Source organism: Hippopotamus amphibius, chromosome 6, assembly GCF_030028045.1.
Source record: "Hippopotamus amphibius kiboko isolate mHipAmp2 chromosome 6, mHipAmp2.hap2, whole genome shotgun sequence".
Taxonomy (NCBI): Eukaryota; Metazoa; Chordata; class Mammalia; order Artiodactyla; family Hippopotamidae; genus Hippopotamus; species Hippopotamus amphibius.
The window spans coordinates 34,336,719-34,408,807 of record NC_080191.1 but is presented as its reverse complement, the minus strand read 5'-3'; positions in this window follow the sequence as shown (position 1 = coordinate 34,408,807).

Below are 72,089 nucleotides of genomic sequence, written 5' to 3'. Positions count from 1 at the left end.
TGATTTCTACATTTTGTTTCTTCCTTACAGCCTGCAGCTACAACAAGACATTTATACACTACGTGTTCAATACATATTTTATTTGCTTTGATTCTTACTGGTCCCTTTCCTCTACTATGGAATGGAATTTTATCCAACAAAAAGAGTGACACGTGGAATTTGTCTTTTTTTTTTTTTTTTTTGTATCTTACAAGTACCTGCCCTCTCAGTGGCCTTTTTTATCACAAACTTTTCATCTTGTATTTTAGCTTTTCTATATTTTGTTCTTCAAGTGGCTGCCATTTCATTCCTCTTGGGTATCAACTTACGCTGTGGGATCTCCTCCCTTGGTAATTGCAAAGGCATAAATCCCTGATGATAAAATCTTAAGTGGCAGGATTGAGATTTTTGGATGTGAGGGCCTTGTACATCATCATGTCCTTCATATTATCATGCCATGAACATATGTGGCTTTACCAGTGGGTGTGGGCAAAGTGTTCTTCCTTCCACCCTGATATTGAATCTCTTTCACTTAAGGGTGTCTTCCTCACCTCTCAGCTCAGCTCAGGGCTAAAGGCAGAGTTCTTATCCAGGTTGCTTAATTCCAAACCCTCCACGCCCGGCCCCACCCCCCCAATTCTTTTTCCCTCCTCTGGACTGATGTGATGACTAGGGTAAGAAAATTTTATCTCCATTTAAAAATATATCTGGTTGTGTGGCAGGGGGAGTCCAACTCGAGGATGGAGGATGCCTTGGAGGACTGGGGCGGGGAGGGTGGGGGGGACTCGAGGCGGGGAGTCAAGGAAGGGAGGGAGTACGGGGATATGTGTATAGAAACAGATGATTGAACTTGGTGTACCCCCCAAAAAATAAAAAAAATATATATATCTGAAAGTTGTATCTTATGTTAATGGTAATATAGTGTACTAAAGTCCGAAATGTCAAAAAAGATTGATGTTAAAGGCCAGATCGAAACATAGTATTAAAGAGAGATAAATGCCATATGCAAGGATGAGCTCTGGTAGGAGTTCACGGCACTCTGTATTTTAGTTTTGTCCCTTGGATTTATGTTTTGGTTGACTGTTTTTTTTTTTTTTGGAGTTCCATAGAGCTGAGCAGTGTGGAGTGTGCAATGTCTAATAGACTGCAGAGACTTTGTAATAATTTATCCTCCAGGTTAATTTCTAGGTCCTCATTGTAGAATGAAGGTGTTTTCATTTATAAAATCAAACTATTGATATGGCAGAAAGCAAAACATATTTTTATCCCTTACATCAAAATTCTGAGCAGAATTTCAGAATAGAGATAATTAGTATCATCTGTGATTTTAGAGTCTTAGTTTCTTTGTTTTCTTTGATGATTCCTTTCACAGTTTGAAGTGTGCCTTTAAGTGATGGAGGAATATTTTGAGTATGAAAGCCATTGTGACTCTACTAAGGAGCAGCTGGCTCTCTGCCCTTATAAGGTGGTTGGTATCATTCTGTCCTCTTGGCTTTAGAGCTGACTTGGATTTCAGGCTGGCACTTTATGCTATTGATAATGATATGTGTGGTGGTAAAGTATAACATATATATGTCAATATTGGTAAAGTGAACATAAATTTTATGATGTCATAGAATTGACCTACTCTCAGTATTTCAGGATTTTAGATTGTATCATCATCTTCCTTCCTTTCTTCTTTCTTTCTTTCTTTCTTTCTTTCTTTCTTTCTTTCTTTCTTTCTTTCTTTCTTTCTTTTCTTCCTTCTTTGTTTCTTTTTCTTTTAATGGCTGAAATGTATGGATTAACTGACAAATTGATGTGTTTATGTGTACTGAACTCAAATCTTTTTTGAAGCTCTTAAAATGAATGGCTGATAAATCTAGTGCTTGAATATCTTGGAATAAAGACACTAATGCCATAAAAATGTTCAGAATCTAGAACTGAACATATCATAGCTAATGTGTTTATCTATAAAGACATATAAGGCTAGTGCCAAGATCATTCCTTGGGGAAAAAATCAGTGCCAGGAGAGTAGTCTTCATAGTAACCTATGCATTACTTACATTCATGAGTCTTTGTTGCCTTTATCCTGGATGTATGGTTTTAATTCTTCATATTTTATACATTTTAGGGTGCAGTTTATATCAAGGGTAGAAGAATGGAACAGAAAAAAAAATCTTTTAACTGCAATATTTCCTGAGGACAAATGGTAAAGACTTTGATGGCATATGTAAATTTCTGTAGTGCAATAATTATCTCAAACATTTAGATACGGCTTTGGAAAACCCACTAAAGATCTTTGAACTAAAGAGGAAAAAAAGATTAAGTTTTATTTTCAATAATGCAGAAAAATATATAAAACATTTGTAGGGAAAAGAGCTATGTTGGGGCAGAGGCACAGAAGTAAGGAACTTATCTTAATCACAACGCACTCTCTCAAAAGTCTTATCTGAATTATTACTGGTAGATTTCTCTTGTTGCCTTTATACTTCTGTTCAGTTTTGTGCCAGATTTTGAAGAATGCAAAACACATAGAGAAGTAAAGCTCTCAAAGGATCATCTCCATAAGCATAAGGATTCACAATCTTCTTTCACTTTTTCTCTCCTCACCTCACCCCAAAATCTCAATGCCACTGTGGTTTCCATGATTTTTAAAATGATAATTTTTTTCATACTAGAAAATAAGAAAATAGAATCATATTTCTATGACTATAGATAAGATAAATTCCATTAAAACAATTAAATGAAGCATTTAGATTCAAACTTCCAGATTACTCAGTTCTGGACATTAGATGTTATGAATAGACTCTAAGACTATTCATCTATATTCATCTACTCATTTTGGAGCTCTTTTTCTATTGATAGTTGGAGATGTTTTGCATTAAATGAAGTTGATATCTTAGTTTGTGCTCTGAGAGGTCTCAGAACTGATAAAGAATGTTTTTTCAATAAATATTTGGATATTGGTTTGTTCGCTTAAATACTATGTATCATTGTCTTCTAATAGGGAAGTTGACCATTTAGCATAATTTAAATTATGATTTTTCCTTTTTAGTATTTTTTTTTATGTTTTCTGATTTTTGTGCTTCCTTGGAGTCTCCTTTTATTAGTGATGAACTATATTTTGGTTTTCACTTGTCTAGTAATTTGGAAAGTAAGCATCCCATTTTAAATTTTACTCCTGGTTAACTAGTAGAATTAAAACACTTTCAAAAATGCTTTAGTTTCTTAGTTTCCCTTATATTGAAGGTAAAAGTATATTAATAACTTTTTTATTTGTTTAGTTATTTATTTTTATTTCTGTAGTTAGTATATTTACATAATTTAATATGTCTGTGGTAGGATTAAACATTCTTGCATCTTCCCACATTCACTTGATGTCCTGTACTTCCTGGGGTCTTGGCTACTTGCTCAGTGGAGATCTTCAGCCATTACACTGTGGGGTCACCTCATCCCCAAATATAACTTGCTGTCTCGGGTTCCCCTGGCAAGACGTCAGGTTTTATCGTGTCCAATGAAGGGAGAACTACAGCAGCATCTAAACCAGGCTCAACTCAACTAAATGCATGACAATTTTATCTCTTCCCACTGGTTCTCCGTTCAGCTGAGTACCGAGCATTGGGCATGAGATCTGCCTTTCCCAAAAACTCTTCAGATGTCATGACTAATACAACCCAGAAGTACAAGAGAGTTAACTTGTGAGGGAAAAGCTGACCAATGAGGAATAGGAGATGAGAGAGAGCTGATTCTCTAGTTCAGTCCTCATCCCACCCCCAAGTGTTCCAACGTGCGGATGGATGTTCCATGTGGCCTGCCAGGGCATGTCCCCGGCTACGCTTTCCTGTGAAGCTGTGCCAGCTCCACACGGGCCCATGTTGTTTCTGCTTTCCCTGCTTCCTTGCCTTATTTTCTGGTTTCTCTCATTCACTCTTGCAGTTATGATTGCATTCTTTCCCCAAGTGAAGCATTAAGATTTAATCTTTAACTTAACCTCTGTTTTATAGGAAAACTTGGTTTTGACATATATATATTTATTTTCAAATAAATCCCATATAGAACTATAAAAATGTAGGAATTTTAAAAAATTTCCATTTTTTCTCCTTTTTCCAGATTTTTAATAGACATTTTCATATATTTAGGACAGATGCTTTTATATATATATATATTTTTTTCCTCTGTGGAGTTTTATAATAAATGATATAATCTTGTGTACATTTTTCTGAGATTTGATCTAATCATAAAACTATAATTTTTGGACATTATTGTATGCCAGTACATAGTGTTCTATATCATTCTTTTGAACATAGTATTCCAGAGTACGGATGGACCATAAAGATCTAACCCATTCCCTCTTAACTTATGTTTGCATGCTTCCAATTTTTTGCTGTTGCAAATAATGCTGCAATAAATATTTTGCAGGTGCTTCTATGTGCTATGTGCCTGTGTTCAAATATTTCTCTGTGATAACAAAAGTACTGAGTGAGATTGCTGGAGATGAATATTATGCATGTTGTAAATTTTACTAGTTACGCCGAAATCCTACATCTCCCATCGTCTGCACACATTTTTGCTGTGATCAGTGTCAACAATTTTCAAACTCAACAGCATCGGATAATATAAATCTTTACTTTTGTCAAGACCATTTGTGAAAAAAATTTCATTGTTGTTTTAATTTATATTCCCTTAATTAAAGAAGACAAATAGCTTCCCATGTTTCGCAGTCACTAAAATTTCTTCTTCTAAAAGTGCCTGTTTTTATTCTTTCCTCATGATAGCTTTTGGACCCGCATGTTATGAACTATGGGAATATTTTACTCTTTAGCCCTTTCTGCTACGGAGGTACTGATTTTTAAATATATTGAATTTTATATAACATTATTATTAGCAAATTATTTTTTCATGTGGTTTCTCATTAAGTTTTATTATCAAGTGGGTGTTTCAATTTGATTCTATGCTTAATAGAGTTCAGCACTTACCATCTTTTTAAATAACATGATTACCTCTGAAGTTTTGACTCATCTCTTAGTTTCCAGAAACCTTTTTTAACTTTAACTTTTATTATTCTTTTATGACACAAGCAATTACATACTACAAATATGGAAATTCACATGAGAAAAAAAAACCCTTTCATACATATTATCATTTTGTTATATAACTTTTTAAATATTTTCAGTGAATATGTTTGCAATGATACATATTTTTTCAAACAAAATAACATATAATACCTTTTGTTTTATAATCTACCTTTCACACTTAACTGTATGATGCAAACATTTCTTAAGCATGTTTATATATATTTTTAATAAGTGTTGTAAGGAAGGTATGTTTCTGAACCTTTGAATATCCTCAGTTGCCTTCACAGATGAATACTAATTTGGCTGAATATTAAATTATTGGGACAAAAGATTTTCCCTCAACTCTTTTTGCCAATTATTATTACAGAAAAAAAACTATGTCAGCTATTCTTTTTCTTTATAGTCATGTAAATTTCTTGTCTAGGTTATGTTTATTTTTATGGATAATAAACCCATAATGTAACTTTTTATATCCCTTATCACTTAAATTCTCTTTTTTATGTGACTGTTTTTTTCCTGGATATTATAGCATAGCAACTAGCAGACTTTGATATCGAATGGCCTCAGCTGTGTCTCCCTACTTCTCCCTACCAGCTTTGTGACCTTGGGCTAGTCATTTTTCCCTCTTAATTTCTAAATCTGTGAATATGGGGATGGATTGTTGAAAGAACTGAGTGGGTGAAATGCATGTAAAGCACTTTGAAAGCTGCTCTAGAAGTGTTAACTTTTGCTGCGTGTTTAGATATGCTACCTTACTTACATATCCACCATTTCGTTTTTTTCTTTTTGCATAGTATTTTGGAAGACTGCTTCAAGCATGTCCAGTACATCACTGATTTGATTTGTCACAGCGTTAATATCATAATTTATGTCTTCCAATGTGAATTTTAATTCTTTTATTGCATTTTTGCTTGAGAAAGCAATCCTTTCTTATCTTACCTATATCTTTGTTTTTGTGATTCTGCTGGTTTTTATGTCACCCTTATGGCTTTCTCCTTTATTTTATAAATGTTCTAACTTCCTGTGACTTAATTAAAATGCCAAAGATATACATGTAAAATTCATTCTTTCAAAGTTCTCTTTCTTTCTTTGGGCGTTAAATTTGATGTAACTTCTCTCAGGTTACCATTCCTTTTTATTTTATTTTTTCCAGAAGTCCAGCTTTCTTTATTTTTGTTTTAGTTTCCTATTTACTAGTAAATAACAGAGTACTTGCTGTTTGCTAACACACTGGGTGTGTGTCTTCCCCTCGGGCTTCAGAGTCTGTTTGCTTTAGGGATGGTTACGTCTACGTAGACTTCTGTCCATAATGGTTGCTTGGGTACAGAGACTTCTTTCTCAGTTTTCGCTAACTGCAACTGTTTATCTAGTGTCACTATCCAAGATCTAATCTACCTTCACATTCCACTGTCTACTATATGTCACTTGGAGCCACAAATCTTGTCTCTCCCTAACTCTATAATGACTCCCTTGTAAGAGGTATCCATTCTAGAAATAAACGTGGCATTAGTACTGTGCTCACACTCTATTTCCTACCCAGTCTCCTAGAGTTTGCCCTATTAGACCATATGTAGAGAGGGAGGTCCCCCTGGTGGGCTGGGAAGTAGAAGTGGGAAGAGCCCCTTCCTGCTTCAAAAACCCACAGCTACCACCAGGGATATACAAGGGTTCCCTCTAGATAGTACACTTTGGCTGCAGTGAGGTGTGATGAATTGGCTTCATATCTAAAGCCTCCACTAGATGACTTGACACATGGTAGGTACTCAACAAATGTATATTCTTTCCTCTTCCTTACGGCGGGCAGTGCCACCGACTTTCCTTTTAGTGAGGCTTCTTCCCAAATGCTTCCTCAATTCTAGTGCTAGGTCACTGTCCGTCTTAATTGCTCGTGTATGTCATCTTTTCATTTCTTTTAGACGGTGAATGGTGAGAAGATTTATCAGAGACTTCCAGCCTTTTCATACTGAATTACCTATGTATGTTTTAGAAATATTGTTCTGGTATCACCACGGCAGGGGCATTGATGGGGAGTGAGCTTGAGGAAGCAAGAATAGTGAGTAGAATGCATTCATGATTCTAACCCAAAATGACAGAACTTGAACATTAGTAAGAGGCTTACAGAGAAGAGAATAGATTCAAAAGGTATTTGAGAGGTTCAAGAAAAAGGCTTAGCAATCAGTTATATGTGATCACTGGGGGAGACCGGTGAATAGGAGGAAGGGGCCTACGATGAGTAACAGATTTTAACTTGCACTAGGGATACAATACCTTGGTGCAGGGAAGAGTAGGGTGCAGGGAAGAGTAGGTTGCAGGGTGAGAATTTAAAATTTTGGTTTTTTGACATGTTAAACATGTGAAATCTGCTGAATGTCCATTTGGAGATATTTGAAAGGCAGCTGTAACTATGGACCTGCAGTTTATGAGATCAGTCAGGACAGGAGATATGGGTCTGGGAGTCACCAGCATATGGAAATAGGATTAGGGTGAAGATATGTTGTAGAATATGTAAGGGGGCAGATGATAGGGAAAGGCAAGACCCTTGGCAGGGGGGACCAGTTAGAATGTTGCATTAGTCCAAGAAAAAAATGATCACTGATTTCTTCAGAATAGCAACAAAGTAAAAGAAGGGAAGGATCACATTTCAGGAATCTCACTGTGAATGTGGGGCTAAGAATAAGGTGGGGAGGTAGTCAGGAAGAAGTCATTTGCCCCCACTGCAGCCAGTGAGGCAGAGCATAAAGGCCAAGGAAAGATGTGAAAATTTGGAATGTCTAACCTGAACAACCAGGAGGGAGGGGCGAAGACCAGGGTCAAGTGAAACATTGTAGGCCCAGCTAAGGCCAGAAACCAGAAATATGCAGAGGCCACAATTTTCACAATAAGTGACTTTCTCCTTTTTTTCCTGGATGTTCAGAAATAAGAAGGTGGACTTGTTGACTTGATACGAGTTAGGAGGTGTTCTAGATAGGGATCACAAGAGGACTAGGGACCACAAATGGGCCAAAACAAAAGTGTGAGTCTACAGGCGTGTAGGTTGTGTGCAGAAGCAACTGAAACAATGTATGTTGGAGGTAGGAAGAGTAAGTTAATATTCTAGGAGAGAAAAGATAGGTAAAGGGACCAGAGACTCGAATTTGGTTGATGATTAGGTATCTTAGCTTTTGTAAAAGAAGTGTAGAGGAGGTAAGAGTCACAATGAATGGTGAAAATCAGATGCTTATATTTAGGTTTCATTTATTTACTCTCTTCTCCTCTAGAGCTGCTCCAGATACTAAGTGCAGACCATATATGAATGAACATAAGATGCCTTTATTGTCTGAAGCAGAGGGCAATAGGATAGGGGTACATTTGAGGATATGATCTTTCAATTTTTGTCCATGTCTCCTAATAGATCTGATACAGAGTTCTCAGTTGCAGTTTGTCTACAGCCTCTATGTCAGTGTAATAATTATCCTGTGTGCAACAACAGAGGTGGCTGTTAAAAGGATAAACCCCAACAATAAGTTTATCAGATGACTATTTGATGCTGTTTGATGGCTTTTGACTGGGTCTTCAACACCTGTATTATCTCTCTCCTGGCCACGCTGTCTGAAACTTTCCTTGGATTACTTTCCTTGGATTCACTTTTTAAAAAATGCGAACCTCATGATGACAGTGAATTCACAATAAGATAAGAATGACTTAGCTGCTCCTGTATACAGACAGAAAAGAGTGACCGAGTGCTGGAGAATGGGGATTATAATGGTTATAGAAAAACCACGTTATTATTGTTATTATTTAATCCAAGCTAGTTTCTATATTTCTAGTGCCTTGCAATTTAATAAAAATGAATGACAAGAATGAACCTAGCTGTTTGTGATTTTGCATTACTTTCAACTTTGCAAAAGTATAGTAAACTTTATATATATATGTATATATATGTAATGTTTATAAAACATCTTTCATTCTGTTAGGTGAAATCACTTAATAAATGTGGCAAGTTAAACCAACTAACAACCTAAATATTTTGGTTGGTGTGGCAATATGTTTGTTTCTATGATGGTCTGTTTCCAAAGATAACTGCCCCCTTTAAGTTCCTTTAGGCAAAGGTTTTGTTTTATTCACCATTTGGTACTCTGTACTGTGTAAAATGCTTGAAATATAGTAGGTGATCAATGACTTTTATTGTATAAATAGCAGAAAGTGAAAAATTAGAAGCTAAAAGGAAAATTGCAGTTTATATATTCTAGGGGAAAACTTCCATTGATACAAAAAAAAAAAAGGCCCTGAATCCTGCTTACTCAGGGCCCTATCATGAATTCCTGAAAAAACCAAAACCATGAATTCCATGTAGTTACTGAAATAAACAACTCCTCTTTTCTGTGACACCAAGTCGAGGAAGCACAAAAATCTGGTCTTGGACAATTTGGAGTGGCCAGAAAGATGACTTGATTCATAACGCAGATTAGCTGGGGTGGATGTGATATTTCCCGTCGTCTAGGAAACCTCTCAGTCCTTCTGTCCCCTCGTCAACAGCCTTTTCAGCGACAATGCCTTTGCTTTTGAGTAGGAGGACTTGTTAGACCGCAAACTTCCAGACTCAATTTTTGTATATCCTGATGAAAATTCTCAAATTTCTCGCTGAATGTAAACATCTGTGTGATGTGTTTGAACTAAAACTTACTGAGTGTTGGCAAGATGTGCTGAAGTGAATAGGGTGGTGCGTTTGTATTGATGGAGTTGTTTGGGACAGTAAAGTGATAAAACAGAGTCATCTAAGCTTGGGGTGTACTAGCATGTCTGCCTCAGGCGACAGCCTGCCCTGCTACCTCTGCTCCTTGTAGTTCCTCCTGTCACGGACTCCTCTTGAATTTACCGACATCTTTGCCTAAAATTAAATGTAAGATCCTACATTTCGTTTCTTCTTCCATATTCATATTTTTTGATCCTTCATCCTCCCTGTCTGCATCTTTCTCAGACTATATTTTAGGGTGACTGCCCGAATCTAGCTATAATGCCGATAACATTAAGAAATGAATTTAAAAAAATTCCGAGGGGCCTCTGTAAAGAGTACCATGTAGATATGGCTCATATTTCCTCCAGCTTTTAAAGAAAGGCTTACAGTGCTGACTTAGACAAATCAATGCTGTAGATGTGATAACTGGAAAACAATAGGTTGGTAAATTCAATTATAAATGATCAGCATTTGAGACTTGCAAATGTACTGAATATCTTAAGGACATAAATTAAAGTTCAGTGCAAATTGGAGTAGAGATCAAGGATAACTGAGGTGAAAGTCCAAAGGGGATGTTTATAAGATTTCTAAGTCCAAGTTTTATCAATTAAGAGGAAATCTCGATTAGGGTAGAGATAATGTATTCAGTGTATTTAGGTATGAATGGGTTTCTTTTCAGTAGGTATGCGGAGGCTTCTGAAGTAAAATTATATAAAGTCAATATTTTTGGTGTATACAATGTAATAGATAAACATCACATGAAGTACGTATAGTGGTTAGTTCAAGCTTTTAAATTCTTCAGAGCCTATGGTAAAGTATCACTTTTTACCTGGAGTCAGTTAGCAGAGATGTCTCTCTTAAGATAGTTCTTTTACAAGCACGTTATTCTAAATTAATCTTTATTCTGTTTGAGATTATATACTCCTTGCAAGGTAAGTTAACCTGTCACAGTTTCATAGATGCTGGCAGAAGATATAAGACTGCTTCAGAGACAAAAGACCTTATTATCAGTAATAGCAATAGCCAGAGTATCGAACGTTTTCTTGTGCTGGTTCCACACACCCCATTCTCATAAGACAGTGCAAAAATTAGGTAATACTTGTCCATGCAGCAGGTTGTATTAAAGAAAAGAGGTCCTGAGATTAGGAAACCCAAATCTTTTATAACGGACAGTAACCATTCCTGCCTCTCACTCTGAAAATGGACCCACTTTTTGTTATATGAGACAACAGGCAAACCTGCTGTTTGCTCTGGTGTGTAACCTGTCTTCATTTTCCAAAGGCTCTTTGTTTTACAAATATCTTTGAAAAGATAGTCTGGAAGAAAGATAGAGAGTGCCTCAGCTCACAAGATGTGGAAACATGGAAGAGGCTCATGGAGAATTGTCTCCTAAAACAAAATGTGACAAAAAACCATGCATCTCCTCCAGATGATAGTCTACACTTAAATTACTGAGTGATCTGAGAGGCCTGGTTACTCTGCCAAAGCCATGATGCTAAGGTGGCCTCAGAGGGTCCAGAACATCTAAAGAGGGTTTGACACTTTTGTCTTTTTACTGGATAGCTGTGGTGGTATATATCCAACCTAATGCTCCTTTAAGCTGACTAATCTAGGAACCATTCACCATCCCCTCCCCACTCCCTTCTCAAAAAAAGGAAAGGTCCTTGCAGCCTTGCTTCATGCATTCATGGACCAGATAGCAATACCATAAACATTTCACAGCCTGCTTCCATCCACACTGATCTCTGACCTGCTCATGATCTGTTTAGCTCCTGAGTTTTTGCCTCATTTCCTGCCTATGTTTTTACGTTTGTTTCTTGGCTCTTCTGTTTAATAATATTCTTCAGATAGTGACTGGTAATCCCTGTGATAAAACTAGTATTTGCTCCTTGGTTTATATCTGCTGTCTAGTGCTCTGCAAAACAAATCTGATCTAGCCAGGCCTCTGGGATTCTATCTCATTCCTGAGAACTGGTCCCTAGGGTTGAAGTCCACACCCAGTTTTCACCAGCTTTTATGAAAAGAAGCCAGACTCTGCCCCAAACATGAACAACCTCTGTAAGATCCCCACCAGACGGCCATCAAACTTTTACTTGATTTGTATTTTTGGGGTTGACAGTGTGGTCAAAAGAATCAAATAGCAATATATAACTGAGGAGTGTAACTTGAAAACCATTTCAATAAAGATCCAGACCTTGGATTTAAGACCTATTTAAGTATGGGTCAGATACAGATGCATTAAAAAGCATAGAGAATACTTAATTTTCATGAGATGTGTAGAATTGTCCAGTCCTGACTGCCTCAAGTATAATCTGGGCCCTAGGAAATATGGTATGAGACAGGGCTTTTCCTGAATGAGATAAGTACTTTGCAAGAAAAGACCACAAATTAAAAATATTTGACTTTGAAAATAATAAACATAACTTCACTGCACCATACAAAATTTGTGATTTTTTTTTCCCGATCTTCATCGGAGTATAATTGCTTTACAGTGTTGTGTTAGTTTCTGCTGTACAACAAAGTAAATCAGCTACGTTTATACATATATCCCCATATTCCCTCCCTCTTGAGCATCCCTCTCACCCTCCCTATCTCACCCCTCTAGGTCGTCACCAAGCATCGAATTGATCTCCCTGTGCTATGCAGCAGCTTCCCACTAGCTATCCATTTTACAGTTGGTAGTGTAAATATGTCAATGCTACTCTCGCACTTTGTCCCAGCTTCCCCTTCCCCCTGTGTCCTCAAGTCTGTTCTCTACATCTGCATCTTTATTCTTGCCCTGCCACTAGGTTCATGAGTAAAGTCTGTGATCTTTAGGTATGGGGAAAACATAATGTGAGGACTGACACAAAGATCAATGTTAATAACAGTATAGAACTCTGTAAATCTACACAAATCTTTGTTCTATCTACCCTTAAGGTCTTGATCTTCTATTTGACTAGCAATTTCCTTATTTTAATTTTTGATATATTAATTTTCCATATTATTTTATATATATTTTAAAATTGCAAATTAAAGCAAGATGTGAACAAATGCATAAAGTCTTAACTGCTTTTGTATCTGTTTATTGAATTTACCTGAACGGAAATACTTTGGAATAAAACATGGCCTTAGCTATATATGCTGTAGCCTATAGATTCTTTTACTCTCCTATCAGAGTGGGAGGAGAATGTATTTTACTTAAAAATACTACCTCAGTGTTTGGCAACATAGAAATCCCTGTGGATTATTTGCAAGTCAGAAATGTGTAGAATGACATCATATATTTAAGCCTTAGAAATAGGAAATAAACATTTTTTTTTTCTGAATGAAAGTGAAAACTGAGTTCCTGAGGGATAAAAATAGCTTGATACAAGTAAGTCTGATATAGGCATACAATTAATGACAAAGCCAGGACCTCAATTCTCCCCATATTAAATTTAACATTTTTTTCACTGTAACTGCTGTGATTATTTTAGCTTGATATTGAAAAGTGAATTAGAATTGAAGAATAAAAAATGAAAACCAATGCTAGTTAACAAAAGACAAGATAATACCCTCAGGGAAATGTGGAGGTATTGCATACTGAAGTACTTGGGAAAAATTGAACTCATAACCAGTATGTAGAGATGGGTTACTGGGTTAAAAAGTGAGTCAGAGATCTTTAAAATGCAGGGTATTTGGTGACCAATAGCATTTGAAGTTATAAAAATCAGATAAAGATAATCAAATCTCATATCACAGCACATAAATTGATTGCTTCAGGGATCTGGTGCCTCCTTCTCTATCTCCTTCCCTCTCCCTTATGAAGTAATTTCTTGGCCCTTAGAACTGTTTTCACGATTTGTTCAAAGTGTTGCTGCCAGAGTCCCATCCCATTTGGCAGAAGGAAGGGAACAAAGCCCCCAACAGCTCCACTGCTTTCTACAAAGGACTTGACTCCCACTGTCTCTTTATTTCTTGGCTTTGGGCACTGACAGATTGCAGAATCAGATGTTGCACAGAAGTCTTGATAACAACTTAGAAAGATGACCATTGGTTGCTTGTTTGCTCTGTTAGCTTTCTTTTTTTCACGGGGAAGTTTACTATGTATGTTTCCAGGCTTTAAAGAAAGAGTCTTAGCTTTATCTTCACAGGTATCTAATTCTCTCTGGCAGGAGTACAACTACTAATTCTCCAGAAAACCAGACTAATATTTCTGTCTGAATAAGACTAACTTATTTTGTAGGATGCTAGTGCTTTTCAGTTACTCTAAGAACTCGCTTGGCAACTCTTTTTGTACTTGAACCTGGTGTGAAAATAAAAATTGCATTTTGACAGTCTTGTAAATAATTGTCTGTATGTGTAAGGAATCAAACTAAGGGGAGAGTGCTTTCTAGCTGGAAGGGTACATGAGCACTTGGGGTCAGAATGTTTCAGTACAGGCTCAGCTGCTTACCAACTGGGTCACCTTAAGCAAGTCATTCCTTAGCTTCACTGTCCTCACCTGTAAAATGAGATAATGAGAATCAAATGGGAAGAAGTGAGTTGAAAACTTTTCTAAAAACTGGATAGCTCTATGCAAATGGGAGTTACCATTACTACATCTGAAGAATGTGGGAGGATTAGGGAACAGTAGTGCCACAGACAGCCAGACCGATGAAAAATGTCACCTTCAATTTGTCTTCAAATGATTGTGTATTTAATTATCTCAACTCTGTAATATTGCTATCTGCATTTGTGATGAAGTGTTAGTAGTGCTTTTTATCAGGACATTCATCCTAATTGACTGTGGTCAGGGTGGGGTTGTAGAAAGTACATATATGTTGATGTTTACTGAAACAGAATTGCCAGTGTTGAGAGAGGTACCTAAGAAGAAGGCATTTTTTGAACAGTCTTGTGCAATACTACTAACTTAAAATTCTGTGGAATACTTTGAAACTAAAGTGAAAGAAAACTGAGATGGGACTCATGAGACCTGGGTTCGAGGTCTGCCTCTTAGCAGCCCTGAATAACAAGGCTGCCGCCGCCGATATTGACAATGTTGTTGACCGTGAAGGTGATAGTAGGAACAGTAGCTTTTCATTGAGCAGTTACTCTGGGTCAGACACTATGGTAAGGAATTGCTTTACATACAGCAAATTATTTCATCATCTCAACTACTCTATCAGGGAGATACTATAATTATCCTCATTTTACAGATGAGTAGACTGAGAATCAGACCAAGAATGAGTCATTGGAACCATTGTTATTAAGAGCCAAGATTTAGTCTTGACAGTCTCATGCCAAAGCCCGTGTGTTTACTGAATACACTATTGCCTTCATGTTTTGTGTGCCTTGGTTATTTCATGTATCAAGTGAAAGGATTAGGGTAGGGTCTTATATCAATTTTATTCAAACTCCATCATTTTGTAGGTATTTTTAAAATTTTGTTGCAGAATCCAGAATTCTTATAGCACAGTTGGAGTATTCTACACCTCTGGAGTAAAAGAGGAAATAATATCACCTGAACATATATTCATTACCATCTGAACCATTTCTCATTTAAAGTACTAACTTCTGCTAGTACTTTTCAAAGAATAGGCAAAGACTCAGACAGGGAATTTTTTTCAAAATTGAATATGACATATTTACTAAATTAAGGATGCACTTTAAATGAAAGAAATGCAAGTTGGAGAAAATCAGGCAGTCATAGTACCAGTCAAAGGGCTCATTTTAAAACCCTGCTTTGCCAGCAGCTAAAGAATAAGGTGATTTGTCCAGTGAAATGATTATACCATGGAGATGCAGAGAATGTTACAATTGGAAGGGGTCTTAGAGAATATCTATCTAGTCTGATAATTTCATTTTACAGATAAGGAAAGAGTGGAATGGGGAAAGATCACAAGCTTTGCGGTCAGACATAGCCACATGTAAATCCCTATGTTTGCCACTTACTAGATATTTGACTTTTGGCAAGTTAACTTCTGTGAGGCTATTCAAAGGAGAATAGCACTCTCTAGCTCACTAGACGATATATAAAACAACTAGAATGATGCTAGGTGTCTAATAAGCATTCTACAAAAATTAGTTCCTTTCCGACTTAAGTGCCTGATCCTCTGTGAAACAGTCCCGAATTCTACCCCACCAGGCACCCCGGGTCTTCTGACCTCCACAATCAGCAATGCTTCCCAAGCCTACTGGAGATTTGTCCCACTCTGCTAAAGAGTGTGATGATGCCTGTTTTTTTCTTCCTCCAATTCCCTCGCTTACCTTGAGGTGCCATGGTGAAAAATAAGCATTTCTTAGTAAGAGAGAGAAAGGAAAAGGAAATATTTATATCATAAACAAAATGAAAAAAAATTGATCTCATCTTTCAGTCCCTCTTGGGAACTTCTTTCTTTAATTTTCTGTTTTCCCTTTGTCTAAAAACACACCCAACAACATTACAATTTGTTGTCCCAATACCTTTAAAGATTCACTCAAGGGCTTTTTTAAAATTAATTATTAATATTTTAAGAATTTTAATATTAAAATTTTTTAAATTGCTAAAATAACTAAAAGAGTAGTAATCTCTACTTGTTTCCCTTGTTTCTCATTCTTTATTTCTTAAACATTCTCATTTTACTAACTGCCTTATTTATGGGCATATCTTACACCCCTCTCCCTCATACATATAAGTCAAATTTCTTAGCATTTCCATTATCAGCTCTATACTCGTGACTTCAGTATTTCTATTTCACCTAAATTTTACATTCCTTTATTTCAAGTATCTCAATGTGATTAAAACAAACTTTGTTATTTTGGCAGTTCCCTGCCTCTCTGGTTCTCTACTCCCTTAAACATTTAAAGTGATTTCATTTTCCTATATCCCATTTCTATTCATGGCCCAACAACAATGTGAATCTTGGGTATCCTTTTGGAATATCTCATTTTAGCAACAAGTCAGCTACTCTGCCAAGTCGATTCTGTCATCACACAGCCCTTCCTTTCCATTTTCATAGACAATATTCTAGCACAGATTGCTGAGAAGTCATTTCTAAAATGCTACAAGCTTTCCACTATTTGACATGTTCTCCCTCTTTTAAGCCATCTGCATAGCTTTGGCAGAAAATCATTCAGCTTTGACTTGCCCTCTTTCCCCTCAATTGCAAGAGCTTACAGTGCTTTTACATTGCTTACTAAAAGAACTCCAGACAGCTTTTCAAGATTGCAAACAAAATGATTTGACCCTAATTATATCTATCTAACCTGACTTTGCATTACTCCCAATAAGTCTCCCACTTCAACTAAGTTGGCTTTCTTACTGTTGACGTTCCTCCTTCCACACACCAGACTCACTGGGCCTCTGGATCTTCCAGTCACATCACTTCCCCAACTAAAAGCACGCAAAGCATATTCATGGCTCTTTGCATCTTCCAGAGCACTTCTGCAGATATTATTTTATTTGACCCTTTCTATAATCATAAGAGATAGGTAGATATTATTCTTTTCCCCATTTCTCAGATGAGAAATCTGAGTTTCAGAAAGGTTAACTGCCTTCCAAAAATCACATGGCTCTCAATGGAACCAAAGTCTTATGATTGCAAAGTGGTGTTTATTACTTCAGAACACTACTTACAGTGCTTTCTGTTGCCTCATTATCTTTTCTTTATTATTCAAGCCCAACTAAATTTTCTCTCTTTGTTAAAGTTTCCTATGGCTTCCAAAACCCACCAAGAACTTATCTTATATTAGATGACTACACAATAAATTTTAATAAATATATTGATTGTTTATCTTAAAACTTTTGGCTTCTCTGTTAGACCATGAATCTAAAGGGATGGTGGAGTGGCTCTTTTTTTTGGGGGGGGGGGGGGCGGGAGCTTCTGAGTGTCTACTACAATCGTTTGATGCTCAAATTATTTTTGGTGAATGAATGACTTCTGTTCTGTCTTTACAGGTCAGAGTCTCCTATGTCTAGCACATATGAAGCAAGGTTTTCCCCTTGTCTTTAATTATTATTATTAATTGCTATTTAAATAAAAATATATTGTCAGTATTTAAGACAGTTCTCATTTTTCCCACAGCAATTCAGTGGTAGAATTAGCCCAAGAACTTAGATCAGTTGACTTGACAATATCCAGTGTTTTTGCTCCTTGTCTAATGCTTTTAATTTTAATATGAGAAATACAACTTGACATTTCAATCTCACTTCAGTTCTCAGTTATTAAATCTTTTCTGAGAACAAGGTGTGGTGCTCAGTTTTCTCTGAAAATAGAGATGCGGATTAGCTAAGTAAAAGTTAGTGTTATCCCACTGTGATTAACCCCACGAATGACAAACAGAAATTCCAGTTGGCTATTTTACGTAATCATAGATAATCTTTCCTAACTGTCATGTTACTGTTACATTACTAAATTATCTCTACTTGGCTTGGACCTATTCATATGACACAATTATACACGACAAGCCAAGAACAGACAATATCAAATACATGCTAACTAACATTTCCTAGTCTTTTTGTATTCAGCAAATCTCCAGAAAAACACTAAATTGGAAATTCTTTTTTTCATATACCAAAATTGGGTTATAAATATTATATAAATCTATTTTAAATGAAGTAGAGCCACATTAACTTTTCCACTTTTAAAGTATTTAGCTGTAATTATCACTGACCTGCAGATTTATTTAATTATTTCCTAAATGCTCAGATTTAAAAAAATATGTTATGTTTAATTACTTTGGTTGGAGTACAGAGGTTATATCTACTGGGAAGAAATTCAACCAGCTTTTAGCCATGTGTTCTACAAGAGGTGTTTCCAAAATTGTCTCATCCTCAGATTGTAAGTTATTTGGATGGTTGGTTTCAGTTGCTGAGATTTTAATTCGTATGTCTGGGATGGGGCTTAGGCATTTACATTTTTTACAATATTCTGCAGATGATTCTTGTGACTGGTCACTTTTTTTTTTAAGCCCTTTATTGGAATATAATTTCTTTACACTGTTGTGCCAGTTTTTGCTGTACAACAAAGCAAATCAGCTGCATCTACACACATATCCCCATATCCCCTCCCTCCTGCGACTCCCTCCCATCCTCCCCATTTCAGCCCTCTAAGTCATCACCTATCATTGAGTTGATCTCTTTAAGTTACGCAGCAACTTCCCACTAGCTATTTTACATTTGGTAATGTATATATGTCAGTGCTACTCTCTCACTTCATCCCAGTTTAACGTGTCCTCAAGTCCATTCTCTACATCTGCATCTTTATTCTTGCCCTGCCACTGGGTTCATCAGCACCATTTTTTTAGATTCCATATATATGAGTTAGCATACAGTATTTGTTTTTCTCTTTCTGGCTTACTTCACTCTGTATGACAGACTCTAGGTCCATCCACCTCAATATAAATAACTCAATTTCATTCCTTTCTATGGCTGAGTAATATTCCATTGGATATATGTGCCACATCTTCTTTATCCATTCATCTGTTGATGGGCATTTAGGTTGCTTCCCTCTCCTGGCTATTGTAAATAGTGCTGCAGTGAACATTGTGGTACATGTTTCTTTTTGGATTATGGTTTTCTCTGGGTATATGCCCAGTAGTGGGACTGCTGGGTCATGTGGTAGTTCTATTTTTAGTTTTTTAAGGAACTTCCATACTGTTTTCCATAATGGCTGTACCAATTTGCATTCCCACCAACATTGCAGGAGAGTTCCCTTTTCTCCTCACCCTCTCCAGCATTTATTGTTTCTAGATTTTTGCATGATGGCCATTGTGACTGGTGTGAGATGATACCTCATTGTGGCTTTGACTTGCATTTCTCTAATGATTAGTGATGTTGAACATCTTTTCATGTGTTTGTTAGCCATCTGCATGTCTTCTTTGGAGAAATGTCTATTTAGGTCTTCCACCCATTTGTGGATTGGGTTATTTGCTTTTTTGGTATTAAGCTGCATGAGCTGCTTGTATATTTGGAGATTAATCCTTTGTCCATTGCTTCGTTGGCAAATATTTTCTCCCATTCTGTAGGTTGTCTTCTTGTCTTGTTTATAGTTTCTTTGGCTGTGCAAAAGCTTCTAAGTTTCATTAGGTTCCATTTGTTTATTCTTGATTTTATTTCCATGATTCTAGGAGGTGGGTCCAAAAGGATCTTGCTTTGATGTATGTCATAGAGTGTTCTGCTTATGTTTTCCTCTAGGAGTTTTATAGTGTCTGGCCTTACATGTAGGTCTTTAATCCATTTGGAGTTTATTTTTGTGTCTGGTGTTAGGAAGTGTTCTAATGTCATTCTTTTACATGTTGCTGTCCAATTTCCCCAACACCACTTATTGAAGAGGCTGTCTTTTTTCCATTGTATATTCTTGCCTCCTTTGTCAAAGATAAGCTGCCCATATGTGTGTAGGTTTATCTCTGGGTTCTCTATTCTGTTCCACTGATCTATATTTCTGTTTTTGTGCCAGTACCATACTAGGTCACGTTTTTGAATTACAGTTTTAGAGAATTGCCACCACTTTTACTCAAGATTATTGTTTTCTTGCAAGACTTTTGCAGGTTGTTTGCTTATTGCATGGGTCTGTCTTGCTTCAAATGTATTGGTCATCGGAAACCCTGACCTACAAAAATAGAACAATTCATTCACTCAACAAAAATTATTTGAATATAAAAACACTGTTTTAGGCAATCAGAATCCAAAAAAAGATGCTACTCTAGCCCTTTCCCTGACTCCATATTCTTTATGGAAACCAGCAGTTTATTGAAATAAGAAACATTTAAATTATTAACTATCATGAAAAAGCTACAATTCTCCAATTAAACAAGGATTCTTGAGCATATACTTAGAAAATGGCTGTATGAGATTCATCATGTAATGCCACCACTGGTAAGAAGTAGCTCCTGCTATCTAAGGGCTTACCATAAAACAAACATTTTTGTAAGACTAGGGAGATAAAGCAGGAATGCCAAAGAGTATAATTAAAAACTAACTTTAATAAAATGACATAGGATTTTAAGAAAGGAGAATCTGGAGCCAAATTAAATGATCAGGAAAAGCTGCAGGAGGAAAATGTCAGTAAAAGTAAACAATGAATGATGAGCAGAAATTTGTTAGATAGAAATGAAAAAGGATGGTGCTGTATAACAGAAAAAAGAGCTTAAGCAAGTATTCTGAGGCTGGAAAACACAGGGTATGTTTGGGAAACATTACATAGTTTACCTTGTTTCAAGGTTATGGTACAGAAATGACATAGAATGATTGGGAGCTCAATGAATCAAGTCACCAAGTGTTGGATAGGTATTGAAATTCCCATAATACAGAGCTAGTGGTGAAGAGAAAGATGATAAAATATTCAGGGAAGGAGAGGGAGTAACCTGGATGATGATAGGCATCTGCAGTAAGGAAGGTCTATCACATATCAGAATCTGATAGCATATACTTGGAAGTAGCTGGAACTTTTTTTGGAAGTTGGAAGTGGCAATAAAAGGCAGAGAGAATATCTACCTCATCTCTGTGGGCAGAAAAAAAAAGCTGTCAACTAAGGGATATGCAAGGTACACTGAATCTGATGATGCGGAGAACTGGTGGAGAAGAGGTTGAGAATATTGGGTTTATTGATGATGACAAACCATGAGTTCCAGGGGGCACAGTGCAAGAGTTGAGGGTGTTGAGAAGATGTGGAAGCTTGAGTTAGACTAAAGGATGTGAAGATCCAAATTGGGAGATGAGTCTAGTTGATGTACAGGAAGGCTGGTCTGCCAGTGTGATTGAGTTAAACCACAATGTAGGGCATGGTGGCATTCAACCTAGTCATGTCATAGGGGATGTAGATAATCAGTTCTGTTACCTATTTAACACTCACAAGAATCCTATTAGATACATATTTTTAGTATAAATATACAGATGAAGAAAGTTAAAAACAAAGTAATAACTGACATAAAGACTAGTACCAAGCGGTGGAGTCTTATTTGAAAGTGGGTTTTCTGATTCAGAAACTTTTTCTTCCCTCTTCCTTCCCCTTCTCCCTCTTTCCAACATGTGACTATTTTATGTGATCTTTTAGATAGACTAAATCTAGCGAGTCAGCTCTAGGGGAATAGTGTAAGCTTTACATTCAAAAGTGTCTTCCAAAGCTTGTATTGCACACTTTGACTATACATAGTTGATTCTTATTATTTGTGATAGTTATGTTCTAGAAAGTTACTATAAACACTGACTTAGTGAATGCTGAACATTGCTCCTAAAAAGAAATGCTCCTAGAAAAAAATTACTCCTAACACTAGTTGAGTTCTATATGGAGTGGAATTTATAGAATTTGATGAGTGATTATATAAAAAGTGAGGTACAAGGAAGATTCTTGCAAGACTCTTCTGAGGTGTTTAGCTTGGACAAATGGTTGTGCCATTAACCAAGACAGAAACAGCCAGGAGGAGAAACAACTGGATTTGTGTGGAAATTAGAGAGTTCATTTGTATACATCTTAAAATCAAGGAAATTATATATTCCAATGTTTGTCCATTGGGCAATTTTTGGAGCACGTTCAGAGCTCAGAGAGAAATCAGGATATGAGGGGTTCCATGCTAGAAACCCTGGAATAGTTTCCTCCTTGATATTTGCTAGGCTGGATATTCTTATTCTCTAGATCTCAACTTAATTATGACTTCCTCATGACTTTCCCCCCTCCTACCTTATTCTCTTACTTTTTGTCCTGTTTTCCTCCTTCCTGGTATTATTGTTATTTGACTACATTTTGGGGGGTATTTACATATTTAATAAATTGCTCCAGTACTTGACTTTAAGTTGCAAGATGGTGATATCTGTTTTGTCCTGACTAAATAACACAACTTTTTGGGGTATGTAAGCGATCCACAAATATATGTACAATAAACGAGTAGGATATATATTTGGGAGTTTATAGCGTATTAATGACAATTGAAGCCCGAGATAGTAATGAAATTTCTAAGGATAACAAAGAAGAGGACCAATAAAATAATCTGGGAAGGCTCTAACATTGGAGTCAGAAAAGAGAAGAATCATTATAGATTTTTGAGAGCAGGAGGAGAGCAGTGCCCTGAAACCAAACGAGGAAAGTATTTCAAGAACAACACCTTTTGTTTCTGTTGTTCAAAGGAAAGCAAAAGTCAAACTCCAATTCTTACTCTTTATCTTGTAAAATCAAACAAAACAAACAAAAACAACAATGAAAATTGAAAAACCCCACAAATCAAACAATAGTAGTCTCTTATAATTTATTATTTTTGCCTTCTTCTCCATGATAAATTTTATTTATAAACTAAAGATATTGAGTGTATTTTCTTGTACATTTCTAGTTTTTTTCTTTGCATTTGGGACTACCATTTACTTAGTTTAAAATATCTGTTTTAATTTTCAAAAACCAATATGCAGTATAGTTAAACTACAAAGAATGTATATTTGTGTAGCATTGTATGTGTGCTTGTGTGTTTAAGTATGTATGAAAGAGAGGGTATGTGTATGCTCATGTGCATTCTTTTAGGTTGAGGGAGGGTTTGAGTCAAGAATATTTCTTGAGTTCTATGTAGGTCTACATAAGAGAGCTCTGAAAATACAAAGTACATAGGGTCTAAATGTACTGATTAGAAGATCTAAATGTCACCAGGAATGACCCACGGAGTGAATAATTTGTTTCCCTAGGAACATATGGAATCCACTGACTTCAGGAAATATTTTCAGAGTGCACACATATTTCTTCAAGACGTTAACATCCCAGGGGAGGAGGAGGAATAAAAACATGACAGGGAGTAATTTAAAATGGCAGGTACTGCAGTTTTCTTTTCCTGTGCTGGAAACCTGATATTTGATACGAATGTAGATGATTTTCTTATGATTGCTATAAAAAGTTGATACTGTTCTTTCCAAAATTCTCTAAGATTTATTTTTTCCTCCTCCTTTGTGGAATTTTGTTGTTTTTGAATGGCTTAGATTGTGGGTACAAAGAAATCAAAACATTGCACATTATTTCTTATAATGTAACCACAAGAAAATGTAAATGCTGAGGCTGTGATTCACAAAAGAATATCACCTATTAGTTACGGTATGGTTCAGTGGGAAAATGGAGTCCAAAATTAAATTATATTTCACTAGACTGTAACACAATCAAACCTTGATTTTCGTGCATCAGTTATATTATTTACCTTTTTAATTTTAATTTTTTAACATTTTTATAAGATTATAGCACCTCAGGAGACTTAAATGCTGGACTCTGACATAGACAGCCTAGGTTCCAATTCTCATTTTGCCACTAATAAGGCATGTGACTGGGAAAATTACTTAACTGCTCAGAGTTTCACCTTCCCCATTTATAAAGGAGAGTGGTAATATTCACTTTAGAGATTACTGTGAGGATTAAATCACATAATTAAAGTGAATAAATGTGATTTGTTTTCCTTTACTTCCAAATGCCCAGTCTTTGGTGGATGTTGCAAATGTTAGAATTGCTGGGTACATTGTCTACAAATCTTCAAGAGCATAATCATGTACAAAAATCTCAGCTTGGAAAGGCAACGTTTTGTAGAAAGTAATTTTCAGGTTATCTTATATGAACTTCCTCTTCCTTTTCTGAAATTAAGTTCGTTATAATATAGAAGGATGGTTCATGAGTTTAAACACCATAGACTTCATCTGAGGACATAGATTTTTAGGACAATGGCTTTTTTAATGATGACCCACAGTAAAAAATAATCTTATTTTATAACCTATTACTTCCATTCCTATGTGTATATGTATATGTACATATGAAATAGTTTAATCAAATTGTACATATATTTGCCAAATGTGCAGCTGTCTACTCTTTTCTACTCCTGTGTAGTCTATTTCATTATTTTAAAAAATAGTAGTAATAACCCAGTAATTTGATTTTAAGATCCACTAATGGAGTGCCAGTCCATGGCTTGAAAACCATTTTTACTTCAGATATGAAGCATCTCTGTAACAGAGACTTTTGTTTGATTGTATTCTCACAAATAGCATGTATATAAGTTTAAAATTCATGAGATTTTTGGCAATCCCCTTATTAGCTTTCCTCTCCACAGTCTAAAAGATAACATTATTTTTTGATGCAAACTAATCAACTATCCAAATCTTCAAGTTCCAACTTATAGCAAAACTTTAGTCACCTGCCTTCTAGTGACATTTACAGGCCAATTCTGATGGTTGAGTTGTTGTCTAAAGGGCAACAAGTGCCCCATACAGGGCTGGCTTCCTGGACTTATGACCTGTGCAGGTGACATGAGACTTTGCCCTCAGAAATGTCCTGTGTTTGGTTTGATGCCCTCTCGTGCACCTTCAATTCGTACTACTTTTATCTTAAAACTTGTGTTTGTAAGTGGAGTCTGATGGGACAATAGAGCATGCACAGGAGCAAGGAAAATACAAGCAGTATGTGTGTCTACCTTCCTCGCCATCCCACTTGCCTACAGCCTTCGTGATGTCCCATCCATGCAGAATTCCATTGGGTTCACAATGTGTTGGAATTCAGAAGGACTCAAAGCAAGTACAAGACAGGCATGTTATGGAAGCTGCTGTGTCATGGAAGGAAAAGGAAAGGTAGGGCAACCCATAGTTCCTTTTCCTTTCAGTCCTTCCTTGCTCATGGGTAAGCCACAAATAGAGAGTGTGGGTAGAGGATGTATATCAAGAACTGAAATAAAACTGTTGAGTTAGTTTCATGTAGAGTATCTTTTGTGCTAACAACATCAAAATACATATGCATGTACAAGCTACAAAATAGAAATTGTGTAATTTCAACAGTTCTACATGAGTTAGATTTTTTATATTTGCCTTTAAAATTGGCATTGCACAATAAAAAATTAACAGTAACATTTATGATAGTAATTTAATTTTAAAATTTTCTTTACTTATAATGACATTAAGTAGGAAATGAAAACACCATGACAATTTAAGAGAGAAACCTCAGAAGAAAGGAAAAAGGTTTACATTTTAGTAATTTTATAGAATTTTTTCCAGCTTTAGGAACAAAGGACTCCACATTTCTATTTTGTGCTGAGCCCTACAAATTATGTCATTGGCCCAGGCTACATAATATATTTGATATGTATACATATATACGTATGTATATGTATAAATACATCAGAATCAACTAAGAGAAACCAGCAGTTACTTTAAAAAATTATATGAATTCATCTCTTCATTCATTCCTTTATTCATGCCTTTACTCATTTATTGTACTCCTATTAGGTTGTCCTAGAAACTAGAGATTCACAACAATGAACATCACAGATCACATCACTGCTCTCATGCATCTTAATATGTGGGGAAGGCAATCGTTAAAAATTACTTGCATTGGTAATTATTTCATGACAAATGTGTTAAGAGCTAAGAAGAAAAAGTTCAAAATGCTACGAAGGAATATAATAAACTGTATCCAAATAGCTAATATTAATTTTAAGGAAACTTAAAACTTCTACTTTATTAACAGTTTTTTACATCCTTAGTAGTTGCTAGGCACTGTGTGAGACAATAGGGATATAATGAATATTGGTCCCAAGAAGCTCCCTGTATGTTACAAGTATTATTTGTTAGTTGTTAATAGGTAATAATGGGTAATAATGTTATGACAGAGACAGATTCAAGGTGGAGCAAAGATGAAGTAATTATTCTTTTAAGTTTTGGGTGGTAAAGGTGATGGGGAATAAATATCCATATAGAAGCCTTCTACCAAAAGGAATGTGGGAATAACAACTTTTGTTGAGAAATCAATATTTTAAATAGTGACACTTTAAATCAGATGGATCAAAGCCAGAGTTAGGGAACTTTCCTATAACATGTTGCCTTTCCGTGGGCTCTGATGAGGACGTCTCCTCTAGATGTTTATATCACTTCCTATTGAAACAGAGTTTTCACTAGCTTCTGTTCTGGAAAACTCTTTGAATCCCAAGTATAATTTTTCCATCAGCTATTTAGAAGAAATTTATTGTTAAGTTAATTAATATTACCATGCTCACAAAAGTGATGGCAGTGTGCTTTGTTTCTGTAGGAATTCTGTTTGTTTGATTGATTACTGCTCTTTATTAACCAAAAGCCTCATTTTCTCCCTTAGCTTTCACAATGTCTTAACATGTTTCTCTTACGTTTAGTTTTATATCTTAATATTTAATCTCCAGGATTAAATATTCATGTCTAAATGTTTTTCGTTTTAGTATTAGATTTTAACATAGTAAAGAACCCTCATAGTAAAGAACTCTACCTCAACCTTTCAGAACATTCAACAGATTAAAATTTCTTTACATTATATTGTTTGGAGTAACCTACAACATTCCAAGTAATGAAATATTTTCTCTCTCAATTCTTAATGAGAACATCTCTAGTTACTCTGAGACCAATGGTAATTTTCCTGAAGAACTTGATTTTGAGGGACTCGTATTAATTAATGAAATTTTACCTTAACTGTGCTTTCATTCTTGTTTTGCATATAACATGATGGTTTTGTATTTCACTCCCTAGTTGCACTGTCATACAATTCATGATCGCTTTTCTTAGATTCCCTTTCCCAGAGTCCTTAAATTCTCACATGGTCCATTGTTGACCTGGATACCACTTAACTGTCCTTCTATAGTTTGTTTTCTGAAAATGAATACTGTGTTCAAGTTACTGCTTTATATTATCTTATTCTTGCATATGTGTTGACATAATTTTCTGGTTCCATCACATGTTTTTGTGTTATTTCCCTCCTTGTGAGTGAGACTCAGACTACTTTTAAAACTTGCACAGTTTGACAGACATTTAGAAAAAAGTGGTTTGAATGACTGCATGTGTCATGAGTACATGAATTTGAATGTTTCTAAAGCAGGTGTAAATTTAATGGGAATTTTTTCCCAAGAGTAATGAGAGATCTTCAGGTAAATGAACTCATTTCTTTTTTATAGGTTTAGGAAAGAAGAAAAAATTTTTTAAATCTTCACATTCCAGGCACTGAATTAATAGCACCTGGTAGAACCTGGAGAACCTTGTACCAGCACCTTCTAAGAAACCCCCTGCTGTAGATATCAACAGATGTGTCATTAAAGTGTCAGTTTCCTTCTTTCATTTATACAGTATGAGACCAAAATTTTGACACTCAAAAAATATCTAACATCACAGAAACCTTGTGACTAAACTCATTTCTAATAGCCATCAGGGATTCTAGTTCCAGCACTGAGGATTTCTTTCATGATTTTAATGATTTATCTAGGATCACAGAATAAATAAACCTAAATCACAAATAAAATCACAAAATAAAAATTTTCAAACTCCATATTATATTCAAAAGTAAGAGCCATAAGCCTAGAACACTGTACCATAGGTCGGTAGGTTTTATCTATTGTGATCTGAGCAGACCTCTGGCTGATTGCTCTGTGTGTACTCTGGGGCCACGTGCCAGTGCATTCTGAGAGGACCAAGGGAAGATGTGGAAATCACAACAGGCCAGAATCAGAAGGAAATGGCACTGGTGTCAATTCTCTCGCCTTTTTACCTGATTTGTAGAAGAATGTCCAGTTTGAGAATGGAACCAACTGAATGAGACCTTATATCTGTACAGCTGCAGTTATCAAAAGAGACAACACCTTCATCCAAATGTATGAGAACAAATTATCTTACCCGAGTGAGGGTAACAAACCAGGAAATTCCCAGAGTCTGACCTGTTACTGAGACATGTAATATCACCGCGAGTGATGTTTCCAGTGCCCAACATACTGTGAACAGCCCACTGAACAAAAGACTGTCATCACTAAGTAATATATTTAGGATATATTCGATGGAATCTTAGTGAAAAGTATCTGATTGTGCTGTTCTGATTATTCTAAATTTCAAAGCATAGTTGTTTCACCAAGGAGAGGAAAAAAAAAAAACAACCAATATCAAGTTGCTCAATAACTTAGATAACAGGAGGACATGCCAAGCAGAATAATTCAGCTTGGATATCATATTCATCCTTCTTCTATTCAGTCCTAACTTAGAAATGAATCGTATACCATAAGTCCATTTGGCCTACATTATCCTATGATAACAATATTTATGGTGGTGGTTAGGTTTCCAGGATTGGTACAAATACCCACTTTATAAAATAAAACATATGCTTAAGTATAAACATTTACAGAAAATGTTTTCAGTTTTTCACAATAAAATATAAGAAATGTTTAAAAATATTTCTTCTTAGATTGGTGCTTGAAGAAAAGTATATTTCAGTCAGATGAGAAGCTAGAAAATGGCAAGTTAGTACAGGTTTTTAGGTTAGGTTAGGTTAGGTTGATTTTTGGGCATTTTCGAGATCGTTAAAGATTAACATCATTCATATAATTTAGACCTAATTTTACTTAAAATTTTAAACTTTTCTCTTTCCTTGCTTCTTGTAATGTTCCACAGACCCACAGCTGTGTTATTAGTCATGACAATACAACAGAAGAAAAGAGTAGGAGAAAGAGATGATTTTTTTTTTTTCTGAGGAAACAGAGAGTGCAATGAGAGACATATAAGAAGGGGTAAAATGGTCAAAGTTGTATATTCATAAACTAGGAAAATTGTCCCAGATGGAATTATCCCTATTGTCATAGAAATGAAAATATATGAATTTCACTGTAGACACAAATCTTCTCAGAAAAGGAGTAGATTGTGGGGAAGAGGTGATGAGTCAGACATTGGCCTCACAACGGGACAGGGCTGGGGTAGGCCCGAAGCAGATACCAGTGCAGATAAGGAAGAAAATGGAAATCAGGACCTAAACTGGAGAAAGATTGCATTGGGGGGTTCAAACCCAGCCAGGAAGATGAACTAGCTCAATGTAGAAACCATACGCAAGCACTGAGATCTAATTAAGTGCCAGGTACTGTGTTAATTTCTTCACATGAGTTATTATAGTAATTTCTCACAAGAATGTCAGTGTGGATAGTACCATCATGAAGGCCCATATAGTAATATTATTATCCCAATTTTATAGATTAAAAAACTATAACATAAGGAGTGTAAATAACTTGTCTAAGATCATTCCAAGGGTAAATGGGAGATAGGAGACTTGAACCTGGGAAGTCTGGAATTGGGTCCCTCACTGTTGTATGCAGACATCTTAAAAGAGGATTAAAGGATCTAAACACAGGACAAGAGGGTCTAGGAGCAAGACTATCCAGAGCCTTGGTCCGATTCTACTGGGGTTTACTTCCTGCTTCTGTTGTCATTGATGACCTCTATTTCCAAGTATTTGGACCTCCCCAAATCCCTTAAAGGTGCCAGGTAACATATATCAAATCATATAGTTCCTCATCTTAGCCACTAGGTGGTGGTTAGTACTGTCAACTTAAAATGAGTATTTGCTAATATGAATAGGGTGAAAAGGACAAAAGATTTGCAGTTTTCACTGTTTAGAGTAGGCATTCATTTTGTACTGAGGTGGTAAGTGGTGTGGTGGTCAATTATTTAAAAAAAGAAAAAAATAATGTAAAAGGGACAGATTCGCTCATTCTCTAAGCATTTACCACCTATTGTGTGTCAGACACCGAGGTAGAAGACACTGGGAACACAAAGATAAGCAGCATAAAGTAGCATGTGGATGTAAACACCTAATTAGGGTTATATATCAGTGTAGCAATTGGCTAGTTAGAGTTATTTACCAGATATGAAATTGAAGAGAAATACCCCAAAATGAAGTATGTGCATTTGTGTGTGTGTGTGTCCGTGAGTGTGCATAGTCAAGGAAAGTTTACAAAAAGTTTAGGTGTGAAAATACCAAGATGTAAAGACTTTGCCAACTAGGCTATAGGATGCATTAGCATTTATAGAACAGATTAGGGCTATATCAGAGATACCTGTATTATCAGGGTAAGAATTACGGTTTCTTTATTTTTAATGACAATAACTCAGATTTTAATCAATTGTACCAGAAAACCCCCTGAGTATTGAACTATATGTGTTTGAAGATCTTGTCTACCAAACCTTATCTGAATAATGACTAATTCCTCAATTTATATGAATTAAAAACATTGAACTTCTAGAAGCTCTGGTCAGATGAGATAACCAGCATTATTAAACCCATTTAATAATAAATAAAATGCAGCAAATTATATGGATATAAAATGAATTAATTTTTTTGTGATATATATCAAAGACATCAACGTGGAAAACAATTTAGAATTTCAAGCTTGAATAAGCTTGATTTTCCCATCTTGTCATTTTTGTGTTTTGGAAAGCCTACTTGGGAAGCTGAGGTCAGATACAATTTTTGTTCTTGGAATGCCAGTTAGTGTTAAGAGTGGTGTCATGTTTGTGTCTCAAGAAAACACCAGGGTTGATATTATCATCCATGTTGGCCAGAGTGAGAGAACAGAAGGCTCTGAGTTGGCTCTAGGTTCAGTATCACCAGAATGAACCCATGCACAGTTAGCCGACCTGCCACAGGTCCACAGGAGTGGTTAGAGTAAAACTTAGCCTTTTCTAAAGCTTGGATGCCTAAATTGTGATTTCCATAAGATCTAGAAAAGTCAGCTGTGAATATGGCAGTAAAGGTATTTACATTGTAGATGTAGACATAGGCCTTCTTGCTAGACACTCTAAAAGAATGATGCTAAAACCTATTTTGTAAGATAGACAATCTAATAGCACATAAAATCATGTAGAGCAAGAAAAATAAAAATATTCTTAATTATTAATTTAAACTACTTAAAATAAGAAAATTTTAATTTTCATTCCACCTCTATGAATGCATGTGTCTCTAATCTTCCTGACAAAGCTTCAGTGTGTGTCTCTTACTAGAAAGCACACTATAGCAAAAGCAGGGTCTCATCAATTTATACCATAAAGGGTAATCATAACCACACAGAGTGATTAAGTGCCCACCTAGGTATGAAAATTAACCTATCACTCTGAGTTACTCAGAATTTCTTTAAACATTAGACTTTATTTGATTCTACAATTTGAAAGTTTTTGGAGGATATGTTATTTGAGCTATTATCTGCAATCTAGGATAGATTTTTTCGGCATAAAATGATGAGAGTAAATGCTTTCCAGGAAGAGAGAACACAGGATCAAAGTTAGCAAGTTGTGAAAATTTAAAGTTCTCAAAAGATGCAGTGTCTTCCGATTTGGCTGGAACGTTGGGTTATTAACTGAAAAAACTTGGAAAGTAAGATAGGAAATGTAGTTGAGTAGCAGATTCTGAGGAGCCTTGGGTGTACAATTCATCATTTTGGGCTTTATTCTGCCGGTAATATGGAAAAAATCTGAGTAGAACAATAATAAGCTAAAAGAAGCAATTCCAGAGAGAAAAGTCTATCATCTGTGTGTGAAAAAAAAATTCAGTCTGTTGCTACTGAAGAGAATAGATAAGATATTAACATTCTACTAAGACTTCATTGGAACTTCCTAAATACAGAACAACAAAAGCAAACAAACAAATTCCAAGGTAGACTTAGCTATATAGGTTAATAAAAAGTAATTATGTATTAGGTTAATAGGTTAAAAACTACCTAAATTACACGATATCAACTCCAGTTTTTTACCACATTATATAATAGTTGATGTTTTGAATGGGTGTGTGAGTGTGGAATTAAAGTATATCATTGAATTAATTTTATGTTTTATTTGTTCCTCTACCAAATATAACTGCTGTGTAAGATTTTCCATGCTGAAAGACAATTTGTTTAACATTTCCAATATGTAATTATTTGACTGCTAAAGACCACATCAGAAAAACTAATTTACTCATGAAGCAGCTTATGCTCTCTGATCATTCCTTTTGAAAAACTCTTATATTCAGCATCAAAAAGATTTACCCATTTCAAAGAAACCAGATCTCAATACACATGATTCTATACCATGTTGATGGCTTAAGCATATCATATGTGACACTGCTTCAGTTATTTTGCCTATTTCACAAACTTAATTTGAATCTCATTACTGCCTTTGTTCTTATTAAATAATAGTGCTTTAAAGCTTAAGCAAGATGATACTAAAAATGGAACCATCCTTTTTTTATCTTTACTGGTCCCTTCCATAGCCTTCCTACCTACCAGTGACACCTTGCCAAGTGTCAAACATTTAGAAATGCTTAATGGAATTAAAAAAAAAAAAAAAAGAAAACCTATGAGAATGTCTCTAAGCTCTCTGAGGAAATGGTAAGGGGAAAGGAGGTAATCTAAATTTACACAACTCTTAGTTTTGAAAACTCTAAAAAGAATACTTCAGTTTGAGGACAGGTCTGAGGTTTTGATTAGTTTGTGCTAAAATAATTAACTACATTAACAAACAAAAGAGGGAAAGAAATATGATCACCTCAGGAGATGCAGGAAAAGTATTTGATAAAGTTCAATATCTATTCCTGATAATGCAGTTAAAAATTTGGAATTGAACAGAATTTCAATCTGATAAAGACTATCTGTGAAAAACTTGTAGCTAACATACTTAATGGTGAAATACTGAATCCTTTCTGGCAAAGATAAAGATAAGGAATAAGCAATGGATGTCTGTTCTTACTGGTTCTATTCAACACTGTTTTGGAGGGTATAGGCAGTGCATTCAGGCAAGAAAAAAGAGAAAGGCATTCATATTAGAAAGGAAGAAGTAAATTTGTCACTATTCTCAGTTCATATAATTGTCTGTGTAGTAAATCTGACAGCATCTACACAAATGCTCATAGAACTAATTAGTGAGTATATCAAGGCTGCGGAATATATGATCAATATACAAGATCGATTGTATTTCTATATTCTAGTGATAAACAATTGGAAAGTGAAATCAAATATACCATTTAATGGAAGCAACCTGTGTCCATCGATGAATGGATAAAGAAAATGTGGTATATATGATGAAATATTACTCAGCCACTAAAAAGAAGGAAATCTTGCAATTGCAACAACTTAAGCCTCAAAAAAAAAAAATAAAACTGTAAGAATTTAAAATGTACAGATATGTGTGTTCTCTGACCACAATGAAATTAAAACAGAAATCAATAGTCAAAAGACCACAGGTAAATACCTAAAGAGTTGGAAATTAAATAATGCTTCCAAATATTTACTGGGTCAAGAAGAAGTCTCAAAGGAGTTTAAATACTACATAGAAGTGGATGAAAATGAAATATAATAAAAAAATGTAGTATAGGGCTGTATGGAAAGAGAAATTTATAGCATTAAATAGTTAAGTTAAAAAAAGGGAAAGGCCTCATCAATAATCTGAATTCTTACCCAAAAAGAGTAGAAGAAGAGCAAAACAAAACCAAAGAAAGCAGAAGGAAGGACATAATAAAAAATAGAGCAGAAATCATTGACAATGAAAATAGGAAAACGGAAAAGTCAAAACAGAAAGCTGACTCAAAAAAAGCAACATAATCGATAAGCTTCCTGGAAGACTGACAAAGATAGAGAGAGGATGGAAATAAACAATATCAGGAATGACATGGGGGTTATTACTATAGATCCTGCCGCCATTAAAATGATAATAAGGGAACACATTCATAAATTCAAGAACTTAGAGAAAAAAGACTGATTCCCTGAAAACTATAAGCTGCTAAAGTCTAACCAAGGTGAAGTAGACAATGTAAATAGTACTGTAACCGTTAAATATATTGAAGTCATAATATAAAGCTCCCAATAAAGAAATTTCTAGATCAAGCTAGTCCCACTAGAGAATTCCACCAAACATTTAAAATTTAGGACAAGGATGTCTGTTCAAACCACTTTTATTCAGCATAGCAGTAGACGTTCTAGCCAGTGGAATAGGCAGTAGAAATTTTTAAAAAGGCACAGATAGAAAAAGAATAAATAGAAGTGCATTTTGCAGATTTGTTCTGGCAGATTTGCAGATAATATAGTTGTCTAAGTAAAAAAAAAAACAAAAAACCCAAGAAATCTACAAAAAACGTGAAAAGCTAGTATGTGAAAACATCAAAATTGCAGGATACAAAATAATCACAATTAAAATAATCTCATTTTTATATACTAACAATGAAATGTGGTAACAAAAATTAAACAATACCATTTACAATGGCTCTAAAGAAAAGGAAATGCATAGGTGTAAACTTATCTGAACATCTATAGGATCTGTACACTAAAAAATAATATACTAATGTAGGAAATCAAAGAAAGCCTAAATAAATGGAAAGACAGAGGTGGCATGACAAATCAGTAGTTAAAAGAGATTGCTCATTAAATTATGACAGAAAAAACTGGTATTAATAAGAAAAAAATAAAATTAGATCACCATTTCACATCATATATAAAAATTAACTCCAGATGAATTAATTGCATTCATGTTGAAAACAAAGCTGTCAGCATCATATCAAAACATACAGATGAATGCTTTGTAAAATCAGTAATAGAAAAATATAAAAAGTATTGTATATAGTTAAAAATTGGTAACTTTGACTATACATAAATAATTAAAAACCTTCATTCATCAAAAAGATCTTAAAAAGGAAAAATGCAAGGACAAATTGGCATATTTGTAGGTTGCAATACTCATAATTGGGAAATGATTAGTGTCAAGAATATATAAAGAACTCTTACAAACCAATAAGAAAAAACAAATAAATGTTACAAGAAATTTCTCAGAAATGGAAACACATGAGACCATAAATCTAAGAGTTGTCCCACATTATTAGCAATTAGTAAAATCAAGACCACGACATGATTTATGACCACTTTGGAAAACTATTTGCTGTTATATCCTGAAAACATACTCATTTACCCTGTGATCTAGGTATATACCACTTTTAAGTCTACAGCAAAAAGAATCTCTTGCATGTGTACAACTGGACATATCTTAGTGGCACTATTTACAATAGCAAAAACTTGGAGACAGCCCACATGTTCACCAACAGGAGAATGGATGAAAATGTGGGGTATAGTCACACGATGAAATATTTTAAGATAGCAGCAAATTTAAGGAATTAAGCTACACTCAAAAATAAAAATGAACCTTAGCTTAGTAATATCAAATAGGGACATCCCTGGCGGTTTTGTGGTTAAGACTCTGTGCTTCCACTGCAGGAGGCATGGGTTTGATCCCTGGTCTGGGTACTAAGATCCCGCATGCCACACTGCGAGGGAAAAAAAAAAAAATCGAATAAAATATTTAAGTAATTAAGTCTAAAACATTACAGGGTACAATGTTCTATTTGTAAAGTGAAAAAGAATAAGTTTAAGAATATGCTATATAAAGATATATACTTTTAAGGAATATATATGTCTGTGTATATTCCCTATAAAGTTATATACATGTATACATATACATACATATATGAAAATCAAAGGCCAAATTTTAGATGATAGTTATATCTAGTCAAGGGAAAAGGAGGATGGATGGAATACATAGGACTAGAGGTCCGTTGTTATGATCTGAGCTTTTATACTGGGTTGTGGCTTTATAGATGCTTATTACATTATTTAAAATAACCAGCTAACAGACTGAAAACAGGTTCTGATTGGATCAGTGGCAAGAGTGTGTCATAAATCAAGGATTATGCATAACAGAATTTGGTATACTTGAATTTTTTTTTTAATTTATGGCTTTGTATTATGCAAATTATCTATTTAAGGAAAATAAATTTAATGTAAAGTACTTATTCAGGCTGTGTTTATACATTAACGTAGACATATATGAAAATGCTATATAAAATATTTTTTTAAATCCTAAGTTGTTTTTTTCTTGATGAGAACTGTTTGAAAGCATTATCAAGTTTATTCCCCTTTCACCCCAGCAAGTCTTCAATCACCTTTGCTTTGTCTTTATCCACATTGAAACTATTTCTGCCAAGGTGTACCTAGTAATTTGAAAATCTAGCATCACTTTTCAGTTATTTTACATGATTTCTGATCTCACTTGACACTGTTGAAACTTCTTCCTTTTCAAAGAACTTCCTGTTTGGTTTCCTTGATACCATGCTATCATGGATTTCAGCCCCATTCAGTTTGTTTCTTCTTAGTCTCCTTTGTAGGCTCTTTATTTTCCAATATGTTTCCTTCATAGTTCTATCCTCCCAAAGTCCTTAGATTATGTCCTGTTTTACACTAAGGACTTCTAATCAACTCAACTGTATTTAGCAGAGCCATCACAGAATCCTTGTTTCAATCAACTGTATCCAAGTGGCTCCAGGTGTCACATTTGCTCCAGAGTCTCTGCTTAGTGCACTACATCAATGCCTTCAGCATGACATAAAGATATGTTCTCCCATCTTTGTTCAAGCTCAATTCCCATGATTCTTTTATTTTTTTTAATATAATTTAAAAGCTCTGCAAGTTTTCTTCTCTAGTCTTGATTTGCTATTGGCTCACTAAATTTTCTTTTAAAAAGATGAGCATCCAAATATCTCTTTGATGAAAGTAATTTTCTAGGATTAGTATTTATAAGATGCAATAAGTGTCTTGTTCTAATAGAAACTTCAGTGTTGCCATATTGCCATCATAACATGATGCATGGTAATATTCAGAGATACACATATGTCTAAGCCTATTTGGCAATAATTTTATGCCATAAGTTTACACCAATATCTTAGGGATAGTATGTCTGGTTGTGTAGAAAATAGGCATGAATACAGAATGAGGCTAAACAGAAACAAGAATTGCTGAGAGGTGGAGAGGGAGAAGGGCCACACTGTCTAAACTCCTGGATTGAATTGTTCATTCATGCAAAAATTATTTATTGAGCACCTATGTTACTCTAGACACTGTTCTGGGCTCTAAGATTACAGCAGTGAACACAATAGTTTTTGTTTGTTTGTTTTTAGGAAAGAATGATCAAGGACAGCAATATTGCAAAGGAGAAATTAGAGTGAAATTTCAGTGAAGTGAGTCTGGAAGTCTTTTCGATATCTGAGGGAAAAGATCTTGGCAGGGGAAACAGCAACTTCAAAGGTCTAGAGGTGGAGCAAGGTGTTCTCTATGATTAAGGCAGAATGAGTGTGGGGAGGCAGTGAGGGGTGAAAAAGAGGGGAGCACTGGCTGTTGGAGGGCTTGTAGGCTCATTATTTTTATTGAGTGACATGGGAAACATTTAGAGGATTTGGTCCAACATGTTATATAATCTGAATATTTTGGAAAACAAAACAAAAACCAATTTGCTGTACCAGTATCCAGGCAGACAAGCAAAGAAAGGGATTCAAGCTATAGTGAACGATCATGACAAATGGTGCTGATGACAGAATATAAAGCCTAAAATTTGTTATTGGTTTGCAATGTGAAGGTCATCTGTGACCTTGATAGAGTGATATATGTAGAGTAATGAGTGTCCAATAGGGAATGAAAAAGAAACTTGAAGACAGTCCCATTTATGGATTTTCTAGTTAAGAAAAGATTCCTTTTTAATGAAGCTATTTGGAATTGGGTTTCTATCTTATTATAGCAAAAGGGGCTCGGTTAATTTTTAAGGCAAGACATTAAGCTGATTTCCAGTGTGACAGTTACAGTGATGCTGTCCTCATAGAAAAAAATCTTCACAGGGCTACAATGTAGACAAAACTCTGCTCACAGAAAGAATTGCTTTTTTCATCAAAATTCCTTGTCCTGATTACTAGTGCTATTATTAAGAGCTGTGTAATTTAATATTTGAACAATTTGTCCCCAATATAGATCTTGTTAATGCTGTACTATAAACCTCTCAGACTTGTCACAACCTTTTCTATGTTTCGTTCAGTAATATCATGTGGTTTAGCTTCTGCTGTTCTGTGTGTAGTAAGCTAATCACTGATTGAAAATATGCATAACTTTGTTTTATGCTATTTTATGTTTCACAGCAATATTCCTGTTAACATCTGTCAAGAAAGTCACTATGGAAACTGAAGCATAACACACCACAATATACATACAGATTTAACATTTCGCTTTATATCCTTTCTAGTGGAAGTCTTGTGCATATGTTCAGTTTTATATTACTCTGTATTTCAATGTCTTAATTTTCTTTTCAAAAGCAGAAGTTATTTGATATGCTGATACTACACTGTCATACATAGGGAATTTCTTAAGCATTTAGAACTATTTTGGCAGTATGGTTTTAGAAAATAGAGTGCATGGCAGAAGACAGCTAAAGCAAATCATGCTTTAGAATACACTTTCACATATCTAGAAATTAGAAAACAACTTTAAATGTTGAAAATTAATAATTATTTAGAAAATATTTAGATTATTAAGAAACATATCATTCAGAAGGGGATTGTGATGTTGTTTACTAGACAACATGATCTTTAACCTTTAGGCTATTATTAAAAATACTTTATGGTAATATAGGAATCAGGGTAACAACCTTTGATATTTCACTTATTTTATTAATTTTTATTGGAGTATAGTTGCTTTACAATGTTGTGTTAGTTTCTGCTATACAGCAGAGTGAATCAGTTATACATATACATATAGACACTCTTTTTTAGATGTCCTTCCCATTTAGGTCACCACAGAGCACTGAGTAGAGTTCCCTGTGCTATACAGTAGGTTCTCATTAGTTATCTATTTTATATGTAGCAGTGTAAATAAGTCAATCCCAATCTCCCAATTCACTTTAAAATAAGAAGCAGGTGGAACAAAGTAAAAAAAATTAGAGTTATAAAGCCATCATTTAAAATTATTTAACTAGGTACATTGTTATTTAACTCAAGATATTTACTGATTAATAAGTTGAGTTGTTAGTGGATTGGTGCTAACATTGCACTTTTCAGAATAGGTCAAAACTACAGTCTTGCAGGTCATTTCAACCAGTTTTAAGTCTTTATGGAGAACAAGAAACTGAAGCTGGGGAGCTGGTCTGGATTGGATTACCCATCCGGCAGGTCACCAAGCATTCCACATTGACTGTTTATTGTATTGTTGTGCAGTATATTTAAAATTAATAACATTACAATTTCACTTCAAAAATATTAAAACACATTTGTTTAAACATTAACTCCTGATTTTAAGAAAAAAAAATCTATCCTACTACATTGTAGCTAAATTTTAGTTTAAACTGCTTGATGCCTTAGTTTATTTTCCCTGAGTTTTTTCGTATCTATTTTCGTTAAAGACTCAATTCCTCTTCTTCAGATCAGAAACTTTATTTTCTATGCATTCATCTGGTACACAGAGGGCAATAAGTCATGCTTCTGATATTATATTAAAAATCTCCCTGTTACTGTTGTGTGGTGGGCAGAATCCTACGATGGCCCCCCAGTTTTCTCCTGTTGGTGTACACGATCTGCATGACCTGGAGAGAGGACAGGACCTATGAATATGTGGGCTATTACTCCCTCGATTAGGTTGTACTGTGTGGAGGGAAGTTCTCCCACTGACTTTAAAGAAGCTGCCGTATTGTGACAGGGCCATGTGGCTAGGACCTGAGGGTTGCCTCTAGAAGCTGAGATCAGCCCCTGGGGACCTCAGTCTTACAGCTGCAAGAGACTGAGTTCTGCCAACAACCTAAATAAGCCTGGAAGAGGACCCTGAGCTCCAGATGGGAATGCAGCCTAGGCCAAAATCTCGGTTACATTCGTGTTAGACCCCAGCAGAGACCCCAGCTGCACTGTGCCTGGATTTCTGACCTACAGATACTGTGAGACAATAGGTGAATGTTGTATTAAGGCACTAAGTTCATGGTAATTTGCTGTGAAGCAATAGAAAACTAATACGATCTGACTTCCTTTTCTACATCCCTTTCAGTCCTCTTCTGCCACAGATATAACCAGTAGCAGAAGGCCTTAGATGATTACTCTGAAAATGGACTGTTAAGATGTGTAATTGTAATGGAAACGTGGCTAACCAAAGCTGACTTACCTTGTGTTAAGGCAACATTCTGTAAGCCCTGCTTACCTGAGCGACTTCTACATTTATACTTGTATGTTTTCTTAATTCAGATATAACGTTTTTAAAAATTCCTAAAAGAGTTCTTTATTCCAAGAATTTTTAAGGAAAATAAAACATTTCTATAAATGATTGATTTTAGAAAATGAACTATTTGCCATTAATTAAACAACTCCCCCACATATTTGCATATTTTCTTGACTGTGTTTTTTTATGTTTGTTTCTGAAATTGGGTTGCAATGCTTTAAATTGGTGTCAAAAGAAACTTGCTCCCAGAAGGCAGGGGACTGAATTATTTTGTAGCTGTCATTGCCTGCACTTGTGCAAACTTAGCCTTGTAGGTATTTTATGTTTATACAATTGTCAGCTCATTTGAGTTATTTGCATCAAGATCACATGAGCCATTGCTTTATAAATGAAGTATTTATCCTTAATTGTTGCTTCAAGTGTCTTCATAAAGTTAGTATTATGAAACAGCATTGATAAGTCGTCTTTGTGGAAGGTTACCTGTCATAAGCCATGATTATTTTTGCTCACTAAGTGTGGCCAGCACTTTGTGTCTTAAGGCAGAGTTAGATTTCATATCATGGCAAAAGGCAGAAGTTACGTGTTGATAATATTACCTTTGAAAATTTACTTAAATCAATCTGTCTTAGATCAGATTGTTGTTACTAAGGTTGAGTTGAACTAGTTGTAAGTCGTACTCATTTTAAGTTCTGCTTTAACTATGCTTTTTACTTTATTCACACATTATTATCTCACTTCAGATAACCAATTCTTCATTGTAAATGAATTTCTATATATGTAAAATCAAAGTCACTTATAGAGGTTAAAAATTAAAAATGAAAAAATGAAATAAATGCAATAAAAATGATGTTCCAGTTCTCAATATTGGTATCAGATGAGAATGAGGTTAAAGAAAAAGAAAAGCATTAAAGTGAACAAAGTGGTTATTTTTAGTAGGTGAAATATACCAAATGCAACGAAATTCTAACAAAATGAAATTTTTACAAAGCAAGTAGAGCATCAAAATTGATGAAAGAAAAAGCATTATAAATCAAGGAGAAAATGAAAACAAACAAACAAACCCACAACAGTTGAAGAAGACTTTAATACAATACTCTCTTATGTTTTAAAAGCAAGTAGGTGAAGTCAGAGAAAGAAAAATATCATGATATCACTTATATGTGGAATCTAAAAAATGGGTACAAATGAACTTGTTTACAAACAGAAATAGCATTACAGATGTAAAAAACAAACTTACGGTTACTAGGGGTTAAGGAGAGGGAGGGATAAATTGGCAGATTGGAATTGAAATATATACACTACTATGTATAAAATAGATAACTAATAAGGACCTACGGTATAGCACAGGGAACTCTACTCAATGGCCTATATGGAAAAAGAATCTAAAAAAGAGTGGATGTATGTATATGTATAACTGATTCACTTTGTTCTACACCTGAAACTAATACAACACTGTTAATCAACTATACTCCAGTAAAAATTTTAAAAAAGCAAGTAGGTTAAAAAAAAAAGAATATAGACAATCTAAGTGATATAATTAATCATTTTAAACATATCTATATGTTAAATGTTAGAAACTACAAAGAGGGACTAAGTCTTTTTTTTTTTTTTATAAATTTTTTATTTTTGGCTGTGTTGGGTCTTCGTTGCTGTGCAGGGGCTTTCTCTAGTTGTGGAGAGTGGGGCCTACTCTTCTTTGCAGTACGCGGACTTCTCATTGCCATGGCTTCTCATGTTGCAGAGCACGGGCTCTGAGCATGCAGGTTTCAGTAGTTGTTGCACATAGGCTCAGTAGTTGTGGCTTGTGGGCACTAGAGCCCAGGGTCAGTAGTTGTGGCACACGGGCTTAGTTGCTCCGCAGCATGTGGGATCTTCCTGGACCAGGGCTCACCCATGTCCTGTGCATTGGCAGGCAGATTCTTAGCCACAACGCCACCAGGGAAGCCCCAGGGCTAAGCCTTAAATACTATTTATGTCAGTTGGTGGTTCAGTCATAGGAAAAGGAGATCAGTCTAGCTATTTTTTTTAAGCTCTTTATTGGAATATAATTGCTTTACACTCTTGTACCAGCTTTTGAGGTACACCAAAGTCAATCAGCTGTATTTATACATATATCCCCATATCCCCTCCCTCCCACAACTCCCTCCCACCCTCCCTGTCCTGGCCCTCTAAAGCATCACCCATCATCTAGTTGATCTCCCTTTGTTATACAGCAACTTCCCACTAGCTATCTATTTTACATTTAGTAGTGTATCTATGTCTGTGCTACTCTCTCACTTCATCCCAGCTTCCCCTTTGACCCCATCCCAGCCCCGTGTCCTCAAGTCCATTCTCTACATCGGCGTCTCCATTCTTGTCCTGTCACTGGGTTCATCAGTACCATTTCTTCAGATTCCATATATATGAGTTAGCATATGGTATTTGTTTTTCTCTTTCTGGCTTACTTCGCTCTGTATGACAGTCTCTAGGTCTATCCACCTCATTACATATAGTGCAATTTCACTCCTTTTTATGGCTGAGTAATATTCCATTGTATACATGTGCCACATCTTCTTTATCCATTCATCTGTTGATGGGCATTTAGGTTGCTTCCATGTCCTGGCTATTGTAAATAGTGCTGCAGTGAACATTGTGGTACATGTTTCTTTTTGGATTATGGTTTTCTCTGGGTATATGCCCAGTAGTGGGATTACTGGGTCATATGGTAGTTCCATTTTTAGTTTTTTAAGGAACCTCCAAACTGTTTTCCATAGTGGTTGTACCAGCTTACATTCCCACCAACAGTGCAGGAGCATTCCCTTTCCTCCACACCTTCTCCAGCATTTATTATTTCTAGATTTTTGCATGATGGCAATTCTGACCAGTGTGAGGTGCTATCTAATTGTGGCTTTGACTTGCATTTCCCTAATGATTAGTGATGCTGAGCATCTTTTCATGTGTTTGTTGGGCATCTGTCTGTCTTTGGAGAAATGTCTATTTAGGTCTTCCACCCATTTGTGGATTGGGTTATTTGCTTTTTTGGTATTAAGCTGCATGAGCTGCTTGTATATTTGGAGATTAATCCTTTGTCTGTTGCTTCATTGGCAAGTATTTTCTCCCATTCTGAGGGTTGTCTTCTTGTCTGGTTTATGGTTTCTTTTGCTGTGCAAAAGCTTTTACATTTCATTAGGTCCCATGTGTTTATTCTTGATTTTCTTTCCTTTTTTCTAGGAGGTGGGTCCAAAAGGATCTTGCTTTGATGTATGTCATAGAGTGTTCTGCTTATGTTTTCCTCTAGGAGTTTTATAGTGTCTGGCCTTACATGTAGGTCTTTAATCCATTTGGAGTTTATTTTTGTGTCTGGTGTTAGGAAGTGTTCTAATGTCATTCTTTTACATGTTGCTGTCCAATTTCCCCAACACCACTTATTGAAGAGGCTGTCTTTTTTCCATTGTATATTCTTGCCTCCTTTGTCATATGTGTGTGGGTTTATCTCTGGGTTTTCTATTTTGTTCCATTGATCTATATTTCTGTTTTTGTGTCAGTACCATAGTGTCTGGATCACTGTACCCTTGTAGTATAGTTTAAAGTCAGGGAGCCTGATTCCTCCAGCTCCATCTTTCCTTCTCAAGATTGCTTTGGCTATTTGGGGTCTTCTGCATTTCCATACAAATAGTAAAATTTCTTGTTCCAGTTCTGTGAAAAATGCCACTGGTAGTTTCATCAGGATTGCATTGAATCTGTACATTGCTTTGGGTAGTATAGTTGTTTTCACAATGTTGATACTTTCAATCCAAGAACATGTATGTCTTTCCATCTGTTTGTATCATCTTTGATTTCTTTCATCAGTGTCTTATAGTTTTCTGCATACAGGTCTTTTGTCTCCTTAGGCAGGTTTATTCTTAGGTACTTTATTCTTTTTGTTGCAATGGTAAATGGAAGTGTTCCCTTAATTTCTCTTTCTGATCATTCATTGTTAGTGTATAGGAATGCTAGAGATTTCTGTGCATTAATTTTGTATCCTGCTACTTTACTAAATTCATCAATTAGTGCTAACAGTTTTCTGGAAGCTTCTTTAGGGCTTTCTATGTATAATATGTCATCTGCAAAGAGTGACAATTTTACTTCTTTTCCAATTTGGATTCCTTTTGTTTTTCTGCTCTGATGGCTGTGGCTAAAACTACTAAAACTATGTTGAATAATAGTGATGAGAGTGGACACACTTGTCTTGTTCCTGTTCTTAGAGGGAATGCTTTCAGTTTTTCCCCATTTAGAAGGATGTTGGCAGTTGGTTTGTCATATATGGCTTTTATTAAGTTTGGTAACTTCCTTCGACCCACTTTCTGGAAAGTTTTTTATCATAAATGGATGTTGAATTTTGTCAAAAGCTTTTTCTGCATCTATTGAGATGATCATATGGTTTTTATCCTTCAATTTGTTAATATTATGTATCGCATTGATTGATTTGCATATATTGAAGAATCCTTGCATTCCAGGGGTAAATCCCACTTGATCATGGTATACAATCTTTTAAATGTGCTGTTGGATTCTGTTAGCTAGTATTTTGTTGAGGATTTTTGCATCTATATTCATCAGTGATATTGGCCTGTAATTTTCTTTTCTTATGACATCTTTGCCTGGTTTTGGTATCAGGATGATGGTGGCCTTGTAGAATGAGTTTGGGAGTGTTCCTCCTTCTGCTATATTTTGGAAGAGGTTGAGAAGGATGGGTGTTAGCTCTTCTCTAAATGTTTGATAGAATTCGCCTGTGAAGCCATCTGGCCCTGGGCTTTTGTTTGTTGGGAGATTTGTAATCACAGTCTCAATTTCTGTACTTGTGATTGGTCTGTTCATATTTTCTATTTCTTCCTGGTTCAGTCTTGGAAGCTTGTACTTTTCTAAGAATTTATCCATTTCTTCCAGGTTATCCAATTTATTGGCATATAGTTGCTTGTAGTAGTCTCTCATGATCTTTTGTATTTCTGCGGTGTCTGTTGTTACTTCTCCTTTTTCATTTCTAATTCTGTTGATTTGCGTCTTCTCCCTTTTTTTTCCTGATGAGTCTGGCTAATGGTTTATCAGTTTTGTTTATCTTCTCCTAGAACCAGCTTTTAGTTTCATTGATCTTTGTTATTGTTTCCTTCATTTCTTTTTCATTTATTTCTGATCTGATCTTTATGATTTCTTTCCTTCAACTCACTTTGAGGTTTTTTGGTTCTTCTTTCTCTTATTATTTTAGGTGTAAGGTTAGGTTTTTTATTGGAGATTTTCCTTGTTTCTTGAGGTAGAACTGTATTGCCATAAACTTCCCTCTTAGAGCTGTTTTTGCTGCATCCCATAGGTTTTGGGTCATTGTGTTTTCACTGTCATTTGTTTCTAGGTATTGTTTGATTTCCTCTTTGATTGCTTTAGTGATTTCTTGGTTGTTTAATAGCGTATTGTTTAGTCTCCTTGTGGTTCTATTTTACAGTTTTTTTCCTGTAATTGATATCTAGTCTCATGGCATTGTGGTCAGAGCAAATGCTTGGTACGATTTCAATTTTTTTGAATTTACTGAGGCTTGATTTGTGACCCAAGATATGATCTATCCTGGAGAATGTTCCATGTGCACTTGAGAAGAAAGTGTATTCTGTAGTTTTTGGATGCAATGTTCTATAAATATCCATTAAGTTGAGATAGTCTACTGTGTCATTTAAAGCTTGTATGTCCTTAGGGCTTCCTAGGTGGCACAGTGGTTGAGAATCTGCCTGCCAATGCAGGGGACATGGGTTCGATCCCTGCTCCAGAAAGATCCCACATGCCATGGAGCAACTAAGCCCATGTGCCAAAACTATTGAGCCTGTGCTCTGGAGCCCGTGAGCCACAGCTATTGAGCCCATGTGCTGCAACCACTGAAACCCACACACCTAGAGCCCGTGCTCTGCAACAAGAGAAGCCACGGCAATGAGGAGCCCGTGCACCACAACGGAGAGTAGCCCCCACTCACCGCAACTAAACAAAGCTCGCACACAGCAAAAAAGACCCCACACAGTCAATAAAATAAATAAATCAATTAAAAAATATAAAGCTTGTGTGTCCTTATTTATTTTCTGTTTGGATGATCTGTCCATTGATGTAAGTGGGTGTTAAAGTCTCCTACTATTATTGTGTTACTGTTGATGTCCCCTTTTATGGCTGTTAGCATTTGCCTTATGTATTGAGGTGCTCCTATGTTGGGTGCATGGATATTTACAATTGTTATATGTTCTTCTTGGATGGATCCCTTGATCATTATGTAGTGTCCTTCCTTGTCTCTTGTAATAGTCTTTACTTTAAAGTCTAATTTTTCTGATATGAGTATTGCTACTCCAGCTTTCTTTTGACTTCCATTTGCATGGAATATCTTTTTCCATCCCCTTACTTTCAGTCTATATGTGTCCCTTGGTCTGAAGTGGGTTTCTTGTAGGCAGCATATAGAAGGGTCTTGTTTCTGTATCCATTCAGCCAGTCTGTGTCTTTTGGTTGGAGCATTTAATCCATTTACATTTAAGGTGATTATTGACATGTGTGTTCCTGTTACCATTTTCTTAATTGTTTTGGGTTTGTTTTTGTAGGTCTGTCCCTTCCCTTGTGTTTCCTGCTGAGAAAAATTCCTTTAGCAATTGCTGTAAGCCTGGTTTGGTGGTGCTGAATTCTCTTAGCTGTTGCTTGTCTGTAAAGCTTTTGATTTCTCTGTCAAATCTGAATGAGATTCTTGCTGCGTAGAGTATTCTTGGCTGTAGGTTTTTCTCTCTCAGGACTTACAGTATATCCTGCCATTCCCTTCTGGCCTGCAGTTTCTGGAGAAAGATCAGCTGTTATCCTTATGGGTTTTCCCTTCTATGTTATTTGTTGCTTTTCTTTTGCTGCTTTTAATATTTTTTCTTTGTGTTTAATTTTCATTAGTTTGATTAACATGTGCCTCAGTGTATTTCTCCTTGGATTTATTCTGTATGGGACTCTCTGTGCTTCTTGGACTTGATTATTTCCTTTCCCATGTTGGGGAAGTTTTCCACTATAACCTCTTCAAATATTTCTCCGACCCTTTCTTTTTTTCTTCTTCTTCTCGGATGCCTGTGATTCGAATGTTGGTGAGCTTAATGTTGTCACCAAGGTCTCTGAGACTGTCTTCCATTGTTTTTATTCTTTTTTCTTTTTCCTGCTCTGTGGCAGTTATTTCCCCCATTCTATCTTCCAACTCACTTATTCATTCTTCTGCCTCTGTTATTCTGCTGTTTATAGCATCTAGAGTATTTTTAATTTCAGTTATTTTGTTATCTATTACTGTTTGTTTGCTCTTTATTTATTCGGATTCCTTATTAACTGTTTCTTGTATTTTTTCTATTTTGTTATCAAGATTTTGGATCATCTTTACTATCATTACTCTGAATTCTTTTTCAGGATGTTTCCCTATTTCCTCTTAATTTATTTGGTCTTGTGTATTTTTACCTTGTTCCTTCATCTGTGACATATGTTTTGGTCGTCTCATTTTCCCTCCACTTTGGATGGATGGGCTGGATTGTGTTCCTGTCCTACTGGGTGTTTGGCCTGAGGTTTCAACCACTGGAGTTTGTAGGCTGTTGACTATAGCTGGGTCTTGGTGTTGAGGTGAGAACCTCTGAGAGACCTCACTTTGATGAATATTCCCTGGGAACTGGGTTTCCCTGTTAGTCCAATGTTTTGGACTCAGAACTCCCATCTCAGGAGCTCAGGCCTGACCCTGAGCTTGTGAATCAAGATCCCTCAAGCCATGTGGAGCAGGAAAACGAAAAAAATTTTTTTAAAAAAGTAGGAGAACAGCAGAACAATAGCAAGACAAAAAATACAATAATAGGAAACTAACAGATATGTTAGAATAAATTTGAAAAAAAAAAGGAGATGGAGCAACAACTGGAAGGTAAAACAATGTAATAGCCTAAGTGAGGAGGTGGAAAGAGAAAAGAAAAAGAAAAAAAAAGAAATAGAAAAGCTAGAAAAGGCCTTGGCTGTGGGGGTGGGGCTTAGACAAGGGCGGGGGTGGGGGGGTGGGGGGGAGGTTAGGCAATGGGCAGGGCCTATGCTTAGAAAAGGCCCTGGGGGTGGTGGGGAATGGAGCTTAGGCCCAATGAGGCAGAGGGGCCCAGGAATGCCTCTGGTCCTGGGGGCAAAGGACCAGGTCAAGGTGCCCAGTGGGCTCCCTGGGCCCGAGTTGGTGGGAGAAATGCTAGGCACCTCCCCTAGTCCTCCAATCTCGGAGGGTTGCTCCCCCTTGGGTTCTCTTTTTCCTCACCCCCTCTCTCCTATTACCCTAGGACCCCCACAACTGCAGGGGGCACTGGAAGGCAAGAGACCAGACTCTGACACCCAACAGGCTTCCCAGGGCCAACTGGGCTAGGGGAATGCCTGTGGCACTTCCCCAGATCTCCCAGTCTCCTAGGGTCCCTGTCTGCCTCTCTTCCCCTCCCCTGCTCCTCACTGTCCTAGGTCCCAAGCAGCTGGAGGGGGCCCTGGAGTATGAAACGCCAGGTCCATGAGCCTAGCAGGCTTCCCAGAGCTAGTGGGCAGGGGAAATACCTTCTCCGCCTCCCTTGATCCTCCAATCCCAGAAGCACCGCCCCTCACTCTCCTCTCCTCTTCTCCCCTGCTTTCCTTCTGATCCCCTAGGACCAGTGAGACCTAGAGGGGCTCCTGGAGGACCAAAGACCAGGCCTGGGTGTGCAACTGGCCTCCCAGTGCAAGTATGTAGGGAGATTTCCCACAGCGTCTCCCCTGATCCTCTGGTCCTGCAAGGTCCCCCCCACCGTCATCTGCCTCTCTTCCTCTTCTCTTCTCCTCCCTCCATCCCATGCCTGTACGACCCACTCAGCCGGAGAGACTGAGGGACCAGACTCAGGAGCCCACCAGGCCCACCAGGCCCAAGTGGGCAGGGGAAAGGTTCTCAGCACCTCCCCTGGTCCTCTGCTCCTGGAACGTCCCACCACCAGTCTGCCTCTCTTCCTCTTCCCCTGCCACGCTCCAATGTCCCTGGGACCAGTGTGTTTGGGAGGGGACCCTGGAGAGTTGGAGGCCAGGCCCGGGAGCCCAGCAGGCTTCCCGGACCAGTGGGCAGCGGAAATGCCTTCCGCTCCTTCCCCGATCCTCTGATCCCAGAGGGTCCCTCCCCTCTTCCGCCTCTCTTCTTTTCCCCCCATTGCTTCCCTCCTGTACTTCTAGGACCAACTGCAGGGAGGAGCCTTGGAAGGTGGAGGACCCACCCAAAAGAAATACCCAGCGATGCCTCCCCTATTCTTCTGACCTGGAGCCATCCCTTCCCACCCCCACTGTCTGCCTCTCTCCCTCCCCCTCCCTCCCCGCCATGCCCCAAGGATTCTCCTGCCGGAGAGGGGCCTGGAGAGGGGCCCAGAGAGTGAAGGACCAGGCCTGGGAGCCCAGTCAGCCTCCCTGGCCAAGAGGGCAGGTGAAACACCCTCTTGCCTCCCCATCCCCTGATCTCAAAGCCCCCACCCCCACCTGTCCACCTCTCCACCTCCTTGTGCCTCCTCCCTCCTTGCCCCTCCTCCCTCCATCCCACACTCCCAGGACCCAGGCAGCCCAGAGGGGGCCTTGGAGGGTGGGGGACCCTGCCGGGGAGCCCAGCAGGCCCCCAAGCTGGGGAGCTCAGCAGGCCTCCTGGCCTCCCAGGCAGGAGAAACCCAGTTGTGATTTCCCAATCTCCGCAGCCCCCAATTGTCCCTCCAGGCAGGAACCTCTCCCCTCACCCAGCCACCCTCCAGGGGCACTGGTCCTGTCTGGCTTCCCCTTCCCCACCCCCCTGACATCCCCCAGGTCCTACCCGGTTGCTCCAGGGTTCCTGCGGTCTGCTTGGGCCTCAGGTCTCCCGTGGGCCTCCAGCAACTGATCTATTTGTGGGGCGACATGATCTCTGCATCTTCCCACTGCCATCTTGACCCCACCCCCTCAGTCTAGCTATTTTAAGCAAAAGACATTAAGCAAAAGACATTTGACCCAGATAACTTAGTTCAAACACAATGGCTGGAAAGGCAAGGGAACTGGGTTATGATTTCCAGAAACACATTGTTCAACAGGCCTGTGGGGTTGCTGCTACCTTTGTTGTAATCAGAAAAGTGGGTAATCACGTGAACACAACCTGAACTGTCAAGTTCAAGAGCACACCCTTAGAGCTGTGATCCAGGCATCAGGAAATTGCTGCTAATGCCTCCACTGCAAGTGCTTGTAAACTTAGTGATCTGGCACTGGGGCGATACCATCTCCATCCTTATTTGCCAGCCACAAAAGGCAAAATAAGAAGTCCCCTGCCTCACCTGCACCTTCTCAATCTCAAGGTTTGGAGTGGGACATTTTCAGTGTGATCTATTTCACATCCACATTTCTAATTGCCAATTAACCTTGGAAATGTGGGTTTTAGCTTTCCAACCTCTGTAGTACTAAAAAGCTCCTTAGAAAATAGAGTGGATGCTAAGTGCCAGATTTACCATATCTACTACATCCATGAGAATGAAACAAAACTTTTAAAATAATGGGTGTGTATTTGGATGCAAATTATATACATTTTAATGCTAAAAAACTGAATTATGCAAATCATAGTCACCAACCATGAATTAATAAAACAAGTAATCAATAATACATATGTAAGCAAATAAAAAGAAACTCAAAGACTAGAATTAAAATCCTATGAAATTTTTGGATCAGATATGAAATTGAATCTGTAGGGCCCTTATAAAATAATGACAAGGAAGTATCACATAATAGCATTTTCAGAATAAGACAAAAGTTATAGACAGTCAAATATATAGCATCCAATGTTTCCATTCTTAAAGGACCTGAATTTCTGGCTCCTCCATGAAATCAGTATTCCTAATAAACTTGCCTTCAAATTAAAATAAGAAGTGAGATTTTTATATACCAAATTTTCAGTTTTAGAAATTGTAATTCTCAGAGTCATCAAGGGCAGAGTGACAATGATATATGGCACAATCAGAAAAATTATAAGTTCATACAAAATTTGGAGGGTTAATTTGGCAATGTGTATCAAAAGCCTTTAAAATATGAATAAACTTTGATGCAGCATTTCCATTTTGGGAATGTTATCCCAGAAAAGTAATCAGAAATATACACAAAGAACATGGAATAGTTTAGCTAGTATAGCACTATTTAGCAAAATTGTCCAATATTAGTGAAAGGTTAGCTAAAATATGGTACAATGTTAATTCAATGCTCTGTAACTTGAAAATAGTGTTTTGGAAAAAATATTTAATGACTTGGGAAAATGTTCATTATACATTATTTGGTAAAGAATAGTTTACAAAATAACATACAACATGATCTAATTTTATATACATATATCTATAAATAGAAAATAATACCAGAAAGCTAAATACAAAATATTAACAGTTTTTAAACTGTGGTTGATATATCAGTCAAGATAGGTTACATTATAATTTGGAAACAATACCAAAATTCCAGTGGCTTAATATACAACAGTTTATTTATTTGCTCTCTCAAGCTCTGCTGAAGGTACAGGCAGCTTTCCAGGGCAGCTGTCTTCCATGTGGGAGCTCAGAACCCCAGGCTAACTCAACCATGTGGCACTTCCATAACAAGTCCTTCCATGATTGCCATGGCAGTGGAAGAGAAAGTCTGCTCAGTCCTACAGGTACTTTTTTCCCTTGAATTTCTATTTCAACCATAAGCAAGTATAAACAATGAAAAGCCTAAGTATCTTGAACCAGAATTCAAAGCTTCACTCACCCCAAATGGCTGAATATCTCAAATCATTCTAGTGCCTGAAAATTAGCTTCCAATTCATTTCATTTCTTGACAATAATGTGCTGGCTAATCTGGATGCATCATTTATTCCACCAGAATCTCAATTACGCTAGCTAAAATGAGGAAGAAATATTTACATCAAAGCCTTGAAAATTCTAACATATCTCATCAATAAATAACTGTGAACTGAGATGTAATCCACAGCTTATATTTGTCTCTTAGACTTTGAACACATTCTGCTTTCTCCTTTAGATAATGATCATAAATGCTAAATTCAATGGACTTTGGCGTGATTTTATAGATGAAAATCATATTGTTTATTCCAAGCAACTTGCTTTATTTTCTCTAATGCCATTATTTTGTTTCTGTTGTTCTCTTAAGTTTTGCCAGGGATTATATGGGCTCTAACTTTCAAGCAATTTGTACTGCTTGACATCAATAGTGGGGCTCGGTAATATTATAGTCATGTTTCTCATCTTGTGTATAACCTTGCGTTAGCCCTTCTGTGTTCTGGTGTGAAATAAAGATTTTTTTTTTTTTTCCTTAAAGAAGTGGACTTACTTCCATAATCAACTTCAAGGATAGAATCATGCCCCTTTGTTAAAACTGGATTAACAGCAACTGGGCACCATAGTTAGAAGACCACTGTAGTTGGTATATAAACATAATAAACAATAGAAAATAGCCTGACATTGAACAACAACCCAAATTACTGGATCTGCATGAGGGACAGATTTAGGTGAGAATGATGTGGTACAGCAAGGATTTTTAAAATGTGTTCTACAACTCTAATTAAACTGCTCACGTATAGATACTACAAATGAGTGACTTATTCGAAACAAGTGAGATGGGATAAATGATGGAAAAAGAAAGACAAATCCTTTGAAAGGAAAATTCTCTATAGTATTAAATATATAAGGTATATGTGATTTCTTGATTCCTTCTGCATGTGGTTATAATCAAATCCAACTTTTCCTATTTCATATACAAAATGAAGCTAGGAATTGGGCTGGGAAGGGAATTTCAATTGGCTTTGACAGGTTGGAGTAATTTTCAACATGGCTTTGAGATAGTGGTTTTGCTTGGCTAATACATATTTTTCAATTTTGTCAATTGAGACAGAAACCCCAAACATTAGAAAAGTGTTTGAAAACTGGCTGTTTTGTGCCAGGAAGGCACATTGACTTTGGTGTACAATGTTAAGATCATGAATTTTGCTAAATACAATTGCAAACACATGTTCTATTGCAAAGCAAGCAATGAAGAGCAAATTGAAAAATAAACAACACAAATGGGCTTCACTAAGAAGCACTGAATAACACTGAGGGTCTTTTAAAAAACTATAAAATTGTGCAACTACTATAACTGCTAACATTTTACATTGCTAATATATTAATGAACCATATTGGTTGTGCTATTTCTTTCTACTTTTTAAAATAATTGAATTAAGGAGATTAAATTATGAAAGTTTGTATCTTACAAATTCAGTCTTCTTTTTGTTAGTGAAGGCATTTTAAATACATAAGGAACTAATTTGAGGATGATTGAAATTTTAATTTAATTATTAAAAGTGGTATTTTCTGAGATTTTGTTTTGGTCAGACCAGAATAGTATGGGTTTTGGATGAAGACTACAAGACTGAAAGAAAAAAGCGTGATTACAATGTGATCTCAAAAACAACGTATAAATAGAATAATTCTGAATGGGAAAATAGGTGAGATTTTAAAATTTATTTCATAAATGAAATTATAGTTTATCCTCTATCCATCATTTTCATTACATTACTTCTTTCTTTGAAATAGTCCAGGGATGTCCCATCATGCAAAATATGGGACCATGAAGTTTGGAATCCTTATTCAAGAATCTGCCTGTGGGCAAAGCAGTGCTTCCTATTTCTAGATTCAGAATCTCCAATGTTCTAGCTTTCTAATCTTTCAGTATGTTCAGGTCATTTTCTACTGTTACTGCAACAATACATTCACAATGTCATTCCTGTGAGTCCAACTGGTGGCTAAACTCCAGATCCAGGAATGTGTCATTACCCTTTTTCTCAACTTATAAACAACAGGAAGGAGTCAGTTTATTTTCTCTTTCATTCACCTAATTTATGTCTATCTCTGAGGTGCATATAGTTTCTCTTACATTTGTCTTGGTAGTGTAGCCCATCTTAAAACATAAGTTCCTATAGGACAGGGATCATGCCTATTTAGTTTGCTTTTAACACATCCAAACTAATGCAGTAAAAATATGTGAACTTAACACATGAATCTTGATGATGATTATTATTATAATAATTTATGCTGTTTCTCTTTTGCTTCTCAGTGGCCTTTACTAGTAATTCACTCTTACTGACAGCAAAGTTTTATATATATTTTGTATACATTTTCATATTTCTTTCAGCAAAAACGTAACATAAAGACATAATACATAACACTTAACTGCAATATTCCTTTAATTTTATCCCACTTCTCTGGCTCTTTTCCATTTATCTGCCAGAATTATACATGAGGCCAAATCTTTAAATTCTTTGAAATTTTCTCTTTGGATTTACAGCACAAGTCTGTTGATTATTTCATATCAGTCACTATTAATATAAGGCAAACTTTAAAGAAATGGGAAAGGGATAGTTAAAAGAAAAATTCTGCAGAACAATGCATGGCATTTCTCTTCCCACATTCTAATGTAATCCATCATGACCAAGACCGTAACAATCTGCTGGGTTCCCAGAGAATTATGAGCATTTTTTTCTTTTCTGAGATTTCCACACAGTTAAGAAACTCCATGCTTTTTTTTTTTTTTTAAATTTCAAAGAGAGGATCTACTGTACTTGAAAAAGTAACTTACAGAGAGTCACATTTCAATATAATTATGTAACTACTAACAAATACATTTGCTGACACTAAACTTTCTCTTTGGAAAATCATGCCAATACTGTTATTAGTTGGTATTTGTAGGCTTTCCTACATTGCTTCACAGGGCTATCCCTAAAAAGATTTAGATATTAAAAAGCAGGTTTTATATTACATATATTTTTTTATATACTCATATCACCACCTTGTATAGTTCCACATACTATGGATTCCAATGATAAATATATTTAAGTACATCTTAAATATAGTTGTTATTATTTGTTGGTATGGTATTCTTATATATTAGGTTATGGAGTTAACCACAAGTCTCAAACAGAAGTTAAATTATAAATTCCTAAAGAGAAAACCTCTTAGATCATGGATCTTTATTTACTTGCATGTTTTATACATCAATCAATGGTCCCAGGGAATTCACTCTCTTATCTTTTCCTACCTCAATGTCATTTTCTCTATTCTCCCACTATTGAAATTTGGCAGTAGTTCAACTTTGAGAAGATCTGAGGTCTAAAACCCCAGGCTGTGTGAAACAAAGGAAGCAAGTATGTTAAAGAGTTATTAAATGGCTGAAATAGTTTGGCAACATCCATACATTTCATTCATAAAAGAGCACTACCTTTACTCAGATCTTATTTAGTCATTGTTTATACAATGTAACAAAATTATATCTGCAACAATTCAAACTAGAGGAAGTATACATACTATAAAAGCAGAAGTGAGGCCTGTCAGGTTTGTATCAAAAAAAAAAAAGCAACTAAAAATGAATCTATATAAAACAGACAAAACTCAAAAAAGCAGCATGGTTTTTGTTTAATTTGTGTAGGTTAAACAACCTGTACCTTTCAATGGTTCCCAAGATAACACTGTGGTACATCATAGTTAAATAATTAAAACTTGAAATAATGGCTTTGAGTCTTCTAGAATAAGTTAAATAATTATAATTTATATTTCTTTAGTGATATTTTGAGATACAAAGAACTTTTCCAGACAAACATTATCATCTGTGAGGTCAAAGAATTCATGAAATTTGACACAAAAATTATTTAAAACAAATATAAGTAACACCAAAATAGCTGAAGAAATCTGTGTTCCACAATAAGGAAATGCTTACTACAAGATGGTCCATCAACCCAATAGAATATTACATAGTCATTTAAACTATAATTATGAGAACTATATAAAAATGTGGAATGATTTAACAATGTTAAGTGAAAAAAGTGATCATAGAATCACATAGACATCTGACTGATCACCTCAATTTAAAAGAAGCTTGTTTGTCAATAAAGATTGGAATGAAATAACAGAAACGGAAAAACAATGGCAGAACACAGAGGCCATGTGCACTAATTTGGAACCAGGTTTTCTCAGTTTGGTTTCCAGATTTGCCACTTTTTAGTTGCCTTACTTTGAGCAAATTATGAAACCTATCTGGCTTAGTTTATTCCTCTGGTAAACAAGGCCAGGTCCTCTTCTCTGTATACTCCTATAAGGGTTAAACTGAAGTAGGATGTATGTTAAATACTAAGACCAGTGCCAGCAGCATACTATTACTGTATATGTTGATACGTTTTAAAAAGTAATTATATTATATTGGTGAGATTAAAGGAGAAGTTTGGGTTGTTTCTGGTTAAAGTGAATTAAAAGACTGCATCATGTGTGTTAATGCCACTTAAAAAGTCAAGGAATTGTATAAATAATTTGGAAAAAATAATCACTAAAGTGAAATATTTTTGGATTTTGAAAGAAATACACTCAGATATCTGGAAAGTTCAACTAATAAGTAACTTTCTAAAACATCTGGATTAGTCCAGACTTTACTATTCTTAATTATTTCACTCTTGTTTACAAATTGCCAACATATTGTTCTCTAAATTTATTGTTAGTTGTGTCATGTGTGTTTGGCCTTCACAGCCAAATTGTACATTTAGTTTGTATTCACTAATATTATTTAATATAATTTTCTCTTTACACAAATAGAAAGGAACAGAGAAAGCTGGAGTCCTGGTTTTAGGCCTATGGTTTGACATGTAGCTCCATGTAGTTCAGCCTAACTCACAAGCTAAGTTAGGGCTCCATGTGGATATCTGGGGCCAAAGGGAGCAGGTGATAATGTCATTCCTTTAACTGGTGTTCTTATGTTTGTATGTTTTAGCACTAGATGTGTGCCAAACCTGAAGCCAGACTGAAGCTCCAGGACAAGCAAAGAAGCCTCCTTCATAGAAAGACTAGGTGGTGTACCTCAGCTGCTGTCTGCACAGGGACCTAGAGGTGGCAGCCTGCCAAGAATCATCCTTCTGATTCCCAGATTCCTATGGGACCCAACAATGCAAGCTCCCCTGGCCGCAAGAGCCAGGCAACCAATGGGTTATAGCTGTAAAACATGGGGCAACAGATGTGAAAACTGGGGCACCAGCTACACATAAAGCTCTTTTTTAATAGACACAGGTGGTCTGGGCACAGCAGTGGGAGAATGTGAAGATAGCGCCTACTCTCCATGATTGCTGGAAAGGACGGCAATCAGCTCCTAGATGTGTTTAATTAGAAACCTGAGCTTCAGACTGCAGCCTTCAAGATTAGCTAATAGGCCTCTTTCATAGAAAGACTGAGATCTTTGTCCTGTTGCCTCTTGCTGGGCCTTGGGGGTAGTAGCTGTTTAAGAATTCGTTCTCCATTGATTACAGTCTTGTGGAAACCACAAGTGTAAGTCCTACTGGCAACCAGAGTCACAAAAATCAGGGTGCCAGACAAGGATATGTACTCCTTTGTGGGTAACCCCAATTATTACAGTCCCATGGGACCAAAAACACAAGCTCCCCTGGCCTCCAGAGCCAGGTAGTCAGGAAATGTCCTCTGGGCAACAGCTGCAGAGATCAGGGCACCAGACACATATAAAAGTTCCCTTTTGGGAGGTACTCATGCTCTAAAGCATGGCAAAAGGAGAAAGAAAAGATAGTACCTTTCAGACTCTGTCCCTGGAGAGTGTTCCCTTATGCTCCTAGAGTGTGTATTAAATTAGATGCCTGCCCTTCAGAGAAATGCTTTACTATAAGCAAATGAGCCTCCTTTACTTTAAATGTGGGAGAAATTGTCTGTCTCTGAGCTGGACTCTGGAGTGGATAAGTCCAAGCATGGGTCCTTTAAGAGCTGTCTCTAAGTTTACTATAGTTTATGGATCTCAGGACATAAGCCCTGTTGATTTTCAAAGTTAGATGTTTTGGGAGTTTTTCTCTCTGGGGCAAGTCCTAAAAGTTGGGGGTGCATGATGTGGGGTTCAAACTATTTGCTTCTTAGGGAGAAGCTCTGGCTTTTGAGTTTTCTCCTGGTTGTGGGGGTCGAGTTTATGGTTAGATTGTGTGTCAGCCTCTTCTACCCATTTCAGTGTGGTTTTCTTCTTGTCCTCCCAGTGTGTACTCATCACTAAGCCAGCCTTTAGGTTTTCTTTAAGAAATTGTTTCATATGTAGCCATAGTCTTAGTGTATCTATGGGAGAAGGTGATTTCAAGGTATTCCCATGTCACCATCTTGAACTGGAAGCAAATTGTAGTCACAGAGCTGAAGAATATAATAACTAAACTGAAAAATGCACTAGAGGGGTTCAACAGCAGACAAAATAAAGCAGAAGAAAAGGCAGTGCAATTCACCCAATCAGAGGAGCAAAAAGAAAAAAGAATGAAAAAACAGTGACAATAGCTTATGGGACTTATGGGACAACATCAATCATATTGTGGGGGTCCCAAAAGGAGAAGAGAGAGAGAAAGGGGCACAAATCTTGTTTGAAGAAATAATGGCTTAAAATTTTATTAACCTGGAGAAGGAGATAGACATCCAGATCTAGTAAGCCCAGAGAATTCCGAATAAGATGCATCCAAAGAGACCCTCATCAAGACACATTATACTTAAAATAACAAAAGTTAAAGACAAGGACAGAATATTAAAGGTAGCAAGAGAAAACCAACTTGTTATGTACAAGGGAACCCCAATAAGATTATTAGCAGGCTTTTTCAGCAGAAACTTTGCAGGCCAAAAGGGAATGGCACAATATATTCAAAGTACTGAAAGAAAAAACCTTCCAACCAAGAGTACTCTATCCAGTAAAGTTAACATTCAGAATTGAAGGATAGATAAAGAAGATTCCAGGCAAGCAAAGGCTAAAGGAGTTCATTACCACTAAAGCAGCCTTATGAGAAATGATAAAGGGACTTCTTTAAGCTGAAAAGAAAGGGTACGAATTAGTAACAAGAAAACAAAGAAAGCGTAAATCTCACTGAAAAGGTAAATATATGGTAAAGTTAGTGGATTAATCACTTATAAAGCTAGTAAAAATTAAAAGACAAAAGTAGTAACAATAACTATGATTATAACAATTATTTAAGGAATACACAAGATAAAAAGATGTAAAATGTGTCATCAAAAACATAAAATGTAGGGGGGAGAGTAAAAAATGGGATTAAACACACATTGTTATCAACTAAAATAAACTGTTATAGATGCAAGTTGTTATATGTAAGTCTCATCATAACCACAAAGCAAAAACTTATAGTGAATTAACAAAAAACAAAGAGAAAGGAGTATAAGCATATCACTAAAGAAAGACTTCAAATCATAAAGGAAAAGGTCAAGAGAAGTAGAAAGGAACAGAAAGGAACTACAAAAACAGCCATAAAAAATGAACAAAATGGCAGTAAGTACTTACCTACCAATCATTACTTTAAACGTAAATGGACTAAATTTGCTAATCCAAAGTCATAGAGTGGCTGAATGGACCCACCAATATGTTGCCTACAAGGGACTCTCTTTAGATGTAAGGACAGACCCAGGCTGAAAGTGAAGGGATGAAAAAAGATATTCCATGCAAATAGAAACCAAAAGAAAGTAGCTATATGTATATCAGACAAAATAGACTTTAAAACAAAGACTGTAATAAGAGACAAAGATGGGCATCACATAATGATAAAAGGGTCAATCCAACAAAAGGATATAACATTTGTAAATATTTATGCATTCAACATAGGAGTACCTAAGTATATTAAGCAAATATTAAGAGACCTAAAAGGAGATATAGGCAGCAATACAATCATAGTAGGAGATTTTAACATCCCACTTACACCAATGGATACATCATCCAGATAGAAAATCAATGAGGTAAAATTACCCTGAAGCAACATGCTGGATTAGGTGGACTTAACTGATATATATAGAACATTTCAAAATTTGAACAGACCAATTACTAGTAAAGAGATTGGAGCAGTAACCACAAAACTCCCAATAAACAAAAATCCAGGACCAAATAGATTCACTGGTGAATTCTACCAAATAGTCAAAGAAGGATTAATACCAATCCCTTTCAAACTCTTCCAAAAAAACAGAAGAGGAGGAAACTCTTCCAGGCACATTTTATGAGGCCAGAATTACCCTGATAACAAATTCAGATGAGGATGCCATAAGAAAAGAAAATTACAGGCCAATATCACTGATGAACATAGATGCAAAAATCCTCAAAAAAATACTAACAAACCCAATTCAACAATACATGAAAAGGATCACACACCGTGAACGAGTAGGATGTATTCTAAGGATGCAAGGATGATTCACCATCTGCAAATCAGTCAATGTGATACACCACATTAACAAAATGAAGAATGAAAATCACATGATCATCTCAATAGATGCAGGTAAAGTATTTGAAAAAATTCAAAATCTATTTATGATACAAACTCTCAATAAAGTGGGTATAGAGGGAACCTACCTGAACAAAATAAAGGCCATATATGACAAGCCCATAGCTAACATTATACTCAACAGTGAAAAGCTGAAGCATTTCCTCTAAGAGCAGGAACAAGACAAGGATGTGCACTCTTGCCACTTTTATTCAACATAGTTTCAGAAGTCCTAGCCAGAGCAATTAGGCAAGAGAAAGAAATTAATAGCATCCAAGTTGGAAACGAAGAAGTAGAACTGTCACTATTTGCAGATAATATGATACTACACACAGAAAAATCCTAAAGATTCCGTTAAAAAACTTAGAACTAATAAACAAATTCAGTAAAGTTGAAGGATGCAAAATCAATATACAAAAAATCTGTTGCATTTCTATACACTAATAATGAACTATTAGAAAGAGAAAAGAAACAATCCTGTTTACAGTTGCATCAAGAAAAGGAAATATGTAGGAAAAAAATTAACCAAGGAAATGGAAGTCCTGTATATTGAAACCTCTGACATTAATGAACAAAACTGAAGAAGACACAAATAAATGGAAAGATAGCACATGCTCATGGATCGGAAGAATCAATATAGTTATGATGTCCATACTACCCAAAGCAACCTACAGATTCAATGCAATCCCTATCAAAATTCTAATGGCATTTTTCACAAAACCAGGACAAATAACCCCCAAATTTGTATGGAACCACAAAAAATCTTGAGTAGCCAAAGCAATCTTGAGAAAGAAGAACAAAACTGGAGGTATCATGTTCCCTGATTTCAAACTATATTACAAAACTATATACTAATCAAAATATTATGATACTGGCATAAAAACAGACACAGATCAATGGAACAGAATAGAGATCCCAGAAATAAACACATGTGTGTATGGGCAATTAATTTATAACAAAGCAGCCAAGAATATACAAGGGGGAAAGGACAATCTTGTCAATAAATGGTATTGGGAAAACTGAACGGCTAGTTAGATGTAAAAAATGAAAATCTACCACTATCTTACACCATGTATAAAAATAACTCAAAATGGATTTAAGATGAATATAATACTTGAAAACATAAAGCCCCTAGAAGAAAACATAGTTGGTAAGTTTCTTGACATAGGTCTTGGTGGTGATGTTTTGAAGCTGACACCAAAAGTAAAAGAAACAAAAACAAAAACAAACAAATGGGACTGCGTTATACCAAAAAGCTTCTGCATAGCAAAGGAAACCATTAACAAAATGAAAAAGTAACCTACTGTATGTGAGAAAATGTTTGCAAATCATATAAAGAGCTAATATCCAAAATATGTAAAGAACTACTGCAACTCAATAGCAAACAAGCCAATTAAAGGATGGGCTGAAGATCTGAAGAGACATTTTTCCACTGAGGACATACAGATAACCAGTGGGTAAATGAAAAAATGCTCAATATCGTTAACCATTAGAGAAATGCAAATCAAAATCACAACAAAATATCACTTCACATCTTTTAAAATGTCTATAAAGAAGAAGAGATAACAAGTGTTAGCTAAGATGTGGAGAAAAGGAAAACCTTGTGCACTGTTTGTGGGAATGTAAGTTGGTTCAGCCACGATGGAAAACAGTATGGAGGCTCTTCAAAAAATTAAAAATAGAACTACCATAAGATCCAGCAATTCCACTTTTGGGTATTTATGTAAAGAAAATGAAAACACTAACTCAAAATGATATATGCACTCCCATATTCATTGCAGCATTATTTACAATAGCCAAGATATAGAAACAGTCTAAGTGTGATTGATGAATGAATGGATAAAGAAATTGTGAGATATATCTACATATACATATTATTATATATCATTCGGCCATAAAAAATGAAATCTTGCCATTTGTGACAACATGTATGGACCTGGGGAGCATTATACTAAGTGAAATAAGTCAGAGAATGGCAAATACCATATGATCTACCTTATATGTGGAATCTAAAAAAAAAAAAAAAAAAAACCAAGCTCAGAGATACAGAGAACAAATTGATTGCCAGAGGTGGGGGTGGGATGTAAGAGAAATGGGTGAAAGGGGGCAAAAAGTAGAGGGAAAAATAAGGCAAATACTGTAGATATCTGTTAAATGTTGGTTCAGCTGCATTGTCTATGTATGTTTTATAATAGGTGCTAAAGAGAAAGATTATCTCATCTACTTTGTACTGCATTGAGTATAGCAAGAAATATACAGATAATTTATAAACTCCTAATTGTGATGACACCTTGAGGAAGGGAAAAAAATTAGAACATTTTTAGCACTGGCATGAATCATATTTCTATCTTCGATTAAAAGCATTCCCTCTAAGAACAGGAACAAGACAAGGGTGCCCACTTTCGCCACTTTTATTCAACATAGTTTTAGAAGTTTTAGCCACAGCAATCAGAGAAAAAAACAAATAAAAGGAATCCAAATTGGAAAAGAAGGAAAACTGTCACTCTTTGCAGATGACATATTATACATAGAAAACCTTAAAGAAGCTTCCAGAAAACTGCTAGCACTAATTGATGAATTTAGTAAAGTAGCAGGATACAAAATTAATGCACAGAAATCTCTAGCATTCTTATACACTAACACTAGCATGAATCATATATTTCTATCTTCGATTAAATTTGTTTTCCCAAAAAATTCTTCAATAAGGTTATGTTTTTCAGTTGCTTCTTTCTCTGTTATTGAAATTTCCTGCATCAAGAAGGCATAGTATTGTCGTTTTCAGTAATTTTCAGGATTAAGCACCATGGCAATGGGCAATGTACTAATTTAGAAATAGAGAAGATTTTTAGGAATGTAGTAATTTAGCTTTATGGAAAACAGGAAAATGACTCAATAAAACCATCTGGTCACTAAAGCAAACAAACAAACAAATCCCTGTATGCCACACTTATGGGTCCCTGCTGTGTGAGTGGCCTAGCATGGTATGGGTCCTGCTTAAATTCACCACCAACAGCTGCTTACCATTCAGTTGCTAGTGTTGGTGCCCAGTTATTTTCAGTTTGACTTGGCACCGGCAGTGGCTAACATCTGCTAAGTGATGGCTCAATTTGTGGGCCCAGGTCTTTAGGGTTTAAATGCCCCTGAATTCACTGTTAGGCATAATCTAGGCCTGTGTGGGAGCTTCTTCAAAGTCGGCCTGAATGCTTGCAAGAGGTTGCAAGGCATCATGCTTTCTTGGCTTTTATACAGCTGGACCTTCCTTATGAGATGGTTGCTGCCCAACCAGGCCTCTTAGGACTTGGCTGTCTCCTTCTCTAAGTAGCAACAGGAGGGTATTGTTAATAGCTTGTGGCAATGAGATAACTGCTTTCAATTGTTTTTAGATTTTTGCCACACGAGGCTGTCTTTGGTGAGAATTATATTTACATACATATGTGTGCATCTGGGGCTGTGGCGCACAGACATTTGCGGTGCATTTACTTCATGTGTCTACCAGGAATCACCTAGACATTGGAAGTTGGCTTTTGGAATTTGTTATATCTACTGCCAGGTCACAAGGTTGTGTTGGAAAGTTCAGGAGTTAAAAGACCCAAGTGGTAGTGAAAGTGAAGAAAATATCTTCTACTCGGGTTGAGGAACTGGACAATCTCAAGTAATTACAGCTTCTTTTTTGTTCATATTTATTTTTTCCACATTTACAGGTCCTAGAAGTTAGAAAATGCTTGCTTGTATCCTATTGTCCTTTTTTTTTTCCTTTCAAGACAAAGAATTTATTTTAGAAACCTAGTGGTCTTTTTTATCATTTTAATGTATGTTTGAGTAAATTTTAGAGTAGGAAGAGTAAATGAAATGCAGTATTTACATTTTGCTAATTTTCTTCTCTTGTTAGAAAGCTGCTATTTTGCAGAAAGAAATATGTTAAAAATCTACGTATTTTAACTATAAAAATCAATTGTCATAAATTGTATATATAGCAAATCACATGGGAAGTCTTTATTTCCTAATTTAAAAAAGCTGCCTCAAAGAAATGTTTCAGCACACAGAGGCACATGGGCCACTTGGCAGACAGCCTAATTGAAACCAAGGGCCCGGGAGAAGAGCTGAACTCTGCATCTGCCGTCCAGAACTGGCTGCGCTACACTTTGAACCAGTGCTGATGGCTTTGTACACAAAGATCAAAATGAGTTTGTTTTATTCAGCTGGGTTGTGGAGGTGCACATATTTTGGCTTCTGGATGCAATAAAGCATTGAGCTCTCAGATAAACAAACTATAAATCTAATCAAGCCTGGGCACAATGATAAGTAGATTGCTTGAGAGAAGGAGAAAGAGAGGCAGAGACAGAGAAACAGAGACTCATGAGCTAAAATGGCCCATTTCCATTTTATGCAGTGGAGTACTGAACATGAGTCTTGGTATGTTGCCAGCTTTAACAACTATTTCTTCTTCTTCCTTTTACTCGTCCTCTTCCTCCTCCTCCTCCTCTCATCTTCCTTCTTGTCATATTGCGGTGAGACTGCAGATATAGTCTCTATTAAAGAACTGTCCCGAGAGCTACATCAGACTCCTTGAACAGAAGCAGGTGAATTGTTGCAAAATGATTCTTCTTAAGGTTGTGTTTTGAGGACTTTGAAATATTTTCCTCTCTGTTTTTCAAAGCAGTATAGGCAAATAATATACAGGTAGTGTGTTCCTTGTGTGCTATTTATAGCCATCAGTATCATTATCATGTAGCCTTTATTTGTCCCCAGTTATGTGGTTGGAAGGAAAACAAAAGAACAATGAATTCTCCATCTTAAACAGGTTTAGATGTAACCAAAGCATACATCTAAACTCTGAAGCATACTTGAGTGTTTCAGCTATCTCAAAGAAATGGAAAGCTGTCATTGATTTATTCATGTGCTTTGGATGCTTTGACCCACCACAAAACTTCAAATATTGTTGGAATCAATCCATCTCCTCACTTTACTAAGTAGCTGCCAGATGAATCTCCAGATATAATAAAATATGTGTCCATTAGGAATGACTGAATTCCACAAGTAGATTCCACCTGAAATCTGAATGATGAAGTTTTCATTTAAAGTGAGTACATAAGTTGACAGGTTTAAAAACTGCCCAAGAAATAAATAACAGTGATTTAGAAATTTCCTCCAGTAATACAGGAATTCTGGCTGTGCAATAAATAATGAACTTATAAAAAATAGACACCTATAATCAAATCACTAATCAGATATTTACAGCATGGTTAACTGCTTTAAAATTTTTTTTTATTGAGCTATAATTCACTCACCACAAAACTTAGGCTTTTAAAGTATACAATTTAAGTAGTTTTTAGTATAGTCACAAAGCGTGCAGCCATCATTTCTATCTAATTCCAGAAAATTTTCATCACCTTAAATACTGTACCCATTAGCAGCCTTTTGTGGGGTTTATTGATGGAGATTTCAGAGAACTGGTACCTTCTTTATAACTTCCAATTTGAATAAAACATCATTTGTAGTTGTGAAAAATCAACTTTGATATTTTTTTCATCTTTAATTTCCATGCTAGTAAGATTCTTTTCTGTAGATAACCAAAATATTTCAAGTATGTAATAAAGTGTAGCAGAGTTTAGAGAGTTCTGCATTGAACTGGATAGCTTATTGTATGAACTACTGAACTACCTAAGTTCCTTAGCAACTCAAAATTTTAGTCTTATTGTGTATGAGCCAACCAGGCTGCTGAATTGAGCTGGTACAACATTGTCCAGGGTGTTATGCCAGGAGTCATGTTTCTTGTTCAAAACATATATAGAAAGTTCAATAATAATTATTATAGTGCTATTAATAATAATTAGGAAGAATAGGAAGAATAAAATGAAGATGAAGAAAAACATGTTAACATAATTTATTGATCACCCTACTATGCTAGGAACTTGTTCAGTATACTTTTTGTTGAAAGTTGCTGTATAACAAAGGGAGATCAACTTGATGATGGGTGATGCCTTAGAGGCAGGGACAGGGAGGGTGGGGAGGAATCACGGGAGGGAGGGAATATGGGGATATGTGTATAAACACAGCTGATTGACTTTGGTGTACCTCAAAACTGGTACAAGAGTGTAAAGCAATTATATTCCAATAAAGGGCCTAAAAATATGTGTGTGTGTGTGTGTGTGTGTGTGTGTATATATATATATATATATATATATATATATATATATACTTTTTGTTTAATAATGCATTTATCCTCAGCACAACTCATGAACATAAGTAGCATGATATAGTATTAAGTGTAACTTGGTTCTCAGCAGCAGAAACCAATCCTATTTATCTGCAGAAAACAGTGAGTTTATTGGAAGTATATATAGGCTTCAGACTCAATGGAGGATAGATGGCCAAGGTTATCGACCAGAAGAAACCAAGGAAGCTACAGAAAACTGGGCAGCAGAAACACAGCGGTAGTCATGCCACTATAATCTGATGGCATGCCACTGCTCTTACTGCTGCTGTAATGAATATGACCACCTGCTTTCCTGATACCATTGTGTTAATTACTTAAGATTCAACAATCAAGAAAAGTGCATCTGATGTACTGAACTTATATTATGTGTCCACTCTGTGGATAAGCAATGGAGGAACAAGTCTGTTTGGTTTAGGTGATGGTTAATTTTATGTGTAAACTTGGCCAGGCCACAGTCCCCAGATATTTGGGCAAATGTTATTCTGTATGTTCTTATGAAGGTGTTTTGTGGGTGAGATGAACACTTAAATCAGTGAACTTTGAGTATCGCAGATTACTCTCCATAATATGGAGGGCCTCATGCAATTAACTGAAGACCGTAATAGAGCAAAGAATGATCTCCTCCCAGCAAGAAGGAATTCTGCCAGCAGACAGCATTTGGACCTGAACTGAACTTTTTCCTGTGTCTCTAGCCTGCCGGCTTACTCCATTAGATTTTGGACTCACCAAACCACACAGCAGTGTGAGCCAATTCCTTAAAATAAATCTCTCTTCTCTCACTCTCACATACACACACAAACACACCCTGTTGGTTCTACTTCTCTGGAGAACCCTGACTAATACAGCTTATTTTGTAGGAGGTGGCTAAAACCTCCATAGATTTCTGCAAAATGAGTCATTACTCAAATGAATTTGGATTACTAATAGGAAGGGAGGGGTTCAGTAATGAACAGCCAAAAGGCAAGAAATGTCCATTACACATAATATATGAAGATGGTGTTTAAGTTCTGAGGGAAAGGAACTCAGAGATATGGAGTTAATCTGGAAAGAAATCACAGGAGAATGTTTTCTAAAGGAAGAGAGAGGAGGAAGAAGCAAGATGGCAGAGTAGAAGGACGTGCGCTCACTCCCTTTTGCAAGAGCACTGAAATTACAACTAACTGCTGAAAAACCATTGACAGAAAGACACTGGAACTCATCAAAAAAAATCACCCCACATCCAGAGACAAAGGAGAAGCCGCAATGAGACGGTAGGGGGGGCACAATCACGTTAAAATCAAATCCCATAAATGCTGGGTGGGTGATTCACAAGCTGGAGAACAGTTATACCACAGGAGTCCTGAGGGTTCTGAGCCCCATGTCAGGCTTCCTAACCTGGGGTCCAGCAATGGGAGAGGAATTCCCAGAGAATCAGACTTTGAAAGCCAGCAGGATTTGATTGCAGGACCTCCACAGGACTGGGGGAAATGGAGACTTCACTCTTGGAGGGCACACAAAAAAGTGTGCTCACCAGGACCCAGGGGGAAGAAGCAGTGACCCCATAGGAGACTGAACCAGACCTACCTGATGGTGTTGGAGGGTTGCCTGCAGAGGTGGGGGGCAGCTGTGGCTCATGAAGGAGACAGGGGCCCTGGCAGCAGAGGTTCTGAGAAGTGCTCATTGGTGTGAGCCCTTCCAGAGTCCACCATTAGCTCCATCAAAGAGCCTGTAAGCTCCAGTGCTGGGTCACATCAGGCTAAAGGACCACCAGGGTGGGAACACAGCCCCGCCCATTGGCAGACAAGCAGATTAAAGTGTCACTGAGCTCCACCCACCAAATTGGATTAAAGTCTTACTGAGCTCCACCCACCCAGCCCAACCCACCATCAGTCCCTCCCATCAGGAAGCACCCACGAGCCTCCTAAACAGCTTCCTCCACAAGAGGGCAGACAGCAGAATCAAGCAGTATCAGCACTATTTCATCTTGAGGAACTGAAAATCACAGCCACAGAAATACAGAGAAAATGAAAAGGCAAAAGACTTTGTATCAGATGAAGGGACAAGATAAAACCCCAGAAAAACAACTAAATGAAGAGGAGATAGGCACCCTTCCAGAAAAAGAATTCAGAATAATGATGGTGAAGATGATCCAGGACTTTGAAAAAAGATTGGATGCAAAGATCGAAAAGTTGCAAGAAAAGTTTACTGAAGACCTAGAAGAATTAAAGAACAAACAAACAGAGATATGCAACACAATAACTGAAATGAAAAATACACTAGAAGGAACCAATAACAGATTAACTGAGGCAGAAGGGCGAGTAAGTGAGCTGGAAGACGGAATGGTGATAATCACTGATGTGGAAAAGAATAAAGAAAAAAGAATGAAAAGAACTGAAGACAGCCTAAGAGACCTCTGGGACAATGTTAAATGCACCAACATTCGCATTATAGGGGTCCCAGGAGGAGAAGAGAGAGAGAAAGGACCTGAGAAAATACTGGAAGAGATTACAGTTGAAAAGTTCCCTACCATGGGAAAGGAAATAGCTACCCAAGTGCAGGAAGTGCAGAGAGTCCCAGGCAGGATAAACCCAAGGAGAAACACTCCAAGACATATAGTAGTCAAAATGACAAAAATTAAAGACAGAGAAAAGTTATTAAAAGCAACAAGGGAAAAACGACAAATAACATACAAGGGAACTCCCATCAGGTCAACAGCTGATTTCTTAGCAGAAACTCTGCAAGCCAGAAGGGAGTGGCATGATATATTTCAAGGGATGAAAGGGAAGAACCTACCACCAAGATACCCTACCCAGCAAGGATCTCATTCAGATTTGATGGAGAAATCAAAAGCTTTACAGACAAGCAACAGCTAAGAGAATTCAGCACCACCAAACCAGCCCTACAACAAATGCTAAAGGAAATTATTTAAGCAGGAAACATAAGGGAGGAAAAGGACCTACAGAAACAAAAACAAAACAATTAAGAAAATGGTAATAGGAACATACATATTGATAATTACCTTGAATGTAAATGGACTAAATGCACCAACCAAAAGACACAGACTGGCTGAATGGATACAAAAACAAGACCCGTATATATGCTGTCTACAAGAGACCCACTTCAGACCTAGGGACACATACAGACTGAAAGTGAGGGGATGGAAAAAGATATTCCATGCAAATGGAAATCAAAAGAAAGCTGGAGTAGCGATGCTCATATCAGATAAAATAGACTTTAAAATAAAAAATGTTACAAGAGACAAGAAAGAACACTACATAAAGATTGAGGAATCAATCCAAGGAGAAGAGATAACAATTGTAAATATATATGCACCCAATATAGGAGCACCTCAATATATAAGGTAAATGCTAACAACTATGAAAGAGGAAATTGACAGTAACACAATCATAGTGGGGGACTTTAACACCACACTTACACCAATAGACAGATCATCCAGACAGAAAATTAATAAGGAAACACAAGCTTTAAATGACACACTAAATCAGCTTGATTTAATAGATATCTATAGGACATTACATCCAAAAACAGCAGATTACACATTCTTCTCAAGTGCACATGGAACATTCTCCAGGATAGATCACATTTTGGGTCATAAATCAAGCATTGGTAAATTCAAGAAAATTGAAATTGTATCAAGCATCTTCTCTGACCACAACGCTATGAGATTGGAAATCAAGTACAGGAAAAAAACTGTAAAAAACACAAACACATGGAGGCTAAACAATACACTACTAAATAACCAACAGATCACTGAAGAAATCAAAGAGGAAATCAAAAAATACCTAGAGACAAATGACAATGAAAACACAATGATCCAAAACCTATGGGATGCAGCAAAGGCAGTTCTAAGAGGGAAGTTTATAGTGATACAATCCTACCTAAAGAAACAAGAAAAATCCCAAATAAACAATCTAACCTTACACCTAAAGAAACTAGAGAAAGAAGAGCAAACAAAACCCAAAGTTAGTAGATGGAGAGAAATCATAAAGATCAGAGCAGAAATAAATGAAATAGAGACAAAGAAAACAATAGCAAAAATCAATAAAACTAAAAGCAGGTTCTTTGAGAAGATAAATAAAATTGATGAACCTCTAGCAAGACTCATCAAGAAATAGAGGGAGAGGACTCAAATCAATAAAATTGGAAATGAAATAGGAGAAATTACAACGGACACTGCAGAAATAAAAAGCACCAAAAGAGATTACTACAAGCAACTATATGCCAATAAAATGGACAACCTGGATGAAATGGACAGATTCTTAGAAAGGTATAACCTTCCAAGACTGAATCAGGAAGACATAGAAAATATGAACAGACCAATCACAAGTAATGAAATTGAAACTGGGATTAAAAATCTCCCAACAAACAAAAGTCCAGGACCAGATGGATTCACAGGTTAAATTTATCAAACATTTAGAGAAAAGGTAACACCCATCCTTCTCAAACTTCCAAAACATTGCAGAGGAAGGAACACTCCCAAACTCATTTTATGAAGCCACCATCACCCTGATACCAAAACCAGACAAAGATACTACAAAAAAAGAAAACTACAGACCAATATCACTGATGAATTTAGATGCAAAAATCCTTAACAAAATACTAGCCAACAGAATCCAACAACACATTAAAAGCATCATACACCATGATCAACTGGGGTTTATCCCTGAAATGCAAGGATTCTTCAATATATGCAAATCAATCAATGTGATACACCATAGTAACAAATTGAAGGATAAAAACCACATGATCATCTCCATAGATGCACAAAAAGCTTTTGAAAAAATTCAACACCCATTTATGATAAAAACTCTGCAGAAGGTGGGCATAGAGGGATCCTACCTCAACATAATAAAGGCTGTATATGACAAACCCACAGCCAACATCATTCTCAATGGTAAAAAACTGAAAGCATTCCCTCTAAGATCAGGAACAAGTCAAGGATGTCTACTCTCACCACTCCTATTCAACATAGTTTTGGGAGTCCTTGCCACAGCAATCAGAGAAGAAAAAGAAATAAAAGGAATCCAAATTGGAAAAGAAGAAGTAAAACTGTCACTGTTTGCAGATGACATGAGACTATACATAGAAATTCCTAAAGATGCCATCAGAAAACTACTCGAG